The 72,089-nt window shown below is 45.1% G+C and overlaps 2 pseudogenes; both read left to right on the top strand.

Annotated features, from left to right (window-relative positions):
• The first annotated feature begins 28,548 nt into the window (after positions 1–28,548).
• Positions 28,549–29,420, top strand: LOC149474298 (olfactory receptor 5V1-like; annotated as a pseudogene).
• A 23,052-nt stretch (positions 29,421–52,472) lies between these two features.
• Positions 52,473–58,111, top strand: LOC149474297 (olfactory receptor 13F1-like; annotated as a pseudogene).
• Positions 58,112–72,089: the final 13,978 nt, after the last annotated feature.

Genomic DNA, 72,089 nt, shown 5'->3' with positions numbered 1-72,089 from the left:
AGTGTTGAATGAGGGTTTTAGGGGGTGCAGAAGTAAGCAGTGTGAAACAAGCTGTTAAGGGTTGTAGAGGTGAGTAATGTTATCAGAAGATTGCAGGGGTTGTCTTATTCCACCTAGCTTCATGCTACCCTGCACAGCTTTTACTCCAAAAAAGCCCCTGCTGACCTTGTAGTGCACCTGGGCGCTAGTGGACTCATGCAGACCAGCACACAAAAAGCATTCCCATATAAACTTAGTAACTAGTACTGCATACAGCAAAGATTACTGGATCTGGAGGAAAGAAAGTTGGTGGGCTACACCAGCGTGAGTAGGGGAATTTACTAAACGACAAAAATACCAAAGGTGCAGGTGTCATAGTTAAGCTGACCATACATGGAACACAATTTGGCTGGTTCAGTAGGGATTGGCTGGTTCAGCAGCTTGCAGCCCTGATCTGTTTACTCTGATGGCAGGTAAGTCTCCCTGCTGTCAGACCAAAATAGTTCAGCGGGAATAATCCCCCTATCCACATCAAATGTGTAGATGGGTGAATCAGGTCAGTTTTTTTTCATTCAACCCATTGGTTGAACAAAAAATCTGACCCATCTATGGCAGTTTCAGTTGGGTTGGAACAAGACATAAGACTATGTTGTGTCCAATAGAAAAAAAAATAGAATAAATAAATATAAAAACTCCATATACAGAGGTAAGGTTATGTAGCATACCATGTACATTACATATGTTGCTTGCACCCCTGAAAAAGCTGCTGTTTCCCAGGTCCCCTGTTCTCAGTGGCAGTGACTCTTTAGACAGTAAGTACCACACTCTCCGACACACCAAGGCTAAATATTGAATATGTGTTGCAACACACATTACACAATAACCAAAAGAACAGAAAAACAACAGTAAACACTCTAACAAGTATACAAGATCAGTTGCAAAATAGTGTGTAACTCTGAAAATAGCAGTGGACCAATATATTTGCCCCCAAGCCCTATAGTAAGGGGCATCCTACTTAAAGGTGATGCTGGAATCAGAGGTCCATAGTCCTTGTCCATCCCCCTTCCACTGGTCGAGTGCATTGTTGTACTTTTTGGCCCAAACATGGTATGCTGTTCCTTCAAATAATAGGCATTAGGCTGTGGCCAAGTGGCCTGTCACCACTGCATCATTTGATGACTTGCCTCCTCCAGCAATCTGTAGGGGCTCAGTGATGCCAGCTGTGACATCAGCTGTAGTCCTCTTCACAAGCCTGGCTGCGACAAAGGGACTCAGCGATGGCATTTTCACAGACCTGATGATGTCACTAGCGAGTGTCTCTGACACTGTGTGAAATAAATAAGGCAGTAACATTTCATAAATGTCTGATATAGAAACATGTTGCCCTCCAACACTGTGGCAAATAATTCAATGGGCAGCTCTCACTGACACAGGAAACCACTTGATAGGTACTGCATGCTGTCCTCCAAACAACTGCCCCAAGCCTACTGTAATGACTCTCTGCCCTGGTCTTGCTGGGAGTTGTAGTTACAAAGCACTTTGCAGCACCAGAACATTTTTTAATATTTTTTTTTGCATTGCACGTTCCCTGGAGCAGTGCTCAGTCCACCCATGCACTTTTTTTCCAATCCCTTGCCTATTATCCTTAAAAATGGAGATCATTGATGTGACAGATTTGGCTCCCATTGATTCAATTGGGTTTGGATTGGGCATACAAACATATGATATGGCCGTCAAACTAAACTTAGGTGTGTTTGGCTTATCCCTAAATAGCAGGACAGCCAAAAGTCAGTAATGACAGCCTATACTTCATCACCAGTAAGGGTCTGCTTTGTGGATATCAATGAGTTTTTTAAGGAAAAAATGTACGGGTCCACATATTTCCTACCCTATCTATTTACAGAACTTCTACAGACTGCTGAAAGTGTATTTAATTTCTCTTCCCCCTTTCAATAGTTAAATTTCTTGTAGCTACACTCTAAATGTCAGAATCGTACAGTCACTGAGAACAATGGGCCTACGCCATCCTAGCCATTTCCTATAAGGAAGCAATGTCTTAGCCAAGCCACCACTGTCCATCAGTTCCCCTCAACTGTTTGGGGACCCATTTGATCCAGGGTCCCACAATAACAGGAAGCTGCTTCTTAACCCTTGCTTGTCCAAGCTTCCTCTTCACCTGGGTCTGGCTTGCCTTTCATGAACTTATGGGTTAAAGTCATAAGACTGGGTGGGAAGTGGGTCAATAATTCTCACCTTCTCACTCCCAGAGCAGACAGTCACAAACACAAACGTGACAGTATTTTTGTGCGAGCTCTGTTTTAGCCTTGCTGCTTTTTGTGAGCATCTTGTGTTTTCTTTATTTTGGCTTCCTGTTTTTACATTTCACTTTGGATTTAATTCCACAAGCAAATAAGTACGTATGAACTTACCTCCAGGATATGCTACACACAGAATTCTAGTTCAAGATAACTACCCGATTGATCAGAGTACAATGGTATTTTCATTTTTTCAGATGTTTTTAATGCTGTTGACAATCATAGTTTTACCGTTGGCATATCCATGAAAAAGAGGCTTCTGAAGATTGAATGTATGCAAGACAAATAGAATATGGCCAAATATTTTCTGGTACAAAAATGTTATTGAAAATCAAAGGAAATACAATGCAGGGGTCACCAACACATGGGGTCATGTACGATCGCATGTGAATGAGAATCGTTTACACCTTTACACAGTAATTATCAAGAAAAGGGAGGGTGCATGCATGACAGTATGATGAAGTTTTAAAGATTGAATAATACGGCCACACGACAGGGCCATTGGCCTGAACAAGAGACAGGCATAAGAGCATGTGAGGAGAATGTTAGGAAGGAGCCTGGAAGGCATATAGAGAGGAGAGAGATCAGAGTGAGAAAAGGAGAAACAGAGAAGAAAAGGAGAAACAGAGGGGAAAAAAGGGAAGGGGGATCCTGCAGGCCCTGATATTAGTCTGTTAGTGGGTTAAAAGGTACCATATACTGTATGCCTGTGGGAAAAGCGTAAGATAGTCAGGGTTCCCATATTTTTAGGAATTTAGAGTGGGAGTTAGGTAAAATTCTGGACATCTTTTCATTGATCATCATAATGGTCAAATAGTCCTTCACAGCTGCAAAGAAGACTGTGGTTTTTTTACAGGCCTTGGCTATGGTATGCTTAGCTGCAAAGGAACAAATAGGTGGCCAGTTTCTGTTGATAATAGCATAGACCTGGGATAGGGCAATGCAATAGGACCAACTCTGCATCCTAGCGAATGGGTAAATAGAATAAGGTGTGCAGGAGTCTGAAAGTCCTAGACCAAAATCCGGTTAGGCGCGGGCATGTGCTCTACAGGCTGGTGCCCAGTACCATCTTAGTAATAGACATGTGCGGTTCATTGCTTTTCTAATCGAATTTCGGGATGAATTTTTTCGTTATTTGGATGTATCAGAATTTTGAATTACATAAAATAATGAATTGTAAAAGAATCCAAAATAACAAAACAAAATTCATCCAAAATTTTTTTTCGAAAACAAATTTGAATTCAAAAACAAAATCAAAAGCAAATTTAAATTTGAAAACAAAATCGAACAAATATTTGAAAACAAATTTAAAGCGGATCTCTACAAAAAAGGGGAAGTTCCGCTTTAAGGACTGGTCCCCCTCTCCCCGTTAAGGATTGGCACCTTTGGGAACAGGAGGGAACAGATACCCAAAAACTGACAGGTACCTGCTCCCTTTTTCGCTGCAATCACCTAGGCGATCGGAAGCAGAGGTTGTCCTCCTCCCCATAGTCTTCTGGGACACGTGACAGGTCCCAAAAGACTACGGGTCCATTCACAAAGCGCAGCACTTCTCACGGATGGTCAGTGGGCACCCAACTGTGCAGCTGCAAGCTGTCACAGCCAGATGCCCACACTGAGACAGGTGTGAACAGGTTGCCCTTCTGGAAATCTGGAGGGGCAAGTTGCAACACTGGACAGAACCGACAACCTTGAAAGGGCTGTTCTAATCCCTGAACAGGTAGCTAATGAGATTGATGTGGAGGGTGGAGGGGCCAATTAGGATTATCAGGTAGGAAGATGGGTTACTGTAACGAGAGGGAGTGGCAGGGGCTCACAGAAAAGGAAGGCTGGCCCTGGGTTTGTGCACCCAAACAGAATTGCCAAGTTGGGTGAAGATGTGGGGGTGGCAAGCACAGGGGTGGCAGCCCTGGATGTCACTGCTATCCCTAACAGTCGGGAGGGGTGGTGAGGGTAGTGCAGGAAGGCCTAGACAGTTGGAGGTAGTTTGGGATTCTATAATCAGAAGGAAGGTCTCCAGGATCGCCTCAACCGAATGGTTTGCTGCCTCCCTGGTGCCAAGGTTCGGCATCTGGTGGACCGGGCTGATAAATTACTGGGAGGGGCTGGGCATGACCCAGCTGTCTTGGTCCATGTTGGAATCAATGACAAAATGCATGGAAGGTGGAGGCTTCTTAAGAATCAATTTAAAGAACTAGGCTGCAAGTTGAAGGGAAGGACCTCCAAGGTGATATTCTCTGAAATATTACCTGCGCCATGCGCAACTCAGGAAAGTCAGGAAGAGATTAGAGAATTAAATGCATGGCTAAAGACCTGTTGTAAGAGGGAAGGATTTGGGTTTCTAGAGCACTGGGTTTACTTTTAATTGGGGTGCAACCTATATGCTAGAGATGGTTTGCACCTAAATGGAAGGGGGTCTGCTGTGCTGGGGGAGAGGTTTATGGGAAGCTGAAGGAGTATTTAAACTAGGATCAAGTGGGGAGGTAGAATTAGATTATAATGTAGCAGACAGATCAGACACGGGTCAGTTCTTATTGGTGGGTTTAATAGGGAAAGATGGAGGGAAGGCTATGGCAGATGATAAGGTTCCCATGTTACAAACAACCACTGGAAGTTGAACCATTTGTATGAAAATAAAAAATATGCAAATTATGTGTGCACAAGGTGTCAATGAATTAAAGTGTTTGTTCGCCAATGCCAATGTTAATGAGGAGGTGGAGACTCAGCTCCTTGCACAGATCGAAAGGCTGCAAGGGCTGGGACAGTGATAATAATGGGGGATTTTAACTACCCGGAAATTGACTGGAGTAATGGTACTGCAGGAACAGTTAAAGGGCAAAAATTTATAAACTGTCGGCTCCGGGTATGACCAGAGGTGTGTGAACTGACACAGGGAAACGTAGGCTTCAGGTATAGTGTAAATAAGACAATTTATTCAAGACTAAACAACCCAAAAGCAGTGCAAGGTAAACATAACACAGTGCAAACAACCCAACCTCCAACAGATAACCAAATATACAAATCAAACGTAGTCGGGCAGGCCAGGTTGGTAGCAAATGGGCAAACAGGGTACCAGGAGCGAGCGCAAGAGTGGTCAGGAATAGCCGAGGTCAGGACAGGCAGAGTTCGTTCAGAGTCAGGATCAAAGCAGAGTCAGGATCAGGCAGGAAGCAGACAGGATGCAGGTACAGGGGCTCATGGTAAACATACACCAAGGCACTGACTGCAGGTCTGGCCATTTCTTAAACACACCTCCTGCAATCAGCCTCAGGTAATGGCTGATTGCAGGAGTGAGCTTCTAGTCGCTGAGAGCACCCGCTGGCCAGCCCTGGTACTGCAGCCCACACGGCAGATGAGTCCCACCACTAATGGTGAGTCCATTCCTGACATAAACCTACTATAGGACTATTTTATGGTACAGTTCATAGAGGCCCCAACCAGGAATGATGTTCTGCTGGACCTGGTAATCTCAAACCATGCAGAGCTTATTACGAATGTCCATATAAAAGAACATCTGGGTAGCAGTGACCATAGCATGTTTTCATTTATTGTTAGCTGCAAACATCAAGCACATACGGGAAAAACAAAATTGTTCAACTTTAAGAGAGCTAATTTTCCAAGGCTGAGAGCTGCTCTCCAAGACTTAGGCTGTGAGTGAATATTGGCATCGATGAACACAACACAGAAATGGGAGTTCTTCAAAAAGACTATATGTGAATACACTGCAAAATATATTCCAATGGGCAACAAATTTAAAAGGTTAAAAATCAAACCTATGTGGCTTACGGCCAAAGTTAAAAAAGCTATAGATAATAAGAAAAGAGCTTTTAATAAATACAAAAATGATGGAACGCTATCATCATTTAAACAGTACAAAGCATATAACAGAATATACAAAAAGAAAATAAAGGCTGCAAAAATTGAAAATGAATGACATATTGCAAAAGATAGCAGGACCAACCCAAAAGAAATTCTTCAAATATATTAATAGTAAAAAGGTTCGGTCCGAGCATGTAGGCCCTTTACAAAATAAACTAGAGTGGGTTACTGGGGACAAAGAGAAAGCAAATTTATGAAATACCTTCTTCATCTCTGTACAGAGGAGCATGGGGGAGCTCTTGTCCACAATGGGCAAGGTATTGACACAGCCCCAGATGATCCACATTGGCTCACAATTGATATGATCCAGAAATATTTAGACAGAATAAAGGTAAATAAAGCACCTGGACCGGAAGGCATACACCCACAGGTCTTAAAAAAATTGAGCTCTGTCATTTCAAAGCTATTGTTTCTAATTTTTAGGGACTTTTTAATGACTGGCATAGCACCACTGGAATGGTGTAAGGCCAATGTGGTGCCTATATTTAAAAAGGGGTTCAGATCTATACCAAGTAATTCTAGACCTGTTAGTTTAACTTCTATAGTTGGGAAGATACTGGAGAGTTTAATAAAAGACCACATAGATGAGTTCTTGCTGGAAAAAAAATATTTTAAGCAACAGACAGCATGGATTCTTGAAAGACAGAAGTTTTCAAACAAATCTGTTTTCTTTTTATGAGGAGGTGAGTAAAACCTTGGACAGAGGGATGGTGGTGGACGTGGTATACTTGGACAGAGGGGTGGCTGTGGACGTGGTATACTTGGATTTTGCAAAAAAGCGTTTGACACAGTTCCCCACACAAGGCTAATGTGTAAGGTAAAGTCTACGGGCTTGGAAAAATCTGCATGTAAATGGATAGAAAACTGGCCAAAAGATTGTGTTCAGAGAGTAGTAGTTAATGATTCATACTCTGAATGGTCTAGAGTTGTCAGTGGTGTACCCCAAGGTTCAGTGTTGGGACCCTTACTTTTTATTATATTTATAAACAATATAGGGTCTGGGATTACAAAATACCATTTCAGTCTTTGCAGATGACACCAAGCTGTGAAGTGGAATAACGTCCTTACAGGATGTCTTCAACTTGCAAGCTGACCTCAATGCACTGTTTAATTGGGCAACTATGTGGCAAATGAGGTTTGATGTTGATAAATGTAAGGTTATGCACTTGGGGGCTAAGAATATCCATGCATCATACATACTAGGGGGAGTACAACTGGGGGAATCAATGGTGGAGAAGGATCTGGGAGTTCTGGTAGATCACAAGCTTAATAATGGCATGCAATGCCAAGCTGCTGTTTCTAAAGCGAGCAAAATCCTCTATTGTATTAAAAGAGGTATAGACTCCAGAGAGAGAGATATCATATTACACCTGTACAAATCATTAGTAACACCTCATCTGGAATATGCAGTTCAGTTTTGGGCACCAATTCACAAAAAGAACATTGGGGAACTGGAGAGTACAGAGAAGGACAACCAAACTGATAAAAGGCATGCTCAGCTATGAGGAAAGATTAGAGGAACTGAATTTATTCTCTCTTGAGAAAAGGAGATTAAGGGGGGATATGATCAACATGTATAAATACATCAGTGGTTCACATAGTGAACTCGGTGTAGAGTTATTCACCCTGAGATCATCACAGAGGACAAGGGGGCACTCTTTATTTCTGGAGGAAATTATATTTAATCTCCAAATACGGAAAGGTTTCTTCACAGTAAGAGCTGTGAGAATGTGGAATAGACTCCCTCAAGAGTTAGTTCTGGCCAGCTCAGTGGATTGCTTTAAAAAAGGCCTGGATTCTTTCATGGATACACAGAATATAACTATATAACTGGTTACTGACATTTATAGGTACAGTTGATCCAGGGAATATCCGATTGCCTCTCAAGGGATCAGGAAGGAATTTTTCCCCATGCAGGAATAAATTGGATCATGCTTTGCTGGGGGTTTTTTTGCCTTCCTCTGGATCAACTGTGGGTGTAGGATTATAACTTTTTTTTTCTTTTTTATGGTTAAACTGGATGAACTTTTGTCTTTTTTTCAGCCATACTAACTATGTAACTATGGTTTGTCATTCCTAAGCCAGTTGATAGCAGTTATATCAGGAAATAACTGTATATTTGTGTGCTGCATGCAAAAACTTGTGAGCTTCAATCCCCTCCCAAAAACGTTATTGACCAGCTGTACCACATCTTAAAGTGGAAGTAAAGTCCACTTTTTATGTTGTACCTACAGGTAAGTCTATAATAAAGCTTAGCTGTAGGTACAGTGAATATCCCCTAAACTTGCACTGTTTAGGATATATTCCCACAGCATGCAGCTGGTGATGACACTGATGCATATGCTCTGAAGGGACAGCATAACCATGCTGTACGTTCAGACCTCCATGCTGGGGCTCCCGCAAACATGCGCTGGAGTGACATCGTCGTGGCCCTGGCCATTCATAGAGCCAGAATCCGCAAACCCAGAAGGAAGACCGGGGGAAGATAGATGTGCCCAGGAGCAATAACAGCGCTGGAGGGCTCTGTATCCATTTAAGTCTGTCATAATGTACTAGTATTTGGTGCATACTAGTACATTATAACTTAAACCTACAAGGCCTGATTTTTATTTGTGTGGTGGTTTACTACTTCTTTAACATGACTCTAGACCCATTAATTGGCCTCTGTGTAACTTCATTGGCTTCCTAGTACTCACTAACATTTATGGGCCCCACCATTGCTAGCAGAAGACAACAGATATCATCATACCAGGAACTTTAAACATCAGAGGACTCCATTTGTAATCTCTAGTTAAAGGGACCTTTCCCCTTTTTTAGGCCCCTGATATTCAAGCTAGGATACCTGTATCTTTTCATGCTGTAGAATTTTTATCATTATCTGTATTCCCCATTGCAGCAGGTGGCCCTGAGGGAGCTTATAAGTCAACCCTTTTATTCATCCTCCTGCTGCCGGTGTGCAAATAACGAATAAACAAAGATTACTATTCATTGATGGTATAATCTACTAAACGTTTGCTAATTGACTATTTCTGCTTACTAGTGTTTGGATCTTATTAGTTATTTGAAGTTGTATATCCTAAAGCCATTAACTTTGTGGCCTATTTCTTTGAATGAGCCTAATATAGAGGTGTGACTAAAGAACCATGTTTCTTGCATTATTATTCTATACTGTTGAATTATGTCTGAACCCAGAGTGTCAGAGGTGTCGGGAGGCTTGCAAGGTCAGGGCAACCACTGGGAACAAGTAGCGCTACACGATTGTAAAAAATAATTTTTACAAAATAATAAAAAGTAACATAATAAAACTCAAAAACTACTGGCACCATCCACTGCTCTAGTGACACCAACCTCTGTTCCACTAATACCAACCACTGCCCTACTGACACCATCCACTGCCCTACTGACACCAACCTGTGCCCGACTGACACCATCCACTGCCCTACTGACACTGTCCACAGCTCTACTGAGACCGCCCTCTGCTCTACTGACACCATCCACTACTCTACGTACACCATCCTCTGCCTTACTGATACTGTTCTCTTCCCTACTGACACTGTTCACTGTCCTAACGACACCATCCACTGACCTACTGAGGCTTTCCACGGCTCTAAAGACACCATCCACTCTTCCACTTACACTGTTCACTGCCCTACTGATACCACCCACTGCCCAACTGACACTGCCTACTGCCCTACTGACACCAACATCTGTCCTACTGCCACTGTCCTCTGTCCTAATGTCACTGCCCCCTGTTCCGACATCCACTGCTCTACTGACATCGTTAACTGCCCTACTGACACCAACCTCTACCCTACTAACCCTATCCACACACTGTCCACTGCCCTATTAACACTGTCTATTGCCCTGCTGACACTGTCCACTCACCATCCACTGCCCTACTGACACTGTCCACTACTCTACAGACTGACGCTGTCCATTTTTATGGTAGGCTATGTTTATATTTTTACATTGACATCTATTTTATTATATTTTTATATTTTTGATTACTATTTAGTTAGGACTTGCTAGTTAAGAAAATGAGGGAGCTGAACCCCAATGGTCTTTTTATCTCTTTTATGTTGTTCAGGTAGATCACCTCTCAATGGTTGCCTACCCATGATGTAACACTTTTGGTAGTTAAAGTCTAACTAAAGGCAAAGGTTTATTTTATTGCTGCTGTCTATGCCCTTGTTAGGGAGATTCACCCTCTCTATTAGTCCTGTTTACCATTATCACTGAAAGTGAAAGCAAAATAAGGGTTGTCCCCAAAACAGGAATAGAAGGGATATCTTCCAATGGGGACACCAGTTCTGGTGACCCTAGTGATTTTCTTTCACTTCCTGTTTTGGCTATGGGACAGGAAGTGAAGAGAAGTCTTCCTAATGGGACACAGAGGGCAAAAAAAACCTTACAGGGGTTATAACCCTCCCTTACTCTATCCAAAATGAGAAGAAAAAGATTTGTCTTTAGTTCTACTTTAAGTAGTACATTTATTATAGAGGTCTACACATCTGTACAAAAAAGGGAATACTGAAAAGGGAAGAGGGTCTGTGGGAATAAGTTCCAAGAGAGGGGCAGTCTCTTCAAATGAGGGGTAGCTGGGAGGTATGCACTTAATGATATATAATTTATTAGGCCTGCATCCTGCATTAATATATGTCTGCCTGCAGTTCAGAATTAAATCAGTACAGCAGAAGATAATCAGATGAGACATGTTAGTGCTGGCCAGTAAATACAGTGTGATTTATTTAAAGCTGTTCAATAAAACATTCAGAATATGCATACAAAATGTAAAGAACCAGGGGATCTGCTCTGAGAGTGAGCATGGTTGCTAGTTGTGTGCTCATGCCTCCTGCTGTCTAAAATTGAGTTTGCAACTCAGGCAAGCTAAGATACTCTTTTGATGTAATTAACCACTTCAGCTCTGGAAAATTTGCCCCCCTTCATGACCAGGCCATTTTTTGTGATACGGCACTGCTTTACTTTAACTGACAATTGCACGGTCATGCAATGCTGTACATAAATTAAATTCATGTATTTTTTTCCCACAAATAGAGCTTTCTTTCGGTGGTATTTGATCATCTCTGCGTTTTTTTTAATTTTTTTGCGCTATAAACAAAAATAGACTGACAATTTTGAAAAAAAAAAAAAATATTTTTTACTTTTTGCTATAAAACATCCAATAAAAAAAATAAAATTTCTTCATAAATTTAGGCCAATATGTATTCTGCTACATGTCTTTGCTAAAACAAAATCCCAATACGTATGTATTAATTGGTTTACGTTAAAGTTATAGCATCTACAAATGGCGGTATATATACTGGAATTTTTATTCATTTTATTTTTTTATACTAGTAATGGCAGCAATCAGCAACTTAGCGGACTTAGGACTGCAGCGGGTGTTCTGACACAGGGTGGGAACTGGCTAACTGCCACTGACATCTCCAGTGACACTAATACAGTGATCAGTGCTAATAAAATATAAATACACTAACACTGTATTAATGACACCGGGCAGGAAGGGGTTAACATCTGGAGCGATCAAAGGGTTAACAGTGTACTGTTTGTGCTTACTGTGTAAACTGTGTAGTGCTTTACTAAAGAGACCTGCTGCTTACTATCTCTCAGCTGTGCAGAGAGATTGAAAGCAGCACGGCCATGCTGACAGAAGAGAGTTCTGTGTTGTTTACACTCAGATCTCTCCCCTCTCAGCTTCACCAACAATCACTGAATTCTGGCCGGGACTTGGTGACTGACATCCTCAGGAGCCAATGGTAGTACAGGTAGGGTGGCATGCGCGCATGTGTCCCCTACCCGCAGATGCAAAATTGAGTTTATTTACTTGATTTTGCACAGCGCGGCCACCCTGTAGCAGTACATCTGTCTTAAAGTGGCTAAAGGATAAGTTCACGTTTGGGAACATGTCACATGTTCCACCCGTTTTTAGGGACCTGGTGATTGACATCCTCAGGAGCCAAAAGTAGCGTAGGTAGGGCGGCGCGCACGTGCGTCCCCTGCCCGCAGATGCAAAATTATGCATAGTTACATGATTTTGCACAGCCGCCCCATAGTAGTATATCTGCTATGGGGTGGTCTTACAGTGGTTAAAGGATAAGTTGACCTTTGGGATCATGTCACATTTCCACCCGTTTTTAGGGTGGAACATGTAACATTTTCCCAATGCTGCAGCTGCTGCCCAATCCCCAGCCCCACCCCATCTGTGACAGCAGTAGGGGGAGAAGTTCCCTGTAGAAGCTGTCACTTTTTATAAATAGCTAGGCCGTGCGTGGCTCCATTCACATGGCCATGTCATTCATTCACAGACTTCTGTGAATTAATGAACTACAAGTACCAAGATCTTTTGCGGATGTCGGCTTGTAATTCTCAAAGAACTACAGTACCACGGCGCTGTGTCACCAGGCTAGTACATCCAGCAACAGTGTTCCTGATTACCTCAACACCGGCTACAATGTCACCGGACCAGTGCAGCCAGCAACTGTGTACTCCATTCCAGGGGCAGACTGACAACTCATGGGGCCCCCGGGCAATAGGGGATCATGGGGCCCCTGTGTCCTTGCCCAAACTCAAAAAAGCCTATGAAAAAGGTACAAGGGGCATCTCATGGGGCCCCCTACTGACCCTGGGCCCTCGGGCAGTGCCCAAGTTTCCAAATGGTCAGTCCGCCCCTGCTCCATACACTAAAGCAGATTGCTTGCGGCATAATCCCCTAATATCGAATCCGATCCTGAATTTGTCAATTGTCACTATGCTGTTTTGTGGTATTTACTGCAAAATGCTCAAGCAATAGCCTGCATGCATGTGCCTTTTTTTGCCCCCTCTGATAAAGAGCACATCTACAGTAATAGGAAGAAGTATCACTCATTCAACATCCAGATTGTTTGTGATGCAAATATGTTCATCAGAAATGCGGTCACTGGCTTCCCAGGATCTGTCCATGATGCACACATATTAAGACAATCACAGTTCTACCACCATTTTGACAGTAATAGAAAAATTGGAGACTGGATTCTTAGTAAGATAATTTTTATTAGAAAATATGTCTCAATGCATGCCACATATATTATTATTATGCAGGATTTATATAGTGCCAACAGTTTATGCAGGGCTTCACAACATAAGGGCAGACAGTACAATTATAATACAATTTATTACAGGAGGAATCAGAGGGATCTGCTTATTAGAGCTTACAATTAAAGAGGGAGCAATCAAATTACATCATACATGGATGGATATGTTCATACTTCTCACACATTGCAGACAGACAAAATATACACATCAGATTATTTACCTTGCCTCATCTAAGTGCTAGTGATGCCTGTTAAAGAAATAACTAAACCAGATCCTGATCCTGGTCTAACCATTTCCACCTCAGCCAGTTTACATATGGCCTAAGGCCTTTCCATTACAATTATGTTTAGCTATTAAATACAAAATGTATGGAACAAATGTTACTTTTTACCCACACAGCATGGCCTACTATTGTTGTTCAAAAAAATGGAATTTTCAAATGGTATTTTAGGTGATTCTGGCTAACCTTGTCTGCTCTGGCCACTAACACCACTCTTGAGGTGCTCAACACCTGCAGAATCTTGCTACAATGCAGTAATTACTAAGACAAGATGTGTCCCTCAGTGTACCTTTGGTGTCCTTAAAGCGGAGTTCCACCTAAAAAAACAAAAAAAAGTCAGCAGCTACAAAAACTGTAGCTGTTGACTTTTAAAATACAGCCACATACTGTACCTGTCCCTCAGTCCAGCAGTGTCTTCACCACCGCTGGTTTCACCAGCCGTCTTCTCTCCCTGGAGCTGGCATCTTCAGTGTGGGCACCCGGCTGTGACAGCTTGCGGTTTTATAGCTGGGTGCCCACTGAGCATGCTCGAGAAGCGCTGAGCTTTGTGAATGGCCCCATAGTCTTCTGGGACCTGTTGAGTTTCCCAGAAGACTATGGGGAGGGAGGACAACTTCCACTTCCGATCGCCTAGGCAATTGCAGTGGAAGTGGGAGCGGGTACCTGTCAAATTCGGGTACCTGCTCCCCAAAGGTACCAATCCTTAATGGGGAGCGGAGACAAAGACTTAAAGCGGAACTTCCCCCTTTTGGGTTGAGCTCTGCTTTAAAAGTAGGTTACACTCTATATTGCTATCTGGTGGGTTTCTTTGCTATAACCCAGAAAAAGTTGGCAACATTTCTGTTACGTCCTTCATAACCATAGTGCAGGATTGCTTCTAAATACTGAAGATCAAGACACTGATGAGGACCCTATTCCACCAATCCATGTATCCTATGATGATGAGCGTGACCATGAAGTCCGACAGCGCTTCATACAAACCATTTTTCACGGTATGTATCAACTCTTACTATGTAAATCTTACCATGTTGTTTACTCTGTTTTTGGAGAACTGTCTGTGATTGTTAAAAAGGAACACAGGAAGTAGCACCATTTCAAGCTGTCTGTAGCCTCCTCACTTCAACACAAGCTGATCATTTCAGCAGATTCTGTGGAAGCTCTGAGCCCTTGGTTGAACATATGTCACATGTACTGGCAATACTTTCATTCACAGGAAGGATGGAATTGTTAAAATCAGCCAAGTTTATGCTAAATAACAGACGTTATTTTTACATCTCAAGCATAAAGTGAAATACTCAGCAGCTGAAAAGTATCTTTGTGTTCTTCATAGTGCCCCAAAGATAATGCTGTCACAGACAAAACCAATCCTGGAATCAGCAGGTCTCCCACAAAGTCTCACTCATCTAGAAGAAACAAAAGCAAGTGTAGCACCCTGTAGTTTAAACAGAATTTTTGTTTGTTAGTCAGAGGCTTGCCAGAAGTCTGGGATAAGTCAGCCTGAGAGTGAGGCAGTGAACCTACCTCAGGACAGGCTGGAAGGCTCTACAGGTCAGGTCTTCTGGAGCCCTTCCATCTTTCAGGAAACTGGAGGAACTTTCTAGAAATGGGGAGGAGGAGGGTAGGAGGTCTGGATTTGCATGTTTAAGTGAACTTGGTCAATACCCAGGCAGGAAGCTGGGCATGGTGGCTAAGAACATCCCTTAAATGTGAGAGAGCCTGTGCAGCAGAGTAGTTTTGGAGTCGGGTGGAAGATGGACTGAAGGAAGGTGCTGGAGTTTGGGCCTAGGGAGAGGGGCCTACCTGCAGGCTGGTGCTCGACAGAAGGATCTCCACTGTACCACACGTTTCCTAGGGAGTACATCTTGTCAGCAGAGAGCCATACCAGTGTAAGGCCTGAAAGCAGCTGCAACCCACTAAGCTACAGGAAAGGACAGTGTGAGCACGTCTACACCCCTTGGGGCACAGAAGGGAGAGGGTGGTTAGGTGCAATACCCAATTAGTTCTCCTCTGATGGGACTGCTTTACAGTAGCTTCTGGAATCCCTTACTCAAAAGGATACCTTCAGGACTGCTGGGTGGATGAGAAGAGTTTCATCTGGGGTCTAAGGACGTACACCAAAGGGATGCTTCATTAAAAGAGACCGTTGCTGATTTTTTTTTTGTCCACATTTTATACAGAGTTTGCTAAGAAGTTGTCCTCACGTTTTACAGTTCCTTGCATCCTATATACCAGTGATGGCGAACCTTTTTGAGCCCGAGTGCCCAAAACTGCAACACAAAACCAACTTTTTTTATTTCAAAGTGCCAACACTGCAATTAACCACTTGCCTACCGGGCACTTCTACCCCCTTCCTGCCCAGACCAATTTTCAGCTTTCAGTGCTGTTGCACTTAACAATGACAATTGTGCGGTCATGCAACACTCATTTTTTCACACAAATAGAGCTTTTTTGGTGGTATTTAATCACCACTGGGTGTTTTATTTTTTGCACTATAAATGAAAAAAGCAAAAAATTAAAAACATAAAAGGTTTTCTTTGCTTCTATTATAAAATTTTGCAAACAGGTAATATTTCTTCTTTGATGTGCGTTGGTGAGGCTGCACTAATAGGCAGCACTGATGGGCATTGATGAGGCGGCACAGATAGGTAGCACTGATGAGGCGGCACTGGTGGGCATTGATGATGCACTGATATGCAGCAATGATGGGCACTGATAAGCGGCACTGACTGATAGCACCAACTGGAGGCACTGACAGGTGGCACTGCTGGGCAGCACTGACAGGCGGCACTGCTGGGCAGCACTGACAGGCGACACTGCTGGGCACTGATGGGTGACACTTCTGGGCACTGACAGGTGACACTGCTTGGCACTGATGGGTGACACTTCTGGGCACTGATGGATGACACTGCAAGCAGTTAATCTCACCTCTGGCAGTGTCGGTGTGGCTTCCAACCCAGCAGCTCATTCCCATCCACGCTGAACACATCGCCCCTTGCCCCGGAGCAGTGTGGGAGCCTCTTCCTCTCTTCCACGCCCATCCCCGGCTACATCACCCCTGGTGCCAGATCCGCATAGGAGCCGTTTCCTCTCGTCCACACCCACCCTGGCCCCAGAGACATGTGGGAGATGTATTTTTTTGGGGGTCCAGTGTGGACGAGATCTGGATGGCCGGTCAGTGTGCGTTCATCATCCTCTTCTTCCTGGCGTGCCCACTGAGATGGCTCTGCGTGCCAGCTCTGGCACGCGTGCCATAGGTTCGCCATCACTGCTATATACCCCTATACCCCATCCAAATTGTTAACCCCTTCATAAAAACAACAAAAACAAGCTCAAAGACCATTTTACTGACCCTGAGAAAAAGTGTGGAAAAGTGTGCTGCCTGGCTGTGCAGAGCTTAGGGGGACCCAATCAAAGCCAGTGGCCCTCAAGAGGGTAGCACTACACAAGGTTAGTCTAAACCTCTGAGAATACTAAACTCAGACAAGTAAACATGTTATTATCATCATGTAAATCTCTCAGTAGATCTGTATTTCAAAAGCCTTCACTATCTTGGCAAGTGACAACGAAGAACAGTCACAAAGGACCAGAGAAATAAAAGGAATATCTCCTGCGCCACTAGATAAACCACTATGATACAGCAGCCAGCACTAAAGGTGCCACAATCTAAACACCAACAATGTACAGAGAATCACAGTATGAGAACAGTGCGGTGCTTATATAACCCTTATAACACCTGATATTGGATATCCCAAATATCTTAACACATATATGTAATAAGTGATAAGCTGGTGATGACATGCAATATAGTGACTAAAACACAATAAAATGAATGGTGTCCATATGTATATAATATCATGCAGGTGTAACTGCAAGTGCCAATCCTCAAACAGGTGGAGTGCCCCCTCACCTTCCTGCCCAGGCCCCTAAGGACCAATGAGCCTTTGAATATATACTGGATATTTCCCCTGAACGTGGTTGGATCCTTCTGCTGGTGGGTCCCTCAGATGACAATAATGGGCCTCTCCTCCTCTTATCTCCTATACAGATCGTTGGTGGTATCGATGGGTCTCCCTCCCTGTAACAAACACAGAAAACTCTTAATTACATGTGACTGGATATGTTCACTGTAATCACTAAAAAACAGCATTTAGGTCCTAATCAAGTCAATTACATAGACAGCAGTACTGAAGGGGATAATGATGCTGCAGACCAAACTTACATGCCCTATGGTGAAGAACACTCAAGTGATAGCAGTGCCAGTTGCAGGAAGACACCTCTCTCAAGACCCAACAAAAGCAATTATCGGGAAAATTTGAGTGACAGCAGTATCAAGCAAATATCCACTACCCCTAACAAGAAGAGGAAATGATCAGATAGTCGACAACCCAATATGAAGTTCACATATGCAGAAAATGTGGCTCTGGTAGAGAATCTGGTTCTTATGGACGATAAGTTGCTGGGTCCCCACATGCTTAACCTCCCTAGCGGTTTTCCCGAGTCTGGCTCGGGGTTAAATCTTGCTGTCAAAAGCGGTAACCCCGAGCCAGACTCGGGCTCACCGCAATCTAATTACCTGGTGCCGATATGTGTCCCTGGTCCTGCGCTGCTAGCAGCCATCCCCTCCGTCCGTCCCCAGTCTGCTTCCCTGGTTGTCGGCTATATCATGCTGATCAGTGTGATCAGCGTGAGTCTGCCATGCTGTGCCGTCGGGGGCGGGGCTTGCGGGAGGCAGGAATTATAAAAATAGATCACTGTCAAAATAAAGTGTTACTCTAGTGCATACATTGCAACTCTACCTGAGATATATCCATAGTGCAGTTTTTTAGTTTCTGCGACTAAAAACGGTTTTGCGCTCATGGCTTCCAAAAAGCGCCTCGCTAGCGCTAAAGCGGTTTATGATGAGCTAGCGAACAGTGAGGAGCTACTGTCAGGAATGGACTCACCAATAGTGGTGGGACTCACCTGCCTTGTGGGTTGCAGTACCAGGACTGGACAGCGGGTGCTCTCAGCAACCAGAGGCTCACTCCTGCAGTCAGCCAAAACACCTGAGGCTGATTACGGGAGGTGCATATAAGGAATGGCCAGACTTGCAATCAGGGCCTTGGTGAATGTTTTCCCAAGAGCCCCTGTACCTGCATCCTGTCGGCTTCCTGTCTGATCCTGCTTGATCCCTGACTCTGATTGAACTCCGCCTGTCCTGACCTCTGCTATTCCTGACCACTCTCCAGTCTGCTCCTTTGGTACCTTGTCTGCCTGATTGTTCCAGACCCGGCCCGTCTGACTATGCTCTGCCTGCTCCTTTGTACCTTGCCTGCCCGTTTGCTACCTACCCGGCCTGCCCGACTACACTTAGTATTGTTCTTTTGTTATCTGTTGGGGGTTTTGGTTTGGTTTGTTTGCACTCTGTTTATGTTTAGTCTTGCACTGCATTTATGTATTGTTTAGTCTTAAATAAATTATATTGTTTATACTATATCTGAAGCCTGCGTTTCCCTGTGTCAGTCCACACACCTCTGGTCATACCCGGAGCCCTGACATTACACCAAGGCCAATCCTGACCAGAAGTGGCTGCACAGGGAAGCCATCTTGGCTTATTGTTGCTGGGAAGGATGCATCTTGATGAGGTGGTGTATTTGTCGCTGCTGGTCTTTGATGACAGAGATTTTGCTTATCAGACTCTGAAGGAGTATACCAGGGATCAACTACTAGAGTGCATAAGGATCGCTCATTGCCTAGTAGATCAGGGCACAGAGTTCTCTGAGGTGCAACCATTGATTCAGGTTTGTGCAGAGTTGGTTTCATCTGGTACCCCCGAAAGCAGGGATGAATTTTTGCCGCCATTTAGTGCCGACCAGGTAGAGTCCCTGGTATGGTTATTGGAGGATGATGTAGATGACTTTCTGGAGCGTTATTCTGCATGTTCACAACAGGTACTAAGAGACTGTATAAACGCAGCGCAGTCTTTGACCAGACAGGCTTTGTGTAAGCTGAGCTTTGTTCAACCCATACTGCAGACATGGTCAGATTTGTTGCACCCAGCCTCAGTCAGCTTGCAACATCATTCCTCTGCTCAAGGCACTCTTCCTGCATCCCCGACAGCACCCCCAGTGACTGCCCAGTATACTCTGCTAACTACCACATATCAGTCCCCTGCTCCCACTCACTGCACCTATCCTTTCTTTAACTTACAAACTGCGCTTACTTGCTGTGCTCCAGTAACTAAAACCAGGAAAAAGCGAAAATTCTTTCCAACCAGTACCATCCTGCCAATATCCAAACCGGTCAGCCTGCCGTCTGAGAACCTGCCTTCCGTGGTTCAGCCTGGTGCCCCGGCACCCGCAATTCAGCCTGATACCCTGATGCCTGATGACCCAGTGTACGCTACCCAGCCTGATGGTTCTACCCAGCCTGATGGTTCTACCCAGCCTGATGTTCCTACCCAGCCTGTTGAACTGTTCAAGCCAGAAGATCCGATGCCTGATGACCCGGTGCCCATTGTCGAGCCAGATGACCCGATACCCGCTGTCGAGCTTGACGACCCGATGCCCACTGTTTTGCCAGATGACTCGTCGCCCGCAGTCTTGCCAGATGACTCGGCGCCCGCAGTCTTGCCAGATGACTTGGTGCCCGCAGTCTTGCCAGATGACTTGGTGCCCGCTGTCTTGCCAGATGACCCGGTGCCTGCAGTCTTGCCAGATGACTCGGTGCCCGCTGTCTTGCCAGATGACTCGGTGCCCGCTGTCGAGCTTAAAGCCCCGATGCCCGCAGTCTTGCCAGATGACTCGGTGCCCGCAGTCTTGCCAGATGACTCGGTGCCCGCAGTCTTGCCAGATGACTCGGTGCCCGCTGTTTTGCCAGATGACTTGGTGCCCGCTGTCTCGCCAGATGACTCGGTGCCCACTGTCGAGCTTGACGACCCGATGCCCGCTGTTTTGCCAGATGACTCGGTGCCCACAGTCTTGCCAGATGACTCGGTGCCCGCAGTCTTGCCAGCTGACCCGGTGCCCGCTGTTTTGCCAGATGACTCGGTGCCCGCTGTCTTGCCAGAATACTCGGCGCCCGCTGTCTTGCCAGATGACTCGGTGCCTGCAGTCTTGCCAGATGACTCGATGCCCGCTGTTTTGCCAGATGACTCGGTGCCCGCTGTCTTGCCAGATGACTCGGTGCCCACTGTCGAGCTTGACGACCCGATGCCCGCTGTTTTGCCAGATGACTCGGTGCTCGCAGTCTTGCCAGATGACTCGGTGCCCGCTGTCTTGCCAGATGACTCGGAGCCCGCTGTCGAGCTTAAAGCCCCGAAGCCCGCTGTTTTGCCAGATGACTCAGTGCCCGTAGTCTTGCCAGATGACTCGGTGCCAACAGTCTTGCCAGCTGACCCGGTGCCCGCTGTTTTGCCAGATGACTCGGTGCCCACTGTCTTGCCAGGTGACTCGGCGCCCGCTGTCTTGCCAGATGACTCGGTGCCTGCAGTATTGCCAGATGACTCGGTGCCCCCAGTCTTGCCAGATGACTCGGTGCCCCCAGTCTTGCCAGATGACTCGGTGCCCTCAGTCTTGCCAGATGACTCGGTGCCCGCTGTCTTGCCAGATGACTCGGTGCCCGCTGTCTTGCCAGATGACTCGGTGCCCCCAGTCTTGCCAGATGACTCGGTGCCCTCAGTCTTGCCAGATGACTCGGTGCCCGCTGTCTTGCCAGATGACTCGGTGCCCGCAGTCTTGCCAGATGACTTGGTGCCCGCTGTCGAGCTTGACGACCCGATGCCTGCTGTCTTGCCAGATGACTCGGTGCCCGCTGTCTTGCCAGATGACTCGGCGCCCGCAGTCTTGCCAGGTGACTTGGCGCCCGCAGTCTTGCCAGATGACTCGGCGCCCGCTGTCTTGCCAGGTGACTCGGTGTCCACTGTCGAGCTTAAAGCCCCAATGCCCGCTGTTTTGTCAGATAACTCGGTGCCCGCTGTCGAGCTTAACGACCCGATGCCCGCTGTGTTGCCAGATGACTCGGTGCCCGCAGTCTTGCAAGATGACCCGGTGCCCGTGGTCTTGCCAGATGACTCGGTGCCCGCTTTCTTGCCAGATGACTCGGTGCCCGCTGTCGAGCTTGACGACCCGATGCCCCCTGTTTTGCCAGATGACTCGGGGCCCGCTGCCTTGCCAGATGACTCAGTGCCCGCAGTCTTGCCAGATGACTCGGTGCCCGCAGTCTTGCCAGATGACTCGGAGCCCGCTATCTTGCCAGATGACTCGGTGCCTGCTGCTCCGCCTGGTGGCCTGGTGCCCGCTGCTCCACCTGGTGGCCCAGTGCCCACTGCCCGCTGCTCTGCCTGGTGGCCCGGTGCCCGCTGCTCCGCCTGGTGGCCCGGTGCCCAGCCTGATGTGCCTCTGTCCGGTGCTCAGCCTGATGTTCCTCTGTCCGGTGCCCAGCCTGATGTGCCTCTGTCCAGTGCCCAGCCTGATGTGCCTCTGTCCGGTGCCCAGCCTGATGTGCCTCTGTCCGGTGTCCAGCCTGATGTGCCTCTGTCCGGTGTCCAGCCTGATGTGCCTCTGTCCGGTGCCCAGCCTGATGTGCCTCTGTCCGGTGCCCAGCCTGATGTGCCTCTGTCCGGTGCCCAGCCTGATGTACCTCTGTCCGGTGCCCAGCCTGATGTGCCTCTGTCCGGTGCCCATCCTGATGTGCCTCCCTCCGGTGCCCAGCCTGATGTGCCTCTGCCCGGTGCCCAGCCTGATGTACCAGTCCTTGATATCCCACCATTTACCGGATCTGGGTGGTGGAACATTTTGCCCATTTAGGACGGTTTGGAGCGTCCTGAGGCCCCTCCTTGAGGGGGGGGGGGGTACTGTCAGGAATGGACTCGCAAATAGTGGTGGGACTCACCTGCCTTGTGGGTTGCAGTATCAGGACTGGCCAGCGGGTGCTCTCAGCAACCAGAGGCTCACTCCTGCAGTCAGCCAAAACACCTGAGGCTGATTACGGGAGGTGCATATAAGGAATGGCCAGACTTGCAATCAGGACCTTGGTGTATGTTTTCCCAAGAGCCCCTGTACCTGCATCCTGTCAGCTTCCTGTCTGATCCTGCTTGATCCCTGACTCTGATTGAACTCCGCCTGTCCTGACCTCTGCTATTCCTGACCACTCTCCAGTCTGCTCCTTTGGTACCTTGTCTGCCTGATTGTTCCAGACTCGGCCCATCTGACTACGCTCTGCCTGCTCCTTTGTACCTTGCCTGCCCGTTTGCCACCTACCCGGCTTGCCCGACTACGCTTAGTATTGTTCTTTTGTTATCTGTTGGGAGTTTTGGTTTGGTTTGTTTGCACTGTGTTTATGTTTAGTCTTGCACTGCATTTATGCATTGTTTAGTCTTAAATAAATTATATTGTTTATACTGTATCTGAAGCCTGCGTTTCCCTGTGTCAGTCCACACAGCTCTGGTCATACCCGGAGCCCTGACAAACAGTGTAACAGTAGAGAACACAGGCATACGATGAATTGGCTCTGTGGATCAACATGACCGCATTTCATTCTTTTCTGTAATGCCCATGTTGAAGGTTAGGCCCAAAAGAGTTTTAAATTCAGAAACCGTGATAGGTTTCCATGCAAGTTGTCTGAAAGGAGCTGAATTTGGGTGGGCGGCCATGTATTGTTGTTCGTATAAATTGCCTTGGCCCACAATCAATTGGTACAAATCTTCCTTGAAAAAAAAAGGGGCTAAACGCTAGTGCTGGCAGCGAACAGGGCCGATCCTGCTTATTCAATCACAATAGTATCAGGAAAAAAAGATCACAAACGAAGGAAATCAAATTTGATATCCCTAATCAAGTCACGCATGGAGTGGATGCCCAGATCATTCCCTCCCATGTGTAGCACGAGAACATCTGGGGATCTATCTAACCTGGCATAATGATGCACCTCAGGCAACACTCTGGACCACCACATGACAGGAAACCCAATCCACCGCACCTGGGCCATCCCCCTAGAGAAACCCAATTGCCTGCCCTAAGGGCGCACAGCCACCCTTTTGACCCCCCCAAAAAACATATGAGTAGCCAAGTATCTACTCCAAACATTCCGATTCTGGAAAACAAAAAACACAAAACGTCACAGGTAACTGCAAAAGTAGTTAACAACACCACAGAAAAAACATGGACACAAACCAACATACAAATCGAGCTACAACACACACTGCTTGACCTCAGTGAAGGATAAGACAACATGACAACGCACCAAAAGGAGCACAAAGGTGAGACACCAAGTCCCCCATCCTCATAAAAGATGAGGATGAACATACAGCCCGAAGTGGTGAGATTCCCAGCAACCGATCCACTGCACCACTCGATCATCCAAACCCCACTTGGCAGCTTCCATAGCCGCCCCAATGCGGAATGAATGAAAAGAGTATTCGTGCGGTTGGAAACCTGCCAACCGCACACACTTTTGCAATACTGAAACAAATTGAAACCTGGACAACGCAGAACCATCCTCATGAATCAGAAAAGGCTGTGATCCCAGTGGCCTCACTACCAACCACCTCCCTAACCACCCGCACTGGACAAGCCTCATAATCTTGGACTCGCCCCAAGTCAACCCAAGCCCCATGACCAGACTGGTCAGTTTTTGAACGTCTGATGAAGAAAGGTACCTTGTTGCCACTAGAGATTACAGTATGTCTTACAAAGCCAATCCCCCACGCCCCACCGTCTGGACTGACAAACCAGATCGCCAATCCACATCACTCCAAAAAACGTCAACACAAAGGCCGCCTTGAAGAGCAACGCCTCGTACAAAGAAGAACATACCTCCTGCAAGCAACCCAGAATGGCCCCAAGCATGTGAAAAGAAATGGGGAGACAAGAATCTGACACGCTTCTGCCCTTACAATAACCCCTCATGGCTTTCTTAACATAGAAAGACTTTGTGGCATCCAGAAACCCGGAACAAGAAAGCCAAGCCCAAAAGTTTGCGATTCATCACAGAGACCGAGACCCCACGCTCAAAGTCCTGACCAAGAAAGTACAGCAAAGCGCACAGGCAATCCTCCTCACGAGGGCAACCACCCACCGAACTTACCAGCTCATGCCAGTCCCTCCAAACCTTTTTATAAGAAGACCATGTTGCCGCACAAACAGAATTATGAATCATACCTGCTATCATGGCAAGGCGACCTCACACAAGTGACTCAGGCAGGGAATTTCCCTTTGCTCCACCTCCAACTGATGGAATCTCTCCCACTGCAAGCGAGACAAAGCATCAGCCACTGTGTTATCAACTCCTGGCACATGAACAGCATAGACAAAAGAATTCAAGCAAAGACACTGTAAGACCAAATGCCAAAGCAGATGAACAACTGGCGATGAGCAGGCAGAAATGTTATTAACAGCAGACACAACCCCCATGTTGTCACAATGAAATTTCACCCTTTTGTTCCTAAACTCCGGACCCCACAATTCCATTGCCAACACTCTCGGGAACAACTCTGGCAGGGCCAGTTTCCCCAAGAACTCGCCCCCGCCAGCCGTCTACAAAAAACTCTACCCATAGGCATAACCTGACAAGCAAGATTCAACTTACCCAGCAAAGATTGTAGGGAACGCAGTTGAATCTTTTTGCAGCCAAGGGCGTCCACAAACTACCCAAGCATGTCCTCCAGCTTGTCAAGTGGCAGACGGCATTCCATCGCCATGGTGTCAATGACAATGCCCAAGAGTTTTAGCTCCGTCACAGCGCCTTTTGTTTTATCCAGCTCCAAAGGGACCCCATACAATGCAAAAACATGTGTTAGCATAGCCAACAGCATAAGGCATGTTCTAGAACCCGTGGGGCCGATGACCAAGAACATGTCCAAGTAATGGAGCACCGAATGTAAACCCAACACATCCCGAACCATGCACTCCAAAAAGGAACTGAAAACCTCAAACAGTGAACAGGAAATTGAACAAACCATGGGCAAACACTGATCAGCGAAATACTAACCCTGCCACATGCAACCCAAAAAATGAAAACAATGAACATGATCCGGCAAGAGGCGAAAAGCCACCTCAATATCCGTCTTAGCGAGAAGGGTGCCTTTCCCAAACTCATGCACTCACGCCACGGCCTCATCAAAAGGATACATAAGACACAGCAGACAAAGCTGGGTCAATAGCATTATTGACTGAAACCACCTTGTGGGTGAGACTAATGGTGTAAAAGGCTAAATTTATTGGGTTCCTTTTCAGAACCATCCCAAGGGGCGAAACAACAAATTAATCCAGCAGAGGGTAAGGAAAGGGGCCAGCCATTCTACCCATTCTACCTTTCGCAAATTTTGCAGCCACAACCTTGGGGCGTAACTTTAACGATCTTACATTCGCCGCTACTGGGGGAAGGCAAGGTACAGGGAATAACAAAGCCCTCAGAAAATCCTTGAAACAAAACAAGCGCTGCCTTCCGATCTGGGTATCTACTTAGAAACGGCGCCAATTTTTCCACCCTCACTGGAATCCTCCCTTTTCCCAGAATCTGTCGCCCAACCTCTACCTCATTTGAAGCATCTGGACAAAGAATGCGTGCCCCCCACATCCGGAGCATTTGTGGTGAAAACAACAGGAACCCCAGAATCTGCACAATCCTTCATTAAATTGCAGCAAAACTCCTTACGCTTACCGGCAGACACCGATGAGGTGCCAGGTCCCCCCCCCAGAAAGGGAGTAGGATTGATCCTAGCTTGCATCATGAGCTTCATCCACAAACTGATATCTCTATGGTCCCATCGCAACCGCCTTATGTTGACGATACTACTTGTCATATTGCAACCAAGCCACGCCCCCATACACCCACTTTGCCTCACTGACAGAATCTGGTTAACAAAACAGAGCCGAATAATGCTCGGACGCCTTTTCCCCAATAACACTGGCTAGAATATTAAAAGCTTGCAGCCAATTCGCCAACGTCCGCGGGATAAAGCGAAATCTCCGTTTTTCTTCCTCATCCTTTTTCCCTTCCTCCAGCTTCACCTTATTAAAATTAAACTTTTCCAAAGGCAATAAAGAAAATATTTTGATATATTCCTCTTTGTCAAGGATCTGGATATGACCAGAGATGTGTGGACTGACACAGGGAATAGCAGGCTTCAGGAGTGATGTAATAATATAATTTATTAAGAGCTACACAAGTATACAAAGACGCACAGTGCAAACAAAAACCAAACCTTCAACTAATATCTATATGTTCAGAAACACAGGCGTAGTCAGGGATGGAGAGGTAGAGTGGTCAGGCAGGCCAGGTCAGGAACAATCGGGCAGATCTGGTACAGAGGGGTAGGCAAACGGATAGTCAAAAAGGAGAGCTGGGTCGGTGCAGGCAGAGTTCAATCGTGGTCGGAATCAAGCAGGAGAATCAAGCAGGTAGATGACAGGATACAGGTACAGGACAACAAGGGCTCATGGGAAACAAACACCAAGGCACTGATTGCAGGCCTGGTTACTGCTTAAATACACCTCCTGCAATCAGCCTCAGGTGATGGCTTGATTGCAGGAGGTAAGATCCTGGCTGCTAAAAAGCACCCGCTGGTAAGAACTGGTACTGCAGCCCATAGAGCAGGTGAGCCCCAGCACCACCAGCGGTGAGTCCTTTCCTGACACTCTTTCCAAATTCACTCCTTTACCACCTGTTTAAGATGGGCACCCAAAGGGCCCTCAAAGCAGACAATCATGTTGGAACAGGAAGGGGCCATCCCTCAATTGCTTCCACATGAAAATGAGCATGAAATTGTCCAAATGACTTGATATGCTTACGCCTTATGCGTTTTCTTCACTGTAACTAAGGGGCCAACCCCTGAAAACCAATCCCCCTTCATAATCTGAAGGCCACATGAAGTTTGGAGGTCTTTAGCTATTGACTCTGCAGACAGTTAGCGACTTCTGCGCACTGTGCGCTTCAACATGCGCTGACCCCACTCTGTCATATTGCATGGCCTACCACTTGGTGAGTTGCTGTTGTTCCCAGCTGCTTCCACTTTGTTATAATATCACTAACAGTTGATCGTGGAATATTTAGTAGCAAGGAAATTTCATGGATTGACTTATTTCACTGGTGGCAACATATCATGACATCATGCTTGTATTCACTGAGCTCCTGAGAGCGACCCATTCTTTGGCAAATGTTTGTAGAAGCAGTCTGCATGCCTAGGTGCTTGATTTTGTTTACACCTGTGGCCATAGGGGTGACTGGAACACCTTTATCCAATGATTTGAAGGGGTGTCCTAATACTTATGGTAATATAGTGCATGAGCGGCGGCAAAGAGGGTGGGTTTTAATGCCCACATACCACACATATGCATCCATGAGTGACAAAGCATTCTGTGCTCACACAATGACTGATCTCTTAAAAGGGGCTCATGGTCTGTATTAATGATCGGGATCCAGCGGTACTGCGGGACCATTGTGATAGCCAATCACAGTGGTCATGCGATTAGTCGATCCTTCCTGCCCCCTGGGCGTACAGATCCTGTTAAAGGTACACCAGGGCTGAGCAGGAAGAGGTTAATGGCTAACAAATATACAAGGTCCATTATAACTAACTGCTATTACTCTTTTTAATTTAACTGCCTAAAATTGACATCCTGTAATAAAACATGGTCTGTAGCTTTAGTAGCTACTTGAGATAGCTTTTAATTCACAACTAATTAAGTTTTAATAGATTTAAGGGTATTTTAATATCTCCTGAAATAGTCTTCCTAAAGTTTAGGATTAGGATTAATATTTAAGTAAGAAAACATTGTACTTTAGTTTGCTCATAGTTGCTCATGTAATTTTGTGTTTATCAATTTCTTATTGCTGTTAAAGTGTTTTACTAAACCCAGGACTTTAAGTTTAAAATGTACACATGCATATCACAAAAATAAGATTTTGAATACATTATTTTACGTATTAAATATACCTTTTTTAAATACACCAGTTTCAACTACTTCATTGGACCTACTATGCAATTACAATGGAAAAATTCAAAATTTCACACTCTACAATGAACTGCATATGCTAGCATTTTCAAAATATCCAAATGTCAAATATTTGATTTTTATTGGTGTGTTATTTATTTATTTGTTTGGCATGCTCGGAAACATTTTTGTTACTTTAATTGTATGCTGCACTGAGCAGTTGCATACCCCAATGTACTTTTTTCTATGCAATCTAACAGTCTTGGACATTATATACATCTCTGCCATTTTGCCAAAGCTGCTATTTATCACAATCACAGGTGATGCTAATATCTCCTACCAAGGATGTTTTACACAAGTTTTTCTCTGTTTTTTGTGTTGGCACAGAATTTTTCTTATTAACATCTATGGCATATGATCGATACATTGCCATTTGTATTCCATTTCACTACAATTTTATAATGAACAAAATACTTTGCTTAACCCTGAGCTTATTCTGCATCAGTCTAGGTATCTTTAATGCCTTGATGTATGTGTTGATATCTAAGTTATCATTCTATAGTTCTAGTGAAATTAACCATTTCTTTTGTCATATGAAGACGATACTCGCCATCTCCGGTAGTGACAGCAGTGGCATTGCGGTTCTAATAAATGTTGATGGTATTGTTTTGGGTTTTTTTCCCTTAATGCTTATTCTTACATCTACATTCTATCTACAGTTATGAAGATCAACACATCTCCAAATGTTCTTCTCATCTCATCGTTGTTTTATTATTTTGTCTCACATCTCTCAGTCTTAACATAAAACCAGAATCTATTTTTTTGCAGGAACAGGACAAACTTCTCTCTATGCTGTACATTGGTGTTGTTCCAATGTTAAATCCCCTGGTATACAGTCTGAGAAACAAAGAAGTCTTAAAAGTCATTAAAAAATATTTCAAGACATTAACCAATGTATTTGTATTTTAAGGTTTACAGTATATGATATCTCTACTGGCAAATGTAGGTAGTCATGTACAGCATATTAATGTATTTTAATGCGGATATTTTCTTGTTTGTCTGGCTGTCTGTTCTTGGGGCACTTGTAATCTTTTTTTTAATCATTTCAAGATGATATGCTAAATAAAGGGCAATAGGCTGGGAAGATTACTACAGACAGGTTGGTGCCAGATTTGTTTACCTAAACCCCTGTTGCCCAACCTGCTGTCTAGGAGCCACATGTAGCCCTCTGGCACTTTCTGTGCAAGCCATGGGCCCCCTGCAGTCACTAATAAGTGTTTTCTCATAGTCCTGTTATAGCAGCAATTTCTAGCACTCCGGTGTAATGTGTTTATAGCCTGTGACTGCCTCCTGAACCATGACACACTCCTATAGCATGTTCACATACTCTGACCATCACAGGTATTGAAAGGTTGTCGATAGCCCCTGGCTATCAGTCTTTATTAGGCTGTTGAAGGTACGACGCGTCGGGGAGATTGACTTCATCTCAGAAAAGACAACAGACATACACATACACAGTGATAGTTGAAATCAATCTCTCAAGTTTATTAGCGGGAAGAAAATTAATATAACAGAAAAAAGAAAGGTGGGGGGCACAGAGTATCAAAAAGCTGAGTTGTCAGTAATTGATTGGCTGAATACAAAAAGACAACATTGACGTCAATTCTGAAAAGTGATGAGAAGCGGAGTTTCACTTTCCCAGGAATAAAAGTTTCTACATTGTTTTAAAACACTTATCTACTACATACAACAGAATCTCGCTAGATACTTGTCAAGGCTGTAAACATGACTTTCTCAGGCCTTGAAATCAGTTACAAGTATCCAACAATTATTTTCCCATGGGACAGAAATATTTGACTTTTAATTATATCATAACAGAAACAGGTGCTGTTAGTATAAAGAAATAATTGGATACTATCTCCATCTTTACCAAGGCTAACCTAACATAAGAAATAGAAGAAGAATATTGTGAGTACAGTTCTGTAACACATAACTGACACAGCATATTTTCATTAACTCATTCTGGGTATAATACAAAACAATTAATCAACATGTTAGTACAAAATGGAGTTGGGGGGAAAACAAAATGACAGACAAGAAAGACATACATTTCCCTTCAGGTATCATGTCTGCAGTTTTTAAACATCTCTTGTTTCCTGTCCACAGTCTCTGACCATCTTCTGTATTACGTCCATGGTCTCTGACCATCTTCTGTATTATGTCCAGAGGCTCTGACCATCTCTTGTATTATGCCTCTAGTCTTTGAGTATATCTTCTTCTGTGTCTGGGGTCTCTGACAGTGAATATTCACTGAATTTTATGTGCAACCCTTTGGTTATGTTGGGGGCTACACTTGAGGCCCCATATTAACCACTTGCTTCTCAAGCCTATTCTGCCACTTCCCTCCTACCTGTGAAATCATCATTTTTTTTTGCTAGAAAGTTACTTAGAACCCCAAAGCATTATACAGTATATGGTTTTAAGGCAGAGAGCCTTGAGAATAAAATGGCAAGTGGTTTAATTTTTACGTCACGTGGTATTTGCGCATCAGTTAAATGCAATTTTTTTGGTAAAAATACACTGTAACTAAGTCATTGCACACAAACACAATATAATACCAATTTTTGGGTAAAATATACAATATGATGTTACACCAGGTAAATAGATACCTAAGGGGTAATGAATAAGAGCTGTATTTAGCATGAAACGCGTTTACCTGCCAGTCCCCTGCTGTATTTCCACTGTCTGGATTGGTTTTATTTTGGTTCAATAAAGTGAATTGTTTGGAGTGCAGCCGATTGAGCTTCCTTTGTTCTCATCTATGCAGCACACGAGCTGGGCCGGGCTAGCACCTACAGGAGTTGTGCTTGGAGATTGGGAGTCTCTCTACCTTGAGCAGTGGTAAACATATAAAATATATATATATATATATATATATATATATATATAAAATATGAATAGATACCTAACATGCCACACTTTAAAATTGCTTACGCCTGTGGAACAGCGCCAAACTACGGTACCTAAAAATCTCTATAGGTGATGCTTTAAATGCCTTTACAGGTTACTGTAATGGAACCAACCCAGACTGCGCTTGAGTACTTCCGTTAGAATACCACAACAGACACCACAGCCGACCATACAAGACTAGACGACACCAGTCTATCTGAACATGGAACTCTTTATTTTAAACTCAAACAGGCCTTTTATACAATACACCCTGAGACTGATCACATGATCATATGCAAAAGCAGCTATATACAGAAATAGACTTAACATTCTAAACAGTAAGTTAATTAGGTTAGCTAGCTGGTTGATAGAAACAAAAGTTGAATGGGAATTCACACCTAGACAATGGTTTGATGAATTAGGATCTCACTACAGAGCAGAAGGTCCAGCTCCTTCAATACACATGTCTAGTTCAGAATCAACAGCCAGGAATAGTCTTCATATGGCTGATAAATATTACTGTCCCATCTGAAGTAATTCCATCCTCATTCTCAGTGCCCATTAGTCAACCTGTGCTCCTTAGAGACACAGGGTGACTTGCACATAAGAGGGATATGGGGAGCTGAGATAGGGGTCTCCCAGCCTCTGCAAAATAAGCTGGGTTCCATGAGCCCTCCACTCAAAGTGACTCCCGTCAGAGTTACCACAGGAGGTCTGGGGATAGAATTATTGCTCTCACTGACCTTCACCATGATACCTCACATGCATGGTGCAATCACCATTTATGTATGCATGCAGAACCGGCATATCCATTCTGCTATGTGCACAAGCATGGGAGGATGGGGTGCTTTAAAAAACTAAAAAAAAAATTTTACACTGTCTCTTTACATTTTTTAATCACTTTTATTGCTGTCACAAGGAATGTAAACATCCCTTGTGACAACAATCAGCAATGAAAGGTCCTCTTTACAGAGACATCTGGGGTCTATCAGACCCCAGTTGTCTCTTCTGCCCATAACAGCAATGATGCATCATCCCAGTAAACCACTTTGACTTGAGGACGTACGGGTGCATTGTTCTATGGGGAAGGAAGGATTTTAAAAAATTGACCATCATTGATCTAAACTATGGGAGCAAACTTTCTTTTGTCTCCAGACACCATATTCAAAGCTTTCTCTTGTAGAGATAAACAATAAGGATGGCTGACTTAACAAAAGGATATCTGAAAGTATCCAATCTTTACAGGACTAGTCTAATTTAATTAGAATAGAGATAGCTGCTCACTAATCAGTGCCAGCAGGGAGCAGCCAAATGTCATTTGATCAACTTCTGTCAAAGGGACATGTTGTAAAATGTTCCTCAATCAGTGACTGCAGCCAATCAGCTGCAGCCTCTGATCAGTGTAGTTTGGCAGTACCGGTATCAGAGTACAATATACTGAACTAGCAGGGCCTCATTAGTGTGGATGGAGGAATCTGTTCTTTTTAGACTGCTGACTGATTGAGAGATCAAATGTGCTGACTTGAATCCATTTCTATGCGTGTTTTACCTCCAAAGTCTTCCTCAGTAGCTCAACCAGCATCCAGGACATCCTCTGACATTTCAGAATGCTTGCCACTGTGTCTTTCTTTTACTAACATGCAGAGGTCCGCTCTCAGTCTCAATTTCTCTCTCAGTCGTCCCCTCTTCCTGTGCCATCAGGATCTGAAGTCTTTTTTTAATTTAAATCTAAAGCCAGTTCAATCTGTAGAAACTACACCTCCCATAATCCTCCACACTTCTCTCCAGAGTCTTAAGCAGTTCACGTCCTCAGTTCTCCCCCTAAATGATGGAGGCAGGGCTGTGGATAAGGTGGTACCACCAGTCCTCCTGTACGGGGCCCAGGCCAGCAGGGGGGCTCAGGCAGCTGGGTAAATAGGATGTGACCAGAGAGGGTGAACGGTATGATGGGGGGCCAATTACTGAAATCGATGCCCTGTATGTCTCTCTCTGCAGCACCTGAAAGCTGGATTCTTCTACTCTCCCTCTCACTGGTTTTCCGCTTCTGCAGAGAGACATACAGGGGATCGGTTCCAGTAATTGCTCCCCCTGCCCACCATGCCGACCAACGTCCCTGTGCACATCTGATTCACCCAGCTGCTTGGGATGGAGAGTGGGGGAAGGGTCTGATAAGTATGTCACATAACTAGCCCCTTCCTTTCCTGAATGAACACAATTGAGTGATCGGCACTGATCACTCATTGTATTCATTCATAACTGAAGCATAGTAAACTGTGTTTTTTTTTTTTAAGGGGGCCCTGTCAGGTTGGCTGTATGGGGCCTTGTGGTTTTTAACAGCAGCCTTGGATGGAGGGCAGCTTTTAACTGACTGCTCCATGTTCTGTAACAGCAGCCTCTGCTGAAGCCGTGCCTGTATACTGTCTCTGATCAGACACAAAAATCCTCTTCCTTTCAGTGTTGCAGACTGGGCTACACCCAGAAGTGGTGAACAATTTATGACCAAAATAATAAAGCCTCATTATTTATTACTCTAATGCAGTCAGGCATAATATAAAGAAATACATATATTTTTCATTACATGTTTTGTATGTATTAAATGCTGAAGAAAAATAACACCATTGTTCTCACACCACACAGTGGATAAGGTCTGAAGTGGTGTGACAAATCCCCTGCACACCGCTCCATTCAATGAAACTGTACAGGGATACATAATGATCTGATGATAACCAACACAAGAAGGATCAGAACTCCTTGTGTATGTTACCAAATTGTGCTGACAAGCTTAACCACTTGCCTACTGGGCACTTTTACCCCTTCCCGCTCAGGCCACCTTTCAGCGCTGTCGCACTTTGAATAACAACTGTGCGGTCATGCAACACTGTACCCATATATCTTTATAATTTTTTCCACACACATAGATATTTCTTTTGGTGGTATTTAATTTAATGGGGGTTTTTTTTGCACTATAAATGAAAAAAGATCGAAAATTGTGAAAAAGAAATGCATTTTCTTTGTTTCTGTTTACAATACAATTTTGCAAATAAATAATCTTTCTTCACAAATTTAGTCCAAAATGTATTCTGCTAAATTTATTTGGTAAAAATAATCCAAATCAGTGATTATTATTTAGTTGGTAGGAAAGTTATAGCATCCACAAACTATGGTATATATTTAAAAATTGCTAAATCCTGATGTACTGATGGCCTATTTTATTCCTTGGGCCAAAAAATGCCAGTGCAAATACCCCCACAAATGACCACTTTTTGGAAAGTAGACAGTCTGAGGTATTTAGTAAGAGGCATTTTTGATTTTAATTTTGTGGAAAATGAAGAAATGGAAAAAAAACATTGTACTACCCCGGGCAAGTGATCAAAATTTTTTTCTTTACACGTTATGATTGCTTATACCAACGAATTTCATTGCTATAAGCAAGCATTTTTACTGAATAAAACTGATTAATTCTGTAGTTTTTGTTGTGATCAGCTGTGATTGGCCACAGCTGATCACATGCTACAGATGGGCTGTGATAGTCCCAGTTTGTACATGTGACCACTGTGACCAATCACAGATAGCAGCACAGTTGTAAGCAATGAATGGCAAGAAAGGAAGTTGACATTTACAAGTGTCATGTGAACTGCTGTGATTGGTCACAGTGATCACGTGACACTGGCAGTGAGCTGGTGTAGTGATCTGTCATCGGCTGTGTCCGGTGAACACAGCCGGTGACAGATCGCAATGGAGCTTGGCTCATGGGGAACGCGTGAGGCTCAATCCTGTGAGGACGTCCTACTAGGATAATAGGGATCCCACTTGGCCATCATCTTACAATAGGCCGGGCGGGAAGGAGTTACAGGAGAAGTACAGCCAAAGCTCTTTTGGCTATACGTCTCCTGTGGATCACAGAAGTGCAGTTTGTTCTGCACTCCTGTGAGCACTGTGACACTACTGTGACACTCTGTCGGTGGAGGCTGGGGAAAGATACAGACTTTGAAGTCAGAATCCACCCCAGAGTCTAGAGCAGTACCTGGCTCAGCCTCTCAGTGATGTGCTCAGGGCCTGAGTCAGCCGCCCCCTCACCCTTCACAGCCCAGCACTCCAGTGAGCACTTGGGGAGGGCAGAGCAGAGAGCGGTGACTGACAGTCACCGTTCTCTGCTCAGAGCGGCTGTGAGAACTCAGCAATCAGTGGAGTTCTCACCCTTAGAGCCAGCAGTGGACAGATGGTGCATCCACCTAGGCAAGTATGATTGGGGGGAAAAAATATCCTATATTTCTCTTTTAATCATCTCAATACCTGCACGTTACACCCCTATCCCACCAGGCCATTTCAGTTTTCAGTGATGTGATAATTTGTCTGACAAATGCTAGGTCAGGCAGAAGTGTACACAAATACATTTTTATAACATTTCTTTGAAACAGATAGAGCTTTCTTTTGGTGGTACTTAATGACCACTGGCTTTTCTTTTTTGGAAGAAAGTTGTATGAGTGTGATGTTTCACTACTGGAATATGTACCAGCATCCCTATTTATTACATAGACTACAAACAATATAACTAGAGATGAGCGAAGAAATGAAAAATTCGATTCGACTGATTCGGCGAATTCGTGGACAATATTCGATTCGAATCGAATAAATTCGCTGTGAATTTAACTTAAAAAAGGGTGTTTCTAGGCTTCAGAGAGACTTAATATTAGTGCAGAACACTGTACCTTTAATTTAAATGCCCTTGGAGTCTGCTGGGGAAGAGAAATAATACTGTCACTCAGTATGACATGCAGATGAGTGCCGTCGATCTTAGAATCACCGCACACTTCACTCATTTGGCCAGTCACGGGGCCAAAACCAGTGTTTGGAGCCACAGTGTGGCGGTGGAGGCAGCAGCGATGGGAGGCCATACAGCAACCTATGACAAAATGGAAACCAGCAGGAGTGTGAGGAGACCTGAAAGTGGCACATGGCAGAGTGGGAGCAATGGGAGGCGGTACAGGGACCCAGGTCACACTGTGGGCCCAGCAGCAGAGTGACCAGGCGGTACGGGGGTCCATGGCAGATTTGGGGCCTGGCAGCACCTATGGGAGGCCTGTAATCTGCCAGCACCCTATGACAAAATGGAACCCTGGGCTGGGGCAGGCAGAACCGCCGTATCTTTATCACGGTTTTCCCAGGCCACCGAATGGCGACGCTTGACTTTCTGGCCACATAGTCGACATACGGCTACGTTTACTTCCTCGGGCCGCTTGACGAAAAATTGCCACACCGCAGAGTAGGAAACTTTGCCTCCTCTACTCCTCACTGGCTGACTGCTACTTCCTCCGTGCACACCGGCACCACTACTGGCCGTGGTGGTAGGCTGCAGTGGAGCTGGTGCTCTACTCCGTGGCCGTTTGCCTCCACTGACACTGCTGCGACCCTGCTGCCTCCTGGCAGCAGCAATGGGAGGCCGTACAGGGACCCATGAGAGACTCTGGACTTGGCAGCAGCATGAGGAGGCGGTATATAGGGGCCCATGGCAGATTAGGGGCCTGGCAGCAGCTATGGGAGGCCCGTAATCTGCCAGCACCCTATGTCAAAAAATTGAAAACACAAGCAGTGTGAAGAGACCTGAATGTGGCACATGGCAGAGTGTGGCGATGGAGACAGCAGCAATGGGAGGCCGTACAGGGACCCATGAGAGACTCTGGACTTGGCAGCAGCATGAGGAGGCGGTATATAGGGGCCCATGGCAGATTAGGGGCCTGGCAGCAGCTATGGGAAGCCCGTAATCTGCCAGCACCCTATGTCAAAAAATTGAAAACACAAGCAGTGTGAAGAGACCTGAATGTGGCACATGGCAGAGTGTGGCGATGGAGACAGCAGCAATGGGAGGCCGTACAGGGACCCATGAGAGACTCTGGACTTGGCAGCAGCATGAGGAGGCGGTATATAGGAGCCCATGGCAGATTAGGGGCCTGGCAGCAGCTATGGGAGGCCCGTAATCTGCCAGCACCCTATGTCAAAAAATTGAAAACACAAGCAATGTGAAGAGACCTGAATGTGGCACATGGCAGAGTGTGGCGATGGAGACAGCAGCAATGGGAGGCCGTAAAGGGACCCATGAGAGACTCTGGACTTGGCAGCAGCATGAGGAGGCGGTATATAGGGGCCCATGGCAGATTAGGGGCCTGGCAGCAGCTATGGGAGGCCCGTAATCTGCCAGCACCCTATGTCAAAAAATTCAACACAACAGCAGTGTGTGAGGAGACCTGAAAGTGGCACATGGCAGAGTGTGGCGATGGAGACAGCAGCAATGGGAGGCCGTAGAGGGACCCATGAGAGACTCTGGACTTGGCAGCAGCATGAGGAGGCGGTATATAGGGGCCCATGGCAGATTAGGGGCCTGGCAGCAGCTATGGGAGGCCCGTAATCTGCCAGCACCCTATGTCAAAAAATTGAAAGCACAAGCAGTGTGAAGAGACCTGAATGTGGCACATGGCAGAGTGTGGCGATGGAGACAGCAGCAATGGGAGGCCGTACAGGGACCCATGAGAGACTCTGGACTTGGCAGCAGCATGAGGAGGCGGTATATAGGGGCCCATGGCAGATTAGGGGCCTGGCAGCAGCTATGGGAGGCCCGTAATCTGCCAGCACCCTATGTCAAAAAATTCAACACAACAGCAGTGTGTGAGGAGACCTGAAAGTGGCACATGGCAGAGTGTGGCGATGGAGACAGCAGCAATGGGAGGCCGTAGAGGGACTTATGAGAGACTCTGGACTTGGCAGCAGCATGAGGAGGCGGTATATAGGGGCCCATGGCAGATTAGGGGCCTGGCAGCAGCTATGGGAGGCCCGTAATCTGCCAGCACCCTATGTCAAAAAATTGAAAACACAAGCAGTGTGAAGAGACCTGAATGTGGCACATGGCAGAGTGTGGCGATGGAGACAGCAGCAATGGGAGGCCGTACAGGGACCCATGAGAGACTCTGGACTTGGCAGCAGCATGAGGAGGCGGTATATAGGGGCCCATGGCAGATTAGGGGCCTGGCAGCAGCTATGGGAAGCCCGTAATCTGCCAGCACCCTATGTCAAAAAATTGAAAACACAAGCAGTGTGAAGAGACCTGAATGTGGCACATGGCAGAGTGTGGCGATGGAGACAGCAGCAATGGGAGGCCGTACAGGGACCCATGAGAGACTCTGGACTTGGCAGCAGCATGAGGAGGCGGTATATAGGGGCCCATGGCAGATTAGGGGCCTGGGAGCAGCTATGGGAGGCCCGTAATCTGCCAGCACCCTATGTCAAAAAATTGAAAACACAAGCAGTGTGAAGAGACCTGAATGTGGCACATGGCAGAGTGTGGCGATGGAGACAGCAGCAATGGGAGGCCGTACAGGGACCCATGAGAGACTCTGGACTTGGCAGCAGCATGAGGAGGCGGTATATAGGGGCCCATGGCAGATTAGGGGCCTGGCAGCAGCTATGGGAGGCCCGTAATCTGCCAGCACCCTATGTCAAAAAATTCAACACAACAGCAGTGTGTGAGGAGACCTGAAAGTGGCACATGGCAGAGTGTGGCGATGGAGACAGCAGCAATGGGAGGCCGTAGAGGGACCCATGAGAGACTCTGGACTTGGCAGCAGCATGAGGAGGCGGTATATAGGGGCCCATGGCAGATTAGGGGCCTGGCAGCAGCTATGGGAGGCCCGTAATCTGCCAGCACCCTATGTCAAAAAATTCAACACAACAGCAGTGTGTGAGGAGACCTGAAAGTGGCACATGGCAGAGTGTGGCGATGGAGACAGCAGCAATGGGAGGCCGTAGAGGGACCCATGAGAGACTCTGGACTTGGCAGCAGCATGAGGAGGCGGTATATAGGGGCCCATGGCAGATTAGGGGCCTGGCAGCAGCTATGGGAGGCCCGTAATCTGCCAGCACCCTATGTCAAAAAATTGAAAACACAAGCAGTGTGAAGAGACCTGAATGTGGCACATGGCAGAGTGTGGCGATGGAGACAGCAGCAATGGGAGGCCGTACAGGGACCCATGAGAGACTCTGGACTTGGCAGCAGCATGAGGAGGCGGTATATAGGGGCCCATGGCAGATTAGGGGCCTGGCAGCAGCTATGGGAGGCCCGTAATCTGCCAGCACCCTATGTCAAAAAATGGAACACACCAGCAGTGTGTGAGGAGACCTGAAAGTGGCACATGGCAGAGTGTGGCGATGGAGACAGCAGCAATGGGAGGCCGTACAGGGACCCATGAGAGACTGTGGACCTGGCAGCAGCATGAGGAGGCGGTATAGGGGCCCATGGCAGATTAGGGGCCTGGTAGCAGCTATAGGAGGCCCGTAATCTGGCAGCACCCTATGACAAAAAATTGAACACACCAGCAGTGTGTGAGGAGACCTGAAAGTGGCACATGGCATGAGAGACTCTGGACCTGGCAGCAGCGTGAGGAGGCGGTATATGGGGGCCCATGGCAGATTAGGGGCCTGGCAGCAGCTATGGGAGGCCCGTAATCTGCCAGCACCCTATGTCAAAAAATTGAAAACACAAGCAGTGTGTGAGGAGACCTGAAAGTGGCACATGTTTGGGGCATGATTCATGGCGGATTTAGTCAGTTGTGTCAGGAACTGGTGGTTTGAAATCCAGACTAATCCACGTCTGATTCATTTTCACAAACGTGAGTCTCTCCACACTTTGGGTGGACAGTCGTGTCCTCCGCGGAGTTGCAATACCTCCTGCCGCACTAAACACGCGCTCCGATGCCACGCTACTGGCCGGGCATGACAGCCTTTCAAGGGCAAATTCAGCTAGTTGGGGCCAAAGGTCAAGTTTCGTTGCCCAGTAGTCAAGGGGATTGTCTACCTCGGTTGGCAGGGTGCTGTCCAAGTAGGCCCAAGCCTGTTGTTTGAGCTCCTGCTCCAGGTCCACCTGATGCTGCTGCTGCTGCTGCGGCTGGTTAGTAGTTTCCTCACTGCGCTGGTGAAGAAAGCTACTCATCATCGACTGCAGACTGAGGCAGCCGCTGCTGGTGGAGCTGCCACTGCTCCTACCACCCCACCCCTCCCCTGCTGCCATGCCAGCGGAACGCGAGCGCACAGGGCCCACAGTGTCTGAGGATGGACGTTGGCGCACAAAGGCAGAGACCAACTGACTACATAGGTGGTTTTTATAGTACGTAATTTTGGCCTCCCTCTCAGCAGGTGTGAAAAAGGCCACCATTTTGGACCGGTAGCGAGGGTCCAACAAGGTGGACAGCCAAAAGTCATCCCTCTGTCTGATGGTTATTATTCGGCTGTCGCTACGCAAGCAAGCGAGCATGCTATGGGCCATTTGTGCCAAGGAATGCGAGGGACTCCCTGCCTCCATCTCCACAGCATACTGCCACGGTGCATCTGGGTCCTCTGTCTCCTCCTCCTCCTCCTCTACCAGATGCTCCTGCTCCTCCACTCCTGTCCGCTGAGTGGAAAAACCACCCATTTCACTCAATAATTCCTGAGCACCAATGTCCTCCTCTACCTCCTCCTCTTCTTCCTGTCCTGCCCCCACAGGGGTCATGTGGCGTTGAGATCTGTGCGCCACGTCTACCGCACCCTGACCAGCCATTGTTAACAGCATTTGTTCCAGGACGTGCAACAGAGGAATGACGTCGTTCATCCCATAGTCCTGCCGACTCACGAATAGCGTGGCCTCCTCAAAGGGCCTGAGCAAGCGGCAGGTGTCACGCATGAGCTGCCAATGGCTGACATCTAAGTTACACAGGGAGTACCTTTATCCGCTTTTAACATCAGGAAATCTGTGATGGCCTTTCGCTGTTCGTAAAGTCGGTCTAACATATGTAGGGTTGAATTCCACCTTGTTGCAACGTCACAGCATGAGGAGTCGGTACGGGGGCCCATGGCAGATTACGTGCCTGGCAGCAGCAATGGGAGGCCCGTAATCTGCCAGCACCCTATGTCAAAAAATTGAACACACCAGCAGTGTGAGGAGACCTGAAAGTGGCACATGGCAGAGTGTGGCTATGGAGACAGCAGCAATGGGAGGCCCGTAATCTGCCAGCACCCTATGTCAAAAAATTCAACACAACAGCAGTGTGTGAGGAGACCTGAAAGTGGCACATGGCAGAGTGTGGCGATGGAGACAGCAGCAATGGGAGGCCGTAGAGGGACCCATGAGAGACTCTGGACTTGGCAGCAGCATGAAGAGGCGGTATATAGGGGCCCATGGCAGATTAGGGGCCTGGCAGCAGCTATGGGAGGCCCGTAATCTGCCAGCACCCTATGTCAAAAAATTGAAAACACAAGCAGTGTGAAGAGACCTGAATGTGGCACATGGCAGAGTGTGGCGATGGAGACAGCAGCAATGGGAGGCCGTACAGGGACCCATGAGAGACTCTGGACTTGGCAGCAGCATGAGGAGGCGGTATATAGGGGCCCATGGCAGATTAGGGGCCTGGCAGCAGCTATGGGAGGCCCGTAATCTGCCAGCACCCTATGTCAAAAAATTGAAAACACAAGCAGTGTGAAGAGACCTGAATGTGGCACATGGCAGAGTGTGGCGATGGAGACAGCAGCAATGGGAGGCCGTACAGGGACCCATGAGAGACTCTGGACTTGGCAGCAGCATGAGGAGGCGGTATATAGGGGCCCATGGCAGATTAGGGGCCTGGCAGCAGCTATGGGAGGCCCGTAATCTGCCAGCACCCTATGTCAAAAAATTGAAAACACAAGCAGTGTGAAGAGACCTGAATGTGGCACATGGCAGAGTGTGGCGATGGAGACAGCAGCAATGGGAGGCCGTAGAGGGACCCATGAGAGACTCTGGACTTGGCAGCAGCATGAGGAGGCGGTATATAGGGGCCCATGGCAGATTAGGGGCCTGGCAGCAGCTATGGGAGGCCCGTAATCTGCCAGCACCCTATGTCAAAAAATTGAAAACACAAGCAGTGTGAAGAGACCTGAATGTGGCACATGGCAGAGTGTGGCGATGGAGACAGCAGCAATGGGAGGCCGTACAGGGACCCATGAGAGACTCTGGAACTGGCAGCAGCATGAGGAGGCGGTATATAGGGGCCCATGGCAGATTAGGGGCCTGGCAGCAGCTATGGGAGGCCCGTAATCTGCCAGCACCCTATGTCAAAAAATTGAAAACACAAGCAGTGTGAAGAGACCTGAATGTGGCACATGGCAGAGTGTGGCGATGGAGACAGCAGCAATGGGAGGCCGTACAGGGACCCATGAGAGACTCTGGACTTGGCAGCAGCATGAGGAGGCGGTATATAGGGGCCCATGGCAGATTAGGGGCCTGGCAGCAGCTATAGGGGGCCCGTAATCTGGCAGCACCCTATGTCAAAAAATTCAACACACCAGCAGTGTGTGAGGAGACCTGAAAGTGGCACATGGCAGAGTGTGGCGATGGAGACAGCAGCAATGGGAGGCCGTATAGGGACCCATGAGAGACTCTGGACTTGGCAGCAGCATGAGGAGGCGGTATATAGGGGCCCATGGCAGATTAGGGGCCTGGCAGCAGCTATGGGAGGTCCGTAATCTGCCAGCACGCTATGTCAAAAAATTCAACACACCAGCAGTGTGTGAGGAGACCTGAAAGTGGCACATGGCAGAGTGTGGCGATGGAGACAGCAGCAATGGGAGGCCGTACAGGGACCCATGAGAGACTCTGGACCTGGCAGCAGCATGAGGAGGCGGTATATAGGGGCCTATGGCAGATTAGGGGCCTGGCAGCAGCTATAGGGGGCCCGTAATCTGCCAGCACCCTATGTCAAAAAATTCAACACACCAGCAGTGTGTGAGGAGACCGGAAAGTGGCACATGGCAGAGTGTGGCGATGGAGACAGCAGCAATGGGAGGCCGTACAGGGACCCATGAGAGACTCTGGAACTGGCAGCAGCATGAGGAGGCGGTATATAGGGGCCCATGGCAGATTAGGGGCCTGGCAGCAGCTATAGGGGGCCCGTAATCTGGCAGCACCCTATGTCAAAAAATTCTACACACCAGCAGTGTGTGAGGAGACCTGAAAGTGGCACATGGCAGAGTGTGGCGATGGAGACAGCAGCAATGGGAGGCCGTACAGGGACCCATGAGAGACTCTGGACCTGGCAGCAGCATGAGGAGGCGGTATATAGGGGCCTATGGCAGATTAGGGGCCTGGCAGCAGCTATAGGAGGCCCGTAATCTGCCAGCACCCTATGTCAAAAAATTCTACACACCAGCAGTGTGTGAGGAGACCTGAAAGTGGCACATGGCAGAGTGTGGCGATGGAGACAGCAGCAATGGGAGGCCGTACAGGGACCCATGAGAGACTCTGGAACTGGCAGCAGCATGAGGAGGCGGTATATAGGGGCCCATGGCAGATTAGGGGCCTGGCAGCAGCTATAGGGGGCCCGTAATCTGCCAGCACCCTATGTCAAAAAATTGAAAACACAAGCAGTGTGAAGAGACCTGAATGTGGCACATGGCAGAGTGTGGCGATGGAGACAGCAGCAATGGGAGGCCGTACAGGGACCCATGAGAGACTCTGGACTTGGCAGCAGCATGAGGAGGCGGTATATAGGGGCCCATGGCAGATTAGGGACCTGGCAGCAGCTATAGGGGGCCCGTAATCTGCCAGCACCCTATGTCAAAAAATTGAAAACACAAGCAGTGTGAAGAGACCTGAATGTGGCACATGGCAGAGTGTGGCGATGGAGACAGCAGCAATGGGAGGCCGTACAGGGACCCATGAGAGACTCTGGACTTGGCAGCAGCATGAGGAGGCGGTATATAGGGGCCCATGGCAGATTAGGGGCCTGGCAGCAGCTATGGGAGGCCCGTAATCTGCCAGCACCCTATGTCAAAAAATTGAAAACACAAGCAGTGTGAAGAGACCTGAATGTGGCACATGGCAGAGTGTGGCGATGGAGACAGCAGCAATGGGAGGCCGTACAGGGACCCATGAGAGACTCTGGACTTGGCAGCAGCATGAGGAGGCGGTATATAGGGGCCCATGGCAGATTAGGGGCCTGGCAGCAGCTATGGGAGGCCCGTAATCTGCCAGCACCCTATGTCAAAAAATTCAACACAACAGCAGTGTGTGAGGAGACCTGAAAGTGGCACATGGCAGAGTGTGGCGATGGAGACAGCAGCAATGGGAGGCCGTACAGGGACCCATGAGAGACTCTGGACTTGGCAGCAGCATGAGGAGGCGGTATATAGGGGCCCATGGCAGATTAGGGGCCTGGCAGCAGCTATGGGAGGCCCGTAATCTGCCAGCACCCTATGTCAAAAAATTGAAAACACAAGCAGTGTGAAGAGACCTGAATGTGGCACATGGCAGAGTGTGGCGATGGAGACAGCAGCAATGGGAGGCCGTACAGGGACCCATGAGAGACTCTGGAACTGGCAGCAGCATGAGGAGGCGGTATATAGGGGCCCATGGCAGATTAGGGGCCTGGCAGCAGCTATGGGAGGCCCGTAATCTGCCAGCACCCTATGTCAAAAAATTTAACACACCAGCAGTGTGTGAGGAGACCTGAAAGTGGCACATGGCAGAGTGTGGCGATGGAGACAGCAGCAATGGGAGGCCGTACAGGGGCCCATGAGAGACTCTGGACCTGGCAGCAGCATGAGGAGGCGGTATATAGGGGCCTATGGCAGATTAGGGGCCTGGCAGCAGCTATAGGAGGCCCGTAATCTGCCAGCACCCTATGTCAAAAAATTCTACACACCAGCAGTGTGTGAGGAGACCTGAAAGTGGCACATGGCAGAGTGTGGCGATGGAGACAGCAGCAATGGGAGGCCGTACAGGGACCCATGAGAGACTCTGGAACTGGCAGCAGCATGAGGAGGCGGTATATAGGGGCCCATGGCAGATTAGGGGCCTGGCAGCAGCTATAGGGGGCCCGTAATCTGCCAGCACCCTATGTCAAAAAATTCAACACACCAGCAGTGTGTGAGGAGACCTGAAAGTGGCACATGGCAGAGTGTGGCGATGGAGACAGATGCAATGGGAGGCCGTACAGGGACCCATGAGAGACTCTGGAACTGGCAGCAGCATGAGGAGGCGGTATATAGGGGCCCATGGCAGATTAGGGGCCTGGCAGCAGCTATAGGAGGCCCGTAATCTGCCAGCACCCTATGTCAAAAAATTCTACACACCAGCAGTGTGAGGAGACCTGAAAGTGGCACATGGCAGAGTGTGGCGATGGAGACAGCAGCAATGGGAGGCCGTACAGGGACCCATGAGAGACTCTGGACCTAGCAGCAGCATGAGGAGGCGGTATATAGGGGCCTATGGCAGATTAGGGGCCTGGCAGCAGCTATAGGAGGCCCGTAATCTGCCAGCACCCTATTTCAAAAAATTCAACACACCAGCAGTGTGTGAGGAGACCTGAAAGTGGCACATGGCAGAGTGTGGCGATGGAGACAGCAGCAATGGGAGGCCGTATAGGGACCCATGAGAGACTCTGGACTTGGCAGCAGCATGAGGAGGCGGTATATAGGGGCCCATGGCAGATTAGGGGCCTGGCAGCAGCTATGGGAGGTCCGTAATCTGCCAGCACCCTATGTCACTCTCCTCGCCAGTACTTCTTCGCCTGGCTGCTGAAAAGGCCGATGTCTCCCCCCGTTCCTGACCGCCCTCTGTTAGTTCTTCCTCACTGTACAGTGGGGCTGAGCCCACAGCATGCGATACTTCGCTTGGTGAGGGAACAGCAAAGGACAGGGGCAGGTAGAGGACATGTGATTTCAGTGGGCTTGCTCCCGGGCCATGCCAACTAACGGTTGTGTCTGACGTACCCACCGACCGTTGGCTGTAGGTGTCAGAGGTGACCTGGGAAGAGGAAGACGACCGAGCCAACCAATCAATGACGGCAGGGTTGTCGGTGGAGACACGACCGCTGGATGACACCGGGAGCACTGGCCTCTGGCTGCGAATAGTGCTGCCTCGACCCCTTCCTCTGCTGCCACGTCTGCTCGCTCCTAAAAAATTGCCTCCTCTGCCACTCCTCTGCATGTTGTCTGACATACTCTTTAATTCAACGATTATGTGTCCCTGAGTAACAATTCTCTGGCACTCAGTAACAATTCTGTCTGTCCCTGAGTAAAAATTCTGTGGCCCTAAGTAAAGTTTCTGTGGCCCTGAGTAACAATTCTCTGGCACTCAGTAACAATTCTGTCTGTCCCTGAGTAAAAATTCTGTGGCCCTAAGTAAAGTTTCTGTGGCCCTGAGTAACAATTCTCTGGCACTCCGTAACAATTCTGTCTGTCCCTGAGTAACAATTCTCTGGCACTCAGTAACAATTCTGTCTGTCCCTGAGTAACAATTCTCTGGCACTCAGTAACAATTCTGTCTGTCCCTGAGTAACAATTCTCTGGCACTCAGTAACAATTCTGTCTGTCCCTGAGTAAAAATTCTGTGGCCCTAAGTAAAGTTTCTGTGGCCCTGAGTAACAATTCTCTGGCACTCCGTAACAATTCTGTCTGTCCCTGAGTAACAATTCTCTGGCACTCAGTAACAATTCTGTCTGTCCCTGAGTAAAAATTCTGTGGCCCTAATTAAAGTTTCTGTGGCCCTGAGTAACAATTCTCTGGCACTCCGTAACAATTCTGTCTGTCCCTGAGTATGAATTCTGTGGCCCTAACTAGCGTTTCTTTGTCCCTAAGTAACAGTTCTGTGGCCCTGAGTAACAATTCTGTGTCTGTGCGAGTAACAATTCTATGGCCCTAAGTAAAGTTTCTGTGGCCCTAAGTAACAATTCTCTGGCACTCAGTAACAATTCTGTCTGTCCCTGAGTAACAATTCTCTGGCACTCAGTAACAATTCTGTCTGTCCCTGAGTAAAAATTCTGTGGCCCTAAGTAAAGTTTCTGGGGCCCTGAGTAACAATTCTCTGGCATTCAGTAACAATTCTGTCTGTCCCTGAGTAACAATTCTCTGGCACTCAGTAACAATTCTGTCTGTCCCTGAGTAAAAATTCTGTGGCCCTAAGTAAAGTTTCTGTGGCCCTAAGTAACAATTCTCTGGCACTCAGTAACAATTCTGTCTGTCCCTGAGTAACAATTCTCTGGCACTCAGTAACAATTCTGTCTGTCCCTGAGTAAAAATTCTGTGGCCCTAATTAAAGTTTCTGTGGCCCTGAGTAACAATTCTCTGGCACTCCGTAACAATTCTGTCTGTCCCTGAGTAAAAATTCTGTGGCCCTAAGTAAAGTTTCTGTGGCCCTGAGTAACAATTCTCTGGCACTCAGTAACAATTCTGTCTGTCCCTGAGTAACAATTCTCTGGCACTCAGTAACAATTCTGTCTGTCCCTGAGTAAAAATTCTGTGGCCCTAAGTAAAGTTTCTGTGGCCCTGAGTAACAATTCTCTGGCACTCCGTAACAATTCTGTCTGTCCCTGAGTAACAATTCTCTGGCACTCAGTAACAATTCTGTCTGTCCCTGAGTAAAAATTCTGTGGCCCTAATTAAAGTTTCTGTGGCCCTAAGTAACAATTCTCTGGCACTCAGTAACAATTCTGTCTGTCCCTGAGTAACAATTCTCTGGCACTCCGTAACAATTCTGTCTGTCCCTGAGTAACAATTCTCTGGCACTCAGTAACAATTCTGTCTGTCCCTGAGTAACAATTCTCTGGCACTCAGTAACAATTCTGTCTGTCCCTGAGTAAAAATTCTGTGGCCCTAAGTAAAGTTTCTGTGGCCCTGAGTAACAATTCTCTGGCACTCCGTAACAATTCTGTCTGTCCCTGAGTAACAATTCTCTGGCACTCAGTAACAATTCTGTCTGTCCCCGAGTAAAAATTCTGTGGCCCTAATTAAAGTTTCTGTGGCCCTGAGTAACAATTCTCTGGCACTCCGTAACAATTCTGTCTGTCCCTGAGTATGAATTCTGTGGCCCTAACTAGCGTTTCTTTGTCCCTAAGTAACAGTTCTGTGGCCCTGAGTAACAATTCTGTGTCTGTGTGAGTAACAATTCTGTGGCCCTAAGTAACAGTTCTGTGGCCCTCAGTAACAGTTCTGTGTCTGTGCGAGTAACAATTCTGTGTCTGTGCGAGTAACAATTCTGTGGCCCTAAGTAAAAGTTCTGTGGCCTTCAGTAACAATTCTGTGTCTGTGCGAGTAACAATTCTGTGTCTGTGCGAGTAACAATTCTGTGGCCCTAAGTAAAGTTTCTGTGGCCCTAAGTAACAATTCTCTGGCACTCAGTAACAATTCTGTCTGTCCCTGAGTAACAATTCTCTGGCACTCAGTAACAATTCTGTCTGTCCCTGAGTAAAAATTCTGTGGCCCTAAGTAAAGTTTCTGTGGCCCTGAGTAACAATTCTCTGGCACTCTGTAACAATTCTGTCTGTCCCTGAGTAACAATTCTCTGGCACTCAGTAACAATTCTGTCTGTCCCTGAGTAAAAATTCTGTGGCCCTAATTAAAGTTTCTGTGGCCCTAAGTAACAATTCTCTGGCACTCAGTAACAATTCTGTCTGTCCCTGAGTAACAATTCTCTGGCACTCTGTAACAATTCTGTCTGTCCCTGAGTAACAATTCTCTGGCACTCAGTAACAATTCTGTCTGTCCCTGAGTAACAATTCTCTGGCACTCAGTAACAATTCTGTCTGTCCCTGAGTAAAAATTCTGTGGCCCTAAGTAAAGTTTCTGTGGCCCTGAGTAACAATTCTCTGGCACTCAGTAACAATTCTGTCTGTCCCTGAGTAACAATTCTCTGGCACTCAGTAACAATTCTGTCTGTCCCTGAGTAAAAATTCTGTGGCCCTAAGTAAAGTTTCTGTGGCCCTGAGTAACAATTCTCTGGCACTCCGTAACAATTCTGTCTGTCCCTGAGTATGAATTCTGTGGCCCTAACTAGCGTTTCTTTGTCCCTAAGTAACAGTTCTGTGGCCCTGAGTAACAATTCTGTGTCTGTGCGAGTAACAATTCTGTGGCCCTAAGTAACAGTTCTGTGGCCCTCAGTAACAGTTCTGTGTCTGTGCGAGTAACAATTCTGTGTCTGTGCGAGTAACAATTCTGTGGCCCTAAGTAAAGTTTCTGTGGCCCTCAGTAACAGTTCTGTGTCTGTGCGAGTAACAATTCTGTGTCTGTGCGAGTAACAATTCTGTGGCCCTAAGTAAAGTTTCTGTGGCCCTAAGTAACAATTCTCTGGCACTCAGTAACAATTCTGTCTGTCCTTGAGTAACAATTCTCTGGCACTCAGTAACAATTCTGTCTGTCCCTGAGTAAAAATTCTGTGGCCCTAAGTAAAGTTTCTGGGGCCCTGAGTAACAATTCTCTGGCACTCAGTAACAATTCTGTCTGTCCCTGAGTAACAATTCTCTGGCACTCAGTAACAATTCTGTCTGTCCCTGAGTAAAAATTCTGTGGCCCTAAGTAAAGTTTCTGTGGCCCTAAGTAACAATTCTCTGGCACTCAGTAACAATTCTGTCTGTCCCTGAGTAACAATTCTCTGGCACTCAGTAACAATTCTGTCTGTCCCTGAGTAAAAATTCTGTGGCCCTAATTAAAGTTTCTGTGGCCCTAAGTAACAATTCTCTGGCACTCAGTAACAATTCTGTCTGTCCCTGAGTAACAATTCTCTGGCACTCAGTAACAATTCTGTCTGTCCCTGAGTAAATATTCTGTGGCCCTAATAACGTTTCTGTGGCCCTAAGTAACAATTCTCTGGCACTGAGTAACAATTCTGTCTGTCCCTGAGTATGAATTCTGTGGCCCTAACTAGCGTTTCTTTGTCCCTAAATAACGATTCTGTGGCCCTCATTAACAAGTCTGTGTCCCTGAGTAATGGTTCTCTGTCCCTAAGTAACTTTTCTCTGTCCCCAATTATCGTTTCTGTGGCCCTAACTCTGTCCCTGTCCCTAGTACAGAGCGGTCTGCCTCTGTTCAATGACTGCAGGCAAATGAAGAATTCCAAAATGGCCGCTATTTATAGCTCGATCATTACACAGTGCTGGCTGGCTGCTGATTGGCTGATGCGATCACATGTAGTTGAGGAATGCATTATGGGTCAGCGCGCCTTGTCTGCGCGCCTTCCCAGACATCCCCGCTCCGTCGCCGCACATGTCAGCCGCCATTTTCTGAAAAATTTTGATTCGCGCGTCCGAATTAGGCTATTTTTCGGATTCGGCACGAATCGAAATTTTTCCGATATTCGACTCGAATTCCACTTCGGATACTTCGATTCGCTCATCTCTAAATATAACAGCCACAATGGGATTTATAAGGTATCAGTATAAGTCATGACCAAATGTCAGCTGTTAAAATTATATAAAAATATTTTCATTACAAAATACAAATATTAAAATCCTTTTATACTGATTGAAAAAACAGGTTCTCTTAATTTCTGTTAGAAAGAATATGAAATAGCAATGCCGAGGCATAACAAATACCCTCAAAACTACCCCTTTTTGAAAAGTGGACACAAAGATAATCTAATTTTATGAGTATTTTGTAATTTTTGTTATTATTATTATTATTACACAGGATTTATAGAGCGCCAACAGTTTGTGCAGCTCTTTATAAAATGAAGGTAGACATTACAGTTACAATACAATTTGGTACAAGAGGAAACAGAGGGCCCTGCTCATTAGAGCTTACAATCTAAGAATTGAAGAAAGTTGCTAGTACTGAGGTGCGTATGGTGAACTTAACCTTTAAAAGTTGAACACTGAAGCCAAGTGCAAATCTTTCTTTTTTAATGAAAGAAAGTTTTCTGGAGGACAAAATTGCATTGCATTGAGTGATATGGCTAGATGTCATGGATAATCCTAAATCACAATAAACTCCCTAAGTATAGGTTCACACTGTTGTGAATGCAGGAAAGCATGTAAACACATGCTGTCCAGCACCTGCATGCATTTGAAGCCAAAATGTGCTGCTCTTGTGCACACTAGCAGGAGTTCCATTAATTGTTAAAGGCACCCTCAAGCATTAGAAAACACAGCACTTTTGCATCTTGTGTCTTCTGTGTGGTTGCATTTTAGGTGCAGAGACATTTTCCCTGCATTTTTGGAAGGTACAGCAGCCCATTCAAATTAATGAGTTGCTGTGCCCATGCAAACACGGCATGCAGGGAACGTAAACATGCGAACCTAGCCTAAAACAATCCCACAATTAATGGTAGTCAGTAGCACTTGAACCCCCCTCCAAAATATTCCAACAACCATTGATAGTCAGAGACATTTTAAAACCTTCTAAATCTACCGCTCATCAGTGATGATCTGCAGCACTTTACCCCCCACCCCCAACACTATCCTACAGTATTGATGATCAGTTGCATTTAACCCCTCCAAAATAATCTCACAATCATTGGTAGTCAGTGGCATTTTAACCCCCACCACCACCACCACCACCACATGTAAATGGTGGTTGCTGACAATTTAAATCTCCCCCAAAGCAAACCCTCAATGGATGGCTAGTGGAACTTAAAAAAAAAACAACCTTGAATAAAGCCTTCCTCTGCTGCCACCTCTCTTTTCTCTCCATTGATCCTCTGTCCCAATCCCCCTTTCTCCTTTATGAGAGGAAGGTTTACATTTCTGAATGCTGTGATAGGCCACCACAGTGATCACAAGGAACAGAGATACTCTGATTGGCTCATTAGCCTATTATTCCTGACCTGCACAGGATAACAACCAACAAACATTTTTTTCATACTTGATAGGGGCATAAAGAGATCCAGCGGTATTGTCTAAGCAAGCATACGTATTTGCACGCTATACATATATATCATCTACTGTACATCTCTCATGCTAAAATAAGAATATCAATCAGACATGAAAACACATCTAGCTGCTAACCCATGCACAACGCTAAAAACAAAGATTGAGATCATTGCCCACTATGTCTAGAAAGAAACTAGATCAGACAATTGTCATCCAGTTTCTATGGAAATCAAACTATTCCTGTCTTATAAAACCTAAACTCATTTTAATATTATTAGCCCTTTAACACCCTTGGCCCTTCATCATCTGTAATCCCCTGCACAAATCTGTGTTTAATTTTAAATATACCTCATGGGAATATTTCACAAGATGTCTGTGAAATCACCCTTGTTATATATACAACTATATTTTTAATTAAATACATTTTGTTAACATGGCAGCACCTGGAATAACAGGTAAATCTTGCTTACACTATTAGATCCAGTAGAAAGGGCTATTATGACAGGAAGACCACATGGTGGTAGCTCTCCAACCATGGAAAAACAATATACAAAGTGTGCCGGGCTGGTATCTTTGAGGAGGGCTGAGCCCTAAACCTTTTTTTTTTAGTAAAATAATATCAAGTTAAAAAATTACAAACAAACAAAATAATTAAATAAAAAGCAAGAATTTTCCCCATTATTTTAGAAGCAGAGCTGATTACTAAAATTCTTTTAAACTTCATCAATAGGTGAAATTATAACCAATGGTATGCTACAACATAACAAAATAAACAGGTTGCTTTACATCCTGAATGTTGACTAGTAAAGCTTATCTCCAGGCAAACAGAAAAATACTCCGGTAAGGTACAAATATATGGCTTATTTATCTGCAATGGATTTTTGTTTTTGTCCATGACGTTCTATAATGTATACTGCTCTGTGCTGTTTGGCAGGTAAGAGGACCAGATACTACAGTGGGGATCGAAAGTTTGGGCACCCCAGCTAAAAATTTGTATTAATGTGCATAAAGAAGCCAAGGAAAGATGGAAAAATCTCCAAATGGCATCAAATTACAGATTAGACATTCTTATAATATGTCAACAAAAGTTAGATTTTATTTCCATCATCTACACTTTCAAAATAACAGAAAACAAAAAAATGGCGTCTGCAAAAGTTTGGGCACCCTGCAGAGTTAATATCTTGTACTGCCCCCTTTGGCAAGTATCACAGCTTGTAAACGCTTTTTGTAGCCAGCCAAGAGTCTTTCAATTCTTGTTTGAGGTATCTTTGCCCATTCTTCCTTACAAAAGTCTTCCAGTTCTTTGAGATTTTTGGGCTGTCTGTCACGCACTGCTCTTTTAAGGTCTATCCATAGATTTTCAATTATGTTGAGGTCAGGAGATTGTGAAGGCCATGGCAAAACCTTCAGTTTACGCCTCTTGATGTAATCCCCCGTGGATTTCGAGGTGTGTTTAGGATCATTATCCATTTGTAGAAGCCATCCTCTCTTTAACTTCAGCTTTTTCACAGATGGCATCAAGTTACCATCCAAAATTTGCTGAAATTTTATTGAATCCATTTTTCCTTCTACTCGTGAGATGTTCCCTGTGCCACTGGCTGCAACACAACCCCAAAGCATGATTGATTCAACCCCATGCTTAACAGTTGGACAGAGGTTCTTTTCATTAAATTCTGTGCCCCTTCTCCAAACGTACCTTTGCTCATTCCGGCCAAAAAGTTCAATTTTAACCTCATCGGTCCACAGAACTTGTTTCCAAAATGCATCAGGCTTGTCTATATGTTCATTTGCAAAGTTCAAACGATGATTTTTGTGGTGAGGAGGTAGAAGAGGTTTTCTTCTGATGACTCTTCCATGAAGACCATATTTGTACAAGTATCTCTTTATAGTGGAATAGTGTACCACAACTCCAGTGTCTGCCAGATCTTTCTGGAGGGATCGTGCAGTCAAACGTGGGTTTTGAATGGTTTTTCTCACAATCCTGCGAGCTGTTCTGTCTGATATTTTTCTTGGTCTTCCAGATCTTGCTTTAACTTCCACTGTTCCTGATGACTGCCATTTCTTAATTACATTCCAAACAGAGGATAGTGACATCTGAAAAGGCTTTGCTATCTTCTTATAGCCTTCTCCAGCTTTGTGAGCGTCAACTATTTTCAGTTTCAGTTTTCTAGACAACTGCTTAGAAGAACCCATGGTGCTGATTGTTGGGGCAAGGTCAGATGAGTCTGGGCATTTAAAACCTTTGAGATTGACATCACCTGGTCTTCTCAGACGATGATTGAGAACAATCCATGACACTGGCAGGTCTCAGCTTTGCAAAGGGGGCAGTGCATGCTATAAATTCTGCAGGGTGCCCAAACTTTTGCAGACGCCATTTTTTGTTTTCTTTTATTTTGAAAGTGTAAATGATGGAAATAAAATCTAACTTTTGTTGACATATTATAATGTCTAATCTGTAATTTGATGCCTTTTGGAGATTTTTCCATCTTTCCTTGGCTTCTTTATGCACATTAATACAGATTTTTAGCCGGGGTGCCAAAACTTTCGATCCCCACTGTATTTCATTTACAGGTCTTGTCCCTCCCTCAGCCTATGACTGGACAGCAAAAGGCAAAGCAAGAGACTGATGAGCTCATCCCTCTTTACTCTGCTCTCTGCTCTTATCAACATGCACTTTGCACACACCAGACTGCCCTCTCCCAGTCCCACTTTTGTTTTACAGTAGAATGCAAGAAGCTGGTACCAAGCCAAATTCAGGTACTTACATGATGAATTAATACACAGTTGCATTATTTGTGACTCATGTATCTGCTTGAACAGTAAATGGAGTACTGTCTTCTTTTGTAACTATTACAGGCACAAAAATGTGTGTAAGCTTTTGTAAAAACAATATGAAACACTTTAATGACACAAAACATTCAAATATACACAACATAAGAGCATGAAGTGGCTACATGATACACAAAGATGTCTCACAGTCATTGTAACAAGCAACGATCCTTATTAACATACACTATATTGCCAAAAGTATTGGGATGCCTGCCTTTACTTGCACATGAACTTTAATGGCATCCCAGTCTTCGTCCATAGGGTTCAATATTGAGTTGGCCCACCCTTTGCAGTTATAACAGCTTCATATCTTCTGGGAAGGCTGTCCACAAGGTTTAGCAGTGGGTCTATGGGAATGTTTGACTATTCTTCCAGAAACGCATTTGTGAGGTCAGGCACTAGTGTCCGACGAGAAGGCCTGGCTCACAGTCTCCACTCTAATTCATCCCAATGGTGTTTTATTGGGTTGATGGCAGGACTCTGTGCAGGCCAGTCAAGTTCCTCCACCCGAAACTTGCTCATCCATGTCTTTACGGACCTTGCTTTTTGCACGGGTGCACAGTCATGTTGGAACAGGAAGGGGCCATCCCCAAACTGTTCCCACAAAGTTATGAGCATGAAATTGTCCGAAATGTCTTGGTATGCTGACGCCTTAAGAGTTCCCTTTCATGGATGGACTTATTGCACAGGTGGCAATCTATCACGTTACCATGCTTGAATTCTCTGTGCTCCCGAGGGCGACCCATTCTTTCACAAATGTTTATAGAAGTAGTCTGCATGCCTAGGTGCTTGATTTTATACACCTGTGGCCATGGAGGTGATTGGAACACCTGCATCCATTGATTTGGAGGGGTGTCCCAATACTTTTGGCAATATAGTGTAGATATGATGCAGAGGAGGCCACTGACGCTTTATGAGACAGGGCTCAAAGCTTCTTCTTCAGAGGTGCCTAGATTCAGGTTAAAGGCATTCCAATGTAAGACAGTTAAATGAAAAGAACTGCCGTTTGTATGCATGCTTCACGGGGCTGCATCAGCTTAAACTGTCCAGTATTACACCTTACCATCTACTGAATGTATGGGTAGACTTTCCCCAAAATCCCTGTAGTCACATCTCTGCATTATACTATCAGTCTTTGGGACGTTTCCAACCATCCCTGCCCTGTTTTGTGGCCTCAAAGGCTGGAGGGCTGTTGGTTTCTGTATCCAAAGATTCTATTGGTGGAGACTGCAGAAGGTGACAGCTTTTACCTAATTTTTAATAAGATGGCTTAACGCTTAAAGCCCTGTCTTGGAACACGTCAGTAGCCGCCTCCACATCATATCTATGTTAATAAGACTCTTTGCTTGTTAAAATGACTGTAAGACCTCTTTGTGTATCATGTAGCCACTTGATGCTCTTTTGTTATGTACATTTTAATGTTTTGCATCAATAATGTGTTTCATGTTGTTTTTACAAAAGCTTACACACATTTTTGTGACTATAATAGTCCTAAAACAAGATGGTATTCCATTTACTGTATAAGTTTGATGATTTTGGCACTTCTCTAGCATTATATCACATCGTATGCATTTTTTGGAGTTCAGCTTTAACAATGAAAGCTACAATTTATCATGTAAGCACAAAACAATCATTTTAAATCCTGTTTAAATTTTTTTTGTCCAAGGTCTAAATTTTTCTACTGCAAAGCTTTAAAAGGAACTTCTAAAACCTTTTCTCCAAACCTTATAACAAACACCTTAGATCTTACTACAATAAATGTCCAAAATTTAAGTTCAAAGTGTCCACAAGATTAAATCTTCCAAATGTTGTGTGAAAATATCCAATTCAATTCACCACTCCAGGTCAAGGATACCACAAAAATATGAAACTAAATATAGTGCGTTATCCTTAAAATTATTTAGTGATGTGTGATTCCATGCAAAAACCACTCGTGAAAAAAAAACAAAAAACTATAGGATGAACAAATACAGCACTCTGTGAATCTCAAATTAAAACGTGAATATCAGCACTTCAAAAATATGAGTACATAAATATAAAATATAAGTGAACCATCCGTGACTCCCCCACTCTTGAAGTAAATTCACAGCAAGCTGCACAGCCTGTGACAATGTTCTAAATTCAATGGTGCCACACTATAGTAGGATTCAATGCAATTACCCTCTCTCAGCTTAAACCAGCATACACAAGCATTGCAGGGTATTTTCAGCTTCCACCCTGTGGATACGCCCAATTTGTTATAAGGTTTGGAGAAAAGGTTTCAGATGTTTGTACTTTCAAGGGTGAAAGATTGACTTTTTTGGGGGGATTATTATAGAGTTTTGAATATTGTTTTAAAAGGAACTGTTCATACAGCTACCAAATATAAGATTTTGCACCTGCTGGCATTCTCCAGTTATCCCAGAGTTCAACTTATCATTTTTATCATTGTCTTATTAATGTATTTACTCGGTATACTTGGAAACCTACTTGTAATTGTGTGTCTCACACTCCGTTTGCATACTCCCATGTACTTTTTTCTGAGTAACCTAACAATCCTTGATATTGTGTATGTTTCTGTAATCTTGCCAATCTTGACACAGGTATCTAATATCCAGGTTGTATTACACAAATATTCTTCTATGTTTTCTCTATTGGAACAGAGTTTTTCTTGCTGACTTCTATGGCTTATGACAGATACGTGGCTACTTGTATTCCATTACACTACAACGTAATGATGAATAGAAGGACATGTGTGATATTAGCCATATTTTGTTGTAATATTGGAACTTTTAACTCACTGATGTATGCATTGCTTATATCACAATTATCGTTTCCCCTTTCCAGTGAAATCAACCATTTCTTTTGCCATATGAAGTCATTACTTCGTATTTCCTGCAATGACAGCAAAAATATTGCGATATTAATTACTGTTGATGGTATTGTTTAAGGGTTTGCCACCTTTATATTAATTCTCACCTCTTATATGTACATCATATCTGCAATTCTAAAGATCCATACATCCGCTGGGAGACTTAAAGCATTTTCTAGCTGTTCTTCTCACATCATCATTGTTGTTTTATTTTGTCTGACATCTCTCACTCTTAACATGAAACTGGAAACGGAGTCTTCTCAGGAACAGGACAAAATACTCTCATGGTGTATATTGCTCTAGTTTCAATGTTAAAACCCTTAGTATACAGTCTAAGAAATAAAGAAGTTCTAGAAGCTATAAATGAAGTTTTTTTGAAAATCATAAATTAGATATGTGCCAACTGACATAAAAAAACATATGCAGAAAACAAGATATACAGTAGTCCATGAAAATAGTCTGCACCACTGTTCATACCAATTATGACTAAAGCAGTGTATGCTGAAACGTGTCAACTTTTCTGTATCGTGATTTGTACACTGTGTATTTCTCAATAAGCAAAGATTTTTAAGAGCAGCAACAGTGGTGTGGACTGTGTTCATGGATTGTTCTCTACATCTGTGCAGCTCCAGTTTTGGCACCCCTAAACTCTTTTAATATGGCTCTATGGAATAGGTGGGTAGTAGCACTATACACTTTATTGTAGGAAAACAAGACATACAGCTGAAGGCTGTAATCATAAAACACCACATAACTGGGGGAATAAACTATACAAATAAGCATTTAGTCCAGGTTCACACCTGTTCATTTTTTTATGCATTTTGCAGGAACGTAGTGCATGCCATTTATCATGATTTCCTATGGATCACGTTAACATCTATGCGTTTTTTGTTGGCGCATTTTTGGGAGGGGTCAGGGACTTCTTTTCCCACAGTAATTTGCATTTTTAGTCCAATAGACTTCAATGGAACTGCATATAAAATGCAAGTGCTGCCTTTTGCATGCGTTTTTGACGCATTTTTGATGTGTTTTGTGTTTAATCTTCCCAGCAACAAGTCTGGCAAAACAAAATTTAAAAATAGAAAACGCAAAATACATCAAAAAGTGTCAAAAATGCATTAGAACACGTGCAAAAACACAAAATGCACCGCAAAAAGATCTGCAGAAAACGATCAAAAGGACATACCGGTACATTTCATTTGAGTGCAGCATTGCATGACCGTGCAATTGTCAGTTAAAGTAAAGCGCCGTGATCGCAAAACATGGCCTGGTCAGGAAGGGCGGTAAATCCCCTGCAGGACAAGTGGTTATCCTTACCTGGCATCTCCTATTTCTCTCTATCTCAACTCTACTGTGGAAGCTATAAACCAGCATTATCAATTTATGCAAACAGAGCCATGTACAGTAATCTATACCTTGGGCTTACACAAGGCTATTGTAATGAGTTAATAAACAGTTACATGAAATTCCCATGATCATATCATACACATACATATGTACTGTATGTGTAGATTTTTTGGTTTAGACAAAACTAGTGGAGCATAATTGATTACTGTATATGACTTTGATCCATGTGAACATGGGGCATCTATCTAACTGGTTAGTGTGTGTCTGTGTGTGGACAATGGTCCCTTGTCCCTTGAACAGTTGTTGTCTTGTTCAGGGGACAACACAACCATTTTGGATTTCCCTTTACTTTTTTTCATGTCTGACAATGGTCACCAGTACAAATAAAGTAGTGGATCTGCACAGAAAGCAATAAAAACATGGTAGATGATCAAATCATTTCCCACTCTTTCCAAAAAAAAAAAGAAAACAAATTGCCTAGAAAAACACTTTCATTTCAACTGTGTATAACTGATAACTGATAACTGATTGTTGGCAGCAACCTCCCAAATCCTCTGTCAGCAAAGTGTTGGGCATTCCTGGTAATTTTTGATACTTTTCTGGGTAATGCCAGAACTTCCAGCTAACCCTCTCCATCACATTTCTATTGACCCATCACTAAGATGGGTAGCCTTCCTGGTAAATAGGAATTGTGTAGGAGGTAGGAAGGGGTGTTCAAGCTTCTGCTCTAAAACCACTTGCCGACCAGCCGGTATGTCGCTGGACTTCAACTGGTTATACCAGACATCATCCTGGTATGGATTGCTAATTAGCTTCTGGATTGCTTTTAGAATCTACGGGAGGGGTCTCCCCACCTTTCTGCCACATCACACTGAGAGACCCGAGCATCAAGGCGGTGGTTCCAGCGGCTGACCATAGAGTTAATTGGAGACTGGCATAACTCCGATCATCTCTGTTGTATAGGACAGCGTTTTCAACTGGGGTGGTGGAAGAATGGACAAAAGCTTTCCCAACTAAGCAGGGGTCTAGTAAAATATTTTAATTGCCATCATTTAAGCCCATTCACTTAAACAGTGGTTCCGGACTTTCTCAAACTTGCCTGCAGTTGCCACAGGCATTCAGAAAGCTATGCAGGCCGCCCGCCCGCAATCCTTCCAACCGATGATGTCATCAGTTACTAAGAGTCGGCCAGGCACCTGCACAGCTTTCTGGGATCTTCTCTGTTGGTTTCTGGGCTGTGAGGCTTCCTGCTGTTCTGTTGGTGTAGCTGGGGAGGCACATACAGGTGTGTGAGTGGAGTTGAAAAAGAAGACAGTGAGGAGGCTATTTAACAGGCTGCATATGAGCCCCTGTGAGCTGTTTGTTTGTGATGGTTGTAATTTCTAGCACAGTTGGTGTAATCTTACTAATTGTAGGCATGGTGATTTATATTAATTTGTGTAATCATTACATGAATTAATATCAGTCACCATGCCTGCAATTAGTGAGAATGTGCATATAGTTTTCATTCATTTTTCAAAAATGAAAGCAACGGTGTAAAAATAAAAAATAAATAATGAAAAAAAATTTAAAAGTGCCCCCATCCCCCCGTGCTCGCATGCAAACCGTCACCTATTAATAATAACTTTTGAATCGTTTGCCACATTGAACAGGGCATTCGCAACTTTAAAGTGTGACCTTTATTTTATATATTGCCAATCAGTTGGGTATTATATTGTGTTTTTGTGCATTAAAATTCAAAAAAGTGTATTTTTTTTACAAAAAAAACGCATTTGAAAAACTGCTGTGACATAAAAAAATTGCAACATTCACCATCGCCATTTTATTCTCCAAAGCCCCTGCTTTAAAAAGGTAATGTTTGGGGGTTCTAAGTAATTTTCTAGCAAAAAAAAAAAAACTGATTTTAACATGTAAACAAAAAGTGTCAGAAAACTGCTGGATCTGTCAGAATGGTCCAAGATTCAGCCATGACAGGAGGGCTTTGGATGCTATATACAAAGATGACCCTGCTCCAAGCACTCACATGTGTTAAACGCTCCCCCTTTACGTGCAGACTTCAATTTGCTCATCTATACTTCATGCACATTAGCTAAAGGGAAAAGCGCTGCACTTTGATATGTCCCAAATGAGAGATCATGAGAGATCATTTCTATGAGCATACCCCACATCCTATTTTAGAGGGAGGAATCAATGCAGGATGTGAAGAGAAAAATAAACTCTTAGGATTGGGATTAGAATGCTTTGTCTTTTTCTCACAAGAATGGTTTGGGATAGGTATGTGCATTTCTAAATTTATTCATTTTTTACCTGCTGCAGTTTTGGATTGTTTTTCCCCAAAGTCAGAGATAAAGTCTCTTTGACGAAGAATTCCAGGCAAAATTGTTATTTTTTTCATATAGTTGGACTGTTCTGTGGACAGGGGTGCATATGTGATTGTGGATTGGGGGTGTAAGCTGTGGATGGGGGTGGGTGCAGTGGTGAAATGATGACAGAGGATAAAAAGGGGAACTGTGGATAGGGGAAAACATGCTAAAGTAAACTGTGGAATGGGGGGCAGGTAAGGTGAGCTGTGGATGGGGGTGAGCTGTGGATGGGGGAGAGGGTGAGCTTTGGAATGGTGGGGAGTAAGCTGTGGACAGGGGATGAGCTGTAAACAGGGAGGGAGAAGGTGGCCTGTGGAGGAGGTGATCTGGGGGGAGGTGGGGAGAGAGGGAGCTGTGGATGGGGGGAGATGGTGAGCTTTGGATGGGGGGGTGGGTGAGACGTGGATGGAGGGGAGAGGGTGAGCTGTGGATGGGGGGGGAATAGGGTGAGCTTTGGACAGGGGAGGGCGGGAGAATGATCTGTGGATGGGGGAAGAGGGTGCACTGTGGACGAGAGCAGATAAGGTGACCTGTGGAGGAGAGGTGAGCTGGGAAGGGGATGAGGGGTGTCGGCTGGGAAGGGGATGAGGGGTGCCGGCTGGGAAGGCTCCCCGCCGGCAGAACACAATAATGCGGTGGAAAGGATTTGCCCATCAATATTGACTGTGTTGATGGGAGAATCGTGCAATTTTTTTCCCTGCAACCTGTGGTTGTTAATGTGGTTGTCCAGTTCCATGGATATGGAATTGAAACTGCCTTGATCAAATGTGACAGAAAAATTCGGTTGACTATTATAAAATTTTTTCCAAGAATTTTTACATTAAAATGTTTTAAGACATCAAAGGAGAATCATGTCGTTTATGTCTTACCTAGGTTAAACAGCAAAAGGGTGAACAAGAACAAGTACAGGTAGGAAAGGAGGGGAAGGTACTAGGGAGGGAGCCTGAGCGGGTGGAGGGGGAGGGGGGATTAAAAGGGGGAAACAAAAGGGAAGGGAAGGGTTATTTTGTGAGAGTAGGTGATGATGAATCCATGTTTATACATGGGTGTGGATTATGAGGTTGAGGAATTTACCATTTCTTGGAAGTGGATCCAACAAGCAGGTGAATTTTGTGGGAGTATCCTGCGCTATGTGGATCAGCTCCTCCATGTCAGTCGTTTGTCGAATGCGATGAAAGCATTCGAATAAAGTAGGTAAGGTGGTAGAAGCCCACTTAGGGGGTATGCAGTGTCTAGCTGCATTTTAAAAGATGCATGGCCAAGGACCTGTGGCATGCAGACTTTGAAAGTGAGGAGTGGTGCAGCAAGTACTGTACTGGAGTGAACTCGAATGTATAGGTAGTTATTTTAGCAATAGTATCATGTATTTCTTACCAGAAAGTACCAGGCATGACCACCAAATGTGTAAAAGGGTACTAGGTTCAGACCTGCATCTCCAGGAAAGTGGGGAAATTGTAGGATAAAATTTATGAAGCTGTGCGGGTGTTCTATACCAACCTGATAGTATTTTGTAACCCCTTTCTTGCGTGGTCACATTTATTGAACCCCTGTGCAGGTGGGTTAGATGTCTGTCCCATTTCTCATTGGTTAAGTCCAGGTTAAGCTGCTGCTCTCTTTTCTGACACGTTGTGCTGACCTTCGGCATATTGTTGGAAAATAGAAGTAAATACATATCCGAATACATGTGACGTTGTGGTGAGGATCTGGAACAAATGGTTTCAAAAGGGGTATGAGAACGAGATCAATTGAAGGAGGTGTTAGGGTAGTTGAAAAAATGTCATAGATGTACATATGTCTAGAATGGGAATGTGTGATCAGGCATCTTGGCCTGAAGTGCCTTGTAGAATAAAAAGACACCCTTGTGGAAGAAATGTTCTGCACATATTTTTTGGTATGGCCAATTATCCACCAGAAAACGGGATGACATTCCGGAAAGGGAACTCACTGTGGGCCCACTATTGAATGATTTTTATATTTGGTAGGGACATGTTGGGCAGGCAGCCATGGGATTAGGTGTAGGGGAAGCTTGGAATCAGCACTCTCCATTAGTACCCAGGCTTTCATTTTCCCATGCAGGGTCCAATCTACGATCCTGGATAAGTGGCCACCAAATATTATCTATAAATGTCAGGTAAACCTATTCCCATTTAGTTTGGGTAGTGTGAGAAGAACAAAGCTAATTCAGAGATGTTTTTGTCTCCATAAGCTCTACGAAGGGCTGTAAAAAAGCTGCTGGGAGTTTGAGGGGGACTGCTTGTAGTAGACAGAGTACACGGAGCAATAAGTTCATTTTTAATTATAGCTGCCCTTCCGAACCAAGAATCAAGTCCCTTATGCCAGTTTTGGAGATCTCATTGGATATCTCCAAGGAGAGGTAGATAGTTTAACTCATATAGGTCCGGTGGGCGATTGGCAGCTGGACCCCTAAGTACGTGATGGACCGTGTTTGCCAGAGAAAAGGTAAACAGGATTTGAAGTCATCCTTGACAGTTAATGGCAGGGAGACATTTAATGCAAAGGACATAGAGAAGTTAATCTGTAGACTGGATAGTGGGCTGTAGTGGGCAAAGTCACTTAGTAGATTAGGGATGTTGAGTTGTGGGTCTTAGAGGAAAAACAAAATGTTGTCTGCGAACACTGCTATTTTATATGTTTGTTCAGAAACGGTAATCCCTTTGATGTTAGGATTAGCTCAGATTCGCCTTAGTAGGGTATCTAATGTGAGAACAAACAGGAGTGGGGACAATGGGCATCCTTTTCTAGTACCGTTTGATATGGAGAAGGCGTCTGACAGGTGGCCGTTATCTCTAATTGTGCAGTCGAAGCAGAATAGAGAGCTTTTGTAACGTACCTGGTGGTGGAGCCTGACGTGTGGAGGTAGGCTTCTCTTACATCTCCGGTTTAGGAGTCCTGGTATTGATAGGAGCACCTGAGCACAGAGTGGGTTCGAGTGCCTGACTGGTTTTCCGTTGCAGGATGCCGGAGAGCTGCACGAGGTTGGAGGATGAGCAGGTAGTGTGTTGCTGTGGGCAGGCTGTGTTTGCTGAAAGGCAGGCTGGCTTTGCTGATAATCAGGCTGTGCGTTTCCTGTGGAGCAGGCTGTGCGTTGCCAATGAGCAGGCTGTGCGTTACTTTCTAGCAGGCTGTGCCGAAGGAAGACCGTCATGGCAAGTGACACAAGTCAGCTGGTTCAGATGCTGAGAGCTCAGTCAGGCAGTCTGAGTTGGCAACTGAAAAGCAGATCAAGGTACAACACGACAGGCAGAAAAGTCAAGATCAGGCCAGGGTCGGCAACGGTAGGCAGATAGCTGTATAAGAAGGAGCAGACAGAGAAGAAAACCAAGGACATGCCAGGGGTCGGTACAGGCAGTGTTCAGGCAAGGTCAGGGAAGATCAAGTCAGTAACAGAAATGTAATACAGGAACAGGTTTCAGGTACTTCAGGGAACATAATGGGCCAAGTGGCAAGGACCCCAGTTTAAATAGCTGCCTGGGGTTTGTGCGTGCTCGCACACTTGTTCAAGCTCCGGTTTACGTGCTTTCGCGCATGCGCACCCGCGAAATGGCCATGAACAACTGTTCTGCGCACTGGAATGCATCTTCCCTAACAGCTAGGATGAAGTTGAGCATTCGATCCTGGATGCCAATCCGTTTCCAGTACTGCTCTGATGTAATACCAGGCCACCCTGTCAAACGCTTTCTCCGTATCCAGGGATAGGAAAAACCCATGCTGTTTGGAAGAGGTCAGCCAGTGATGTAGCTTTAGGGCTTTAGGGTGAGAATATCTGCAAAACTCTTTTAATAAGCCGCGGATAGGCCATCAGGGCCTGGGCTTTTCCCTGTCTTCAGTTGTTTGGGGGCAAGGGTCAATTCTTCTGTCATGAGCGTTCAGTCTAAGTTTCCCAGATCAGTCTGCAACAAGGGTTTCGGGCTGTATTGGGGAAAGGAAGTCAGCCTTGAGCTGTCATCGAGAGGCTGGGTCTGCCAAAGGCTGGGAATCTGTCTACAGCTTATAAAGACCTGTGTAATACTGCACAAATTGCGTAGCAACATCATTTGTGGAAACTAGGAGGCATTTATCGAAAGTCTTGATATGACGTATTGAAGCAGTATGTTTGGGCAATATACGTTTGCTAAGGTAATTGGTCTATCAAAAAGGGTGCCCTTTAGGAAGAGATGCCAAGCGTTCTCATCTGCCAAGGTTTCAGTAATCGTTAGAGCAGTGGTTCTCAACCTGTGGGTTGCGACCCCTTTGGGGGTTGGACAACCCTTTCACAGGGGTCACCTAAGACCATCGGAAAACACATATTTCCAATGTGTAAGAGCAGCTACTGTGTAGAAAGCAGCTGTTGTGTTAAAAGCAGCTACTCTGTTAAAAGCAGCTACTGTGTAGAAAGCAGCAGTATTGGAGGTAAAACGACACTTCATGAATTATAATTACTGGGTAAATAATTTTATGGTTGGAGGTAGGGGCGGACTGACCATTTGGAAACTCGGGCACTGCCCGAGGGCCCGGGGTCAGTGGGGGGCCCCATGAGATGCCCCTGATACCTTTTTCATAGGCTTTTTTGAGTTTGGGCAAGGACACAGGGGCCACATGATCCCCTATTGCCCCCTGGTTGGGAGTCACCACAACATGAGGAACTGTGTTAAAGGGTCGCGGCATTAGGAAGGTTGAGAACCACTGCGTCAGAGGGACATGCTTGGAGATGAGGATGGAAACCCCTTTGGTTTTAGCTGGGTTATTAGTGGCATGATGTGCTAAGGGGTAGTGGTGATTAATTAACTTAGGGATGTGATCAGTGCGAAAATGTGTTTCTTGGATAAACACTATGTCAGCCTGTTTGCGCATCAACAGTAGGAGCTGTGATTTTTTTTTCAGGGACATTGAGCCCTTGCGCATTTAGTGTTATTAATTTAAAGATTCTAAATATAGTCAGCTGGTGATGTGAGCGCATCGTAGTTGAGTGTCAGGTATCTGGGAAGAGAATCAGCAGGGATGGTGCAGTCAAATGTTAGGAGAACGATAGGCACTAATTTGTAGGGCAGCAATGAGAAAGGGTGGGGGGGGGGAGACTTCTCTGAGATGAGGGAGATGGAAGAAGGGGTAGATGGGACACCGCTCATTGGGAGATGAAGAGGGGATGTGGGGGGGGAGCTAATCTAGGGAGTCAAGGGTATGGATAGGGTAAAGGAAGAAGAAGGTGTAATCCAGAGGCAGGGATGAACCAGGTAACCTGCCCTTGTGTATTCCAGGATGTTCTGGAGGGATTCCTTGGGCAAGGAGAAATAGTGTACTAGGTGTTTTGAAAGCATAAATTCAGCGCAGTGCGGTGATTTGACCTTAGGGTACGCGGTTTATGCAGTGGAAGGGATTCTAGAGTAAGGAGGGGTCCCTGTCAAATGAGATTAAAGAAAATCCAATGTCATATGGGGATGACCATTCTAAAATTCTATTTCAATTCAGTCTTTCAGTAAATGAACTTCAAATGGTTGTAAACCTCAGACATCATATATGAACAAAACATGTCCCTCTATAGTGCATACTAGTCTCAATTAAGCTCACTAAATATAATTTCTGTCTACTGCTTTATTACTCTTCTATCATCATGAATCAATGCTGATAAGTTTTCTTGACACCAGGAGGAAAATGGTGACAGGAGAGGGACCTCCAGCAGATTGACAGCCTCAGCTCTGTTCCTGTGAGTTGTGTGGAGGGGGTGTGTTGTCTTCTCTCCAATCAGCTCTCAGTGCTCTCCTCACTGAGCTCTGCAGTGTAATTTCAGCTCCACACCTCCTTTTTCTGAACTCTCAGACGAACTTTATAAATACAGCACTTTGAAGGGATGTTGTTGAGAAAAGAAGACTGCACATAAACAGGTGCAAATTATGTAGGTGAATTTTGTGTATCACTTGAGGCCGGTCACTTCACTTGGTATATGTATAGATTTACAGCCACTTTAAAGCATTCTTTTTTGCCTAGTTTTGACTTCACAGTCAATGGAATTCTGGTGTTCAGTCCCATGTGGTGCAGTGCTTAGTTCCTCCAATAATTTCCAACCATATTTGCACTTCCTTATGGAACAGAAATTGTTAAAAAGAATGGTCACTATAGCCAGCTTACATTCATATGTTGTTACTAAATCTAATCTAACAGCTATGTGTAAATCTGGCCGTACATCATGCAAGTTTTTTTTCCCTTGGGTTGAAGGAAAGAAAAGTGCTCGATTTCCTATCAACACAGTCAGTGTTAATGGGGGAATCCCTCCCGCTGCACTATTGTATTCTGACAACAGGAGGTTTCTCTGCCATCAGAATACAATGATTACTGCTGCTGGCTATAGCCAGCAACAGTGATCATACGAAGAAAACCCAACAGGTTGGTTGTACTGAAGTCGATCAGTAGATTGACTTCAGTACAACCAGCCTTTTCATAGGTGGATTGAAATTCATCTGGTTGTTTAGAACCAGCTGAATTGTGATTCATTTATGGCTGGCTTATCTCTAGTCACGATTCTCACTTTGCTCTGTGATCAGAAAGACCTTGATGGTTGTACCCTGATGGATCTTTCTAGAGTCTGATTGTCTTCCTAAGCACAGAAACCTCCATTGTCTGATTAATGAGGTTAAATACTGTAAAGTGTTTTGTTACAGCTGATGAGTTGCAAATACCTATTGATCTTGGTGGAAACCTTGTGATCTGATAACTTCCTATGTCCTCTACCTGTACTGACTGTTATCAGTTCTATTGTTCTCGAAGAACATCAGATCCAAATCCATCTATGTTATGGCTAATAGAAATCAGGCAGGGTTTCCTAGTCCTTTCTTGTTTATGTTGTCCTGCTACAAAAGAGTGAATGACTGTTGTTATCCTAGGACAAGAAGTGAAAATAAAGGGAGACTAGCTTGAGAAAAGAAAACTAATGCATCCATGACATCTAGGAAACGGTAAAGTACAATATATTTCATTTTTGCTTTGAGGCTTAGATATGCTTTAAACGGGACCTGTAAGAATGGGACCTGCCATTGCTGACTGTATTTACGTAAGGCCTTGGGGCTGTCATCTTCATCCTTACTGATCTATGAACAAATTAAAGCGGTAGTATATTTGCAAGAAAAAACCTCGGCCCCCTGCAGGTTTGTCATAAAGTGCTAGTATCCACCACATATTAGCACATTATGACATACTTACCTTTCAAATGAAGCCCTCCAGCAATGCACCGTCAGCACTGCTAGGCTTCCATCTTCACTCTGTCTTCCTTCCAGTCATTTGAACACTCTGCGTGTCCTGAATGCAGACAGTATCCGCACATGTGCATATTATGACATCGGCTATTGTCAATGCCAGTATCTCTTCAATGGTGCACATTTATTGATTGTACCTACAGGTAATATCACGCCTTATTGTAAGCTTACCTGTAGGTACAAGTTAGAAAGCAGATTCCCACCACATTTAATTGATCAAATCGTTACCATCAAATCATTTTTACATGAGAAACTTTTTTAATGCAACATTTTATTTTAAATGGAACATATTGTATATTTGCAAAATATTGTCTGAAATGAAAATGTATTCCCACAGACCTCATTGTAAATTATTTTGCTCTGTATCTTGTTAGATTGAAACAGCTTGACATATGTACACAAATGGTCAGTGTAATATGAGTTAGGTTGGGGGCACGCAGGCAATTTTTGGTATAGTGTTCATTGTCCAGATTGCCCTATGATTAATCCCTAGCCACTGTGACACATAGGGGACAAAGGCGTGTAGCATGTAGTAGCTATTAATCTTTAATCATCATCACTAATTCATTAGCACATTGCTCCAGGTAAATGCAATCGAACGTGATTACACGCAACTGTATGCGTAGTGATCACTAGTGATTAATGGCAGGGTATTAGGCGATCATCACTTTGGTAAAAATCATCTATGTGTGCCTGGCTTTAAGTCCCTAAACCTGCCAATCAAATAGGCAAAATTTTATTCATTACAAGCTAATGTAAAAAATACCCTGGTGGATCTACTGGAGACTTGTGGTATGTGTCTTTTTCTGTATCATGGTATGAAACAGGCATTGTTTGCTATAATGAATACCCTAAGAGCCTATACAAGGGAATACAATACCAGCTAAACAGGTCTATTCTCTGCCTGTATTTCTGTAAGACTGGACCATTTACACCATGGGGAGTTTTCTAGGTGATTATTTCTTTTCATTCTTCTCAATAACCTACAAATCTTTTGCTTAGTAGCCTGATTTCTATATGGCCTCAGCAGTAGTAAAGCAAACATAGGAAGAGATTATAAAAAAATGGATTAAAGATGAGCTCCATTCTCGCTTGAAAAACTGTAGCTGCTGACTTTTTAAAAACAGCCACTCACCTGTCCTACGATCTAGCGGTGGTGTATTCACACCAGCCGGGTTCACCTGCCATCTTCTCTCCCCGGCATCTTAAGTGTGGGCACCCAGCTGCGACAGCTTTGGCTCCTCAGCCGGGTGTCCACTGCGCATGCACGATTGTGAATGGTCCTGTATTCTTCTAGGACCTGTCACATGTCCCAAAAGACTATGGGGGGTGGGAGGACAACTTCCGCTTCTGATCACCTAGGTGGTAGAAATGGAAGTGGGTACCTGTCAACATTGGATACTCTCTTCCCAAAGGTGCCAGTTCCTCACAGGTAGCAGGAGATGAGTCCTTAAAGCAGAACTTCCCGTTTTAGGTGAAGCACTGCTTTATGACCTCGTTCACAGCAGATGTGCTTAAAAACTGATGGGAAAACCATTTAATTTTAATTAAAACTGTCTTGAGACAAACATGGAGGCTGCTGTGGTGCCCATGCCTGATTGCCCGACCCACCCAATACATTGATGGTTCTCTGATTTGGAAGAACCATCATCGGAGATCTCTACAGAGCCACAGTTTGCATTGCCAGGAAGTCTATACCATTATATTTCCTCACACCAGCCACATCTCTGTCAGAGCTGAAAACTAGTTGGTGCATAAGTGAGTAGTGAGGTAAGTAAGGACCTCCCAAGCTTTCCCTGCGTCATGTGACTACATGATACAGAGCCTAGGGTAAAATAAAGAGATCCTCACTCTGTGGCAGGTTCCACACTGGTGTTAGACTTTGATAGGGATGGCTGGAACTACCCAAGGTCTGCAGCAGCAGCAGAAGCACCTACTATTCGCTTACTCCTAGGTAGACCAAGTAAGAAGGCATCTCTTCCCAGACCAGCAATATCACCTGGGAATTATCCCCACTGACCGTCACCTCTCTACTGGCCACTAATGTAAGCGAGGCACCCCTCTACTGACCACTGATTTAATTGTGGTCACAAAAAGTACAGAGAGCATGTAATGGGTGGAGCTATTCTTGTCCAACTCCAACATACTCTGTACTGCTCATCCACCACCAATACTTTAATATACTTTTCCTCCTGACTTCCTCCAGCATCCCATTCACAGTTCTTCTCCCGCATTTCCAGGACTCTTCTACGCTGCTCCTCTTGTCCGCCACCAGCACCCCCTGTACTGCTCTTCTACCACTTTTCTAGTACTCTTCATGAAATACTCCCTTCCTCCACCTACACCCCTCCTTTTCATTGTCTTGCAGTTTTGCCCTCTATGCCATGTCTGTTCTTTGTAAGCGTCATTTCCCCCAGATATGCACTTCTCTACCTGCTTTGGTGTCCTGCCAGGGAGCAAGCAACATGCCAACCACAGAAAGGTTTGCTTGACAGAAAAAAAACCCCATAAATAATAACATAAAAAAATAAAATAAAAATATAAAAAAAAGTTTAAAAAATTATAATTTTTGGTTATAAACTAATTTGGGTTATTTTTTTTTACTAAAAAGATAACGGGATAAATTTTGGCCAAGATTTATGAAGAAAGATTATTTATTTGCAAAATTTTATAAGAATAACACTTTTTTCAAAATGTTTGGACTTTTTGATTTATATAGCAAAAAAAAAATTGGGGATTTGTCAGTTGCAAAATAACAGGAGAGCCAGGTGTCACTGCTTGCTAGTCATGTAGTATGTGATGTCATTATCTTTCTCTGCTGCAATGTGAACTATACAAAGATCTTCATGTGCCTGAAGTCTCATAATTCTGGTCAAACACATACAGTTGTTTTTTTTTTCGTTCAGCCTATGGGCTGAATCAAAAAAATCCAATGGATTCCTCCATCCAAGTTACAGAGCGCAAATGCACTAATCCTTCGCTGCGGCCGTGGTATTTTGACACCCACAAGGGTACAATGGTCCAACTATCCTGGACCTGAACTTGTGGGAAAAAAAACAGATCCTTGATGGTCTCATTATTTTTATTTATTATTTTTATTTTTTATTTTGTTTACAAAATTATGAAAAAAATGTGAGTAAATAAAACAACAGTAGTCAAATACACAAAAAGGGAAGAACACTGTAGAGCAAAGAAACACCTCTCCGTTCTGTTCTTGTCTGTGGGAGGACTTGACATCCTTGTCTACAATGCAGAACCACTGTTTCTCCATTGTGTGTGCTGCTGTTGAAGGCGCCATGACAAATCAACCACATACAGCAAGCAAAAAGCCTGTGGGAGCAAGATATAACATAAAGTGATTGTAAAGGTTATGTTTTTTTAAATTACACACATGTCATACTTTCCTGCTCTGTGCA

The sequence above is a fragment of the Staurois parvus genome, unplaced genomic scaffold (assembly GCF_062004578.1).
Source record: "Staurois parvus isolate SC_StPar_1 unplaced genomic scaffold, SC_StPar_1.0 ptg000006l, whole genome shotgun sequence".
Taxonomy (NCBI): Eukaryota; Metazoa; Chordata; class Amphibia; order Anura; family Ranidae; genus Staurois; species Staurois parvus.
This window is presented reverse-complemented; position numbering and strand designations above follow the sequence as displayed.